We start from the raw sequence: 72,089 nt of genomic DNA on the forward strand, positions 1-72,089 counted from the left end.
CCAATATGTTAGTCCTCTAAGGGGTGAGGCCAGAACACGGTTTTATACCCACCGATGGGGCCAGACAGAACATGGTTTTATACCCACCCATGGGGGGCAGATCAGAACATGGTTTTATTCCCACCAATGGGGGCCAGAACAGAACTACAATTCTCGTCCCATTTCAAATTCGAATCGTAACAGTGCCACAGAATTCAGACTTATCAGACAGAACATATCCGAATTTCAGACGGATACAGCGGAATCAAAGAACTTCGAAGGACAGAACATATAATCGATCGAAATTTTAAACAACAGACTGAGATTTCGAAAGAGTGGACACACAATTATGCATGCCATATCATTTATATGCAAAGTTTTAAATATACAAATGAAGTACATAACAAAAGCCCACTTACTTGATTTTTTTTTTGTTCAAAGTTTCCTTTTGAAATTTCGGCATTACTTTGACGCAACTCTAACAAACACTGTCCTTCGATTGGGCAGCACTTTGGCACAAGGTTTCCGTACTGGACTACACGAAAATATTTCCTCCTTCTTCCTTGACTTCGGCCGAGACTTGAGGGGGAGAGGGGAAAAGAGCCGAAATTTTGGAGAGTGAGGGGAAAGGAAAACTGAATTCCTTAAAGGCTTTTTGTGAGGTTTTGCAATGCATGGTAACTCTTATTTATAGACCAACACTTGTCTCCACACCTAGCCCAATGGCCGAACCCTTGCTTCCCAAGAAAGGATTTAATTGTAGTCATAATGGTGGTGCAATATTCCATGCTTTCCTCAAGTTCAAGATTAGCCATAATTGTGGTTCAAACTCTCATGCATTCTTCAAGAGTCACCTTGATCTTCTATAGGGTCATTTCCTGCATCATTAATGTGTCTTAGTCCTTTAGCTCGTCCCTTAGGTCCTTTATGGGTTTACTCAAAGGTCATTTCTTGCATACTTAATTTGTCCAAACTTTTAGCTCCTCCTTTATCTCTCTTTTTGGCCTTTTTAGGACAAGCATGGTTGAGCTTCTTTGAGATGAAAGATCGAGCTCATGAGCTAGGGGTTTTTTTCCCAAGAATGAATGAGCTTCCTTGAGCTGAGGGTTTTAGTTTGCGAGCTGAGTGTTTCCTTTTCCAAGTGACGTACCCTCAATTCTCAAGGTTTTGCATTGCCTCGGCTTCTTTTTGAGCTACTTTCCGAGCTTTTTGAGGTGCTTTGCTTCGAAAAATCCGGTGCTTTGCTTCGAAAAATCCAGGTTCTCACATCCCACCCTCCTTATTGGAAGTTTCGTCCTTCGAAACTTTAGTTAGCTAGATCTTTAAAGAGGTGAGGGTACCGAGTGCGCATACGTTCTTCGAATTCCCAAGTTGCTTCTCGTTCCATATGATTTGACAATTGTATCTTGACATATGGAATTGTTTAGCGTCTCAGCACTTGGTCTTTGGTGTCCACTATTCGAATAGGGACTTCTTCCCTTCGTTTAGCGATGCAACTTTAAGATTCTGACTTGGATCTGAGACATACTTCCTTAGCTATGAGATGTGGAAGACGTCGTCAATCCTTGACATGCCTGGTGGTAAAGCCAGCCGATAAGCTAGGTTTCCCAATTTTCCCAATATTTTGAAGGGTCGACATACCTTGGAGTTAGCTTTCTAGATTTGCTGAATCGAACCACTCTTATTACAGGGAAACGTTATCGTAAGCTTTCTCACCGATTTCAAACTCCAACGGTTTTCACTTTAAATCAGCCCAGCTCTTTTGTCGATCATGAGCTGCCTTGCGTTTTTCCTTGATAATAGCTAATTTATCAACAATTGAAGCACCATGATAGCTTTCTCTCTGATTTCAATACTTCCATGATAATTATTGTTATCGGCAAATTCAATCAAGGGGGGTGTTTATTTAATTCCTCCGAGGTCCATGGCACACGCCCTAAAATATCTTCAGTAGTTCGATCCACCATCTTTGCCTCATGTTTAATTCCTTTTGTGTGAACAGTATTTGAGGTTTTGATGATTGATAAATTTCACACATTTGCCACCAAAGAAATTGATTCTCTGGATCTTTGGCTCAAATATAATTGTGGCTAATTCACTATCATGTGTTGGATAATTTTGCTCTCATGATTTTAATTTCATCGTTGCATAGGCAATTACTTGCCCTTTTGAATGAGAACACATCAAAATCCTCTTTTGATGCATCATTGTAAATTGTGAAATTCTTGCTTTCTTCGGGAATTACTAATACTAGCATAGAAACGAGTTTCTTTTTCAAGATCTAAAAACTCTTCTCACATTCTTCTCTCTAATTGAATTTAGAGTTCTTCTGAGTGAGCTTGGTGAGCGGAAGAAAATCCTTCAACACATTTTCTTAATAGCCAACTAATCCCAAAAACTTCAAATTTCTATTCCAGTATTCGATCAAGGCCATTCTATGATTGCCTGCACCTTATTGGTGATCTACTGATATGCCCATTTCCGAGATTATATGACCGAAGAATGTGACATTTGTTTTAATCATAATTCACATTTCTTAAATTTAGTATATAGTTATTTTTTCTCTGAGCATTTGTCGAACAAGACGAAGATATTCCTTGCGGTCTTCCTCACTTGTTGAATATTCAAGAATGTCATCAATAAATGCTACCAAAAACTTGTCGAGGAATTTTCTTGAACACTCTGTTCATGAGTTCTATGAATGTTGTTGGAGCATTGGTCATAACAAAAGGAATTATTATGAACTCATAGTGTCCATATCCTTTTTCTTTTTAAGGTTGTTTTAGGAATATTCTCTGCTTTGGCCTTCAATTGTGGTTGTCTGACCTTAGATAGAGATTTGAAAATATCTTACTAATAGAAAAGGTCATCTATTCTTGAAAGATGACATTTGTTCCTGATCCTATTGAGTTCTTTGTAGATCGACACACTATCTTGTGCTTTCACCATTCTTTTGTGTCAATAAGACTGAAGCTTCCAAAGGAGAGGCACTTAGTCTGATTTGTTTTTGACTAACAAATCTTGGAATTGATCTTTTAGCTTCTTGAGTTCAACTGAAGCCATTTGCTAGGGTTCCTTAGATTTTAGTGTAGCACGAGCTATCAAGTTATTTTCGAATTCTACTTCACTGTCTGAGATAATTCAAAGTAACCTTTCCGAAGCTCGCTACCACAGGAATATTTTATATCTTGAGCTTAATTCCTTCTTTTGCTTCTCTCATTATTGCTAGTTAGACTTCTTCGCCATACCCCATGCCTTTCTAGATCTGAGAAGCAGAAAGGAAGGATTTATGTTCCTTATCCTTGCCATAAATTATGATTTATTCTTGGATTGGAGTTTGGCATTCTTACCTCGACCATTTACCATTGCATGATTCTTGTTTAACCAACCAATTCTCAGAATGACGTTGAAATTTACCATAGTACACTAAATAAAATCGGCACTGAATATATGCGTATCCATACTTATTTTATTCTATCTTAAAATTATCACGATTAATATCTCAAAATTTAAAACCAATATAGAATCTTAGAACATAACTCCTTATCAGCCTATTGACCTAAGTCCCAATAACCTAGTTAAAATTTCTTTCAACCTTGTACGGAAGAAACTAATTCCTCAAACAATTCTTCTTTTACTAAATTTATCTTTAATCAAAACTATGAGCCTAACATGCTTTAATACAAACAAGTTTCGTTGGATATATTTCTCCACAAATATTTCCCCTATTTTTATTTTTTTTTTATTATAAGAAGAGTCAAAACCTATTATGCATGCTACATTTCCCTCGATGTCCACCAATATCTCATAACTCTTTTTATTTACCTAAGGTAATGACCTTAATTTCTTAACTTAAGTTATTGTTTCTTACCTTATTAATTATTCCAAAATCTTACATATTTAAATTTATCGCTTAATATCCCAAATGTAAATGTCCATACCGTTAATTATTGACCTAAAATAAACTTTTATATCCGAATATCAAAACTTATATAATTCTTTTCTCATATTTTCATAAATAATTTATTATCCCCGAATCAAACATTTCATCTTAAGTCGGAAGCTTATCTTCGATAAGTAAGTTCCCAAATGTAAGTCAACTTATATCAGAGTATTTGTATTCCCAAAAATATAAGCCAAATTATCTCTGATAGGTATGTTCCCAAAAATATAATTCAACTTATCTATGTACATTCTCAAAGAAATGTTACACTTATTTCTTTTCATATCTTTTAACCATAATACTAGTCCAGCCTACCTTATCATCTCTTCATCATCACTGTTCTTTTTCCACTACTTCCATAGGTGCTTCTTCTTCTTCTTCCATGTTTTCCATGACAAGGTGCATATAGTTATGTTGTTCTTGCATTCTATCTCCATATCACCATGAAGCTTGGAGATGTAACGTTCTTGCCTGCTAAAAAGGTCTTCATGTTGATAAAGAGAGCGGTGAGCAAGATCCTTCTCAGTTTCAATCTTTACTATCAACTTTCGATTAGGGGTCGTATCACATGAGATGAATTACATAGTGTTAGGGCGAGCTGGCTCTTTGATCTATCAAGGCGATAGTTGAGACGTTGTATATCAGTTTGAAGTTGGTTCTTAATCTTTACGAGTTCTTGTTCTCTTGTTTTTCTATAGCAAGTTGATCCTTTAGGGTTGCAATCTCTCGTGTTTGGTATGTTGACGCTTGCGAAGGACGGATTGAGCACGAGCACGAAGGCATCCGTTGAGGTAAAATTCCAGAATCGAATAAAGGATAGAAAGGCATAAACAATGTTGTCGTGGAAATTTCGATACTAAGAGTTTGCAGAATGATAGAAGGAAATAGATTTCGAATTTCTCAAAGAATTTTGGAAAGAATGAGAGTTGGTTTCAGAATGTACTAGGCTTTTGCCAAAATTTGACTTTTTCAAATTTTGTCTGTCAAAATCCCAGCGGGATTATGAACCTGGTGGCTCTGATACCACTTAAAAGTCATGCACCGTGTCCGAAGCGTCGTGACATCCGGCATTGTTTAACAATTACTTGAAAACAATTAAGCCTCGTATCGAAATTCCAAAAACCAGTCTTTTTCATAAATTAAACATTGTGTTTACATTGACAATAGAAATAAAAATACATCAGAGTAGCAATTGCGGAAACTAAACAAAAGAGAAAAAAAGTCTTGATTTCTTGTATACTGCTCGTCGACTACCATCACCAGAAGGCTTCTTGTTCCTCCTCATTTAGTTGTTCTTCATTTTTATCTGAAATTTGTAAGGGGTGAGTGTTTTGGGAAACATTCAGCAAGTGGGGGTCGATCGATTTTCCAATGATACATATTGAACTTAATCTTTGAAACATTTTTTTAACAAACTTTCAAATCTTATTACTTTTAACTCATCATAACAGAAACGAAACAAATATGAGACAGAGGTTATCAGACGATTCAGAGCAATTCAGAAACAAATCAGAACAATTCAGAACAGAACGTAACAGATAGAACACTGTTACTCATCACATTTTCATGGTCAAATTGTCCCCAATATGTTAGTCATCTAAGGGGTGAGGGCAGAACACGGTTTTATACGCACCGATGGGGGCCAGACAGAACTGGTTTTATACCCACCAATGGGGGCCAGAACAGAACATGGTTTTATACCCACCAATGGGGGCCAGAACAGAATTATAATTCTCGTCCCATTTCAAATTCGAATCGTAATAATGCCACAGAATTCAGACTTATCAGACAGAACATATCAGAATTTCAGACGGATACAGCGGAATCAAAGAACTTCGAAGGACAGAACATATAATCGATCGAAATTTTAAACAATAGACTGAGATTTCGAAAGAATGGACACACAATTATGCATGCCATATCATTTATATGCAAATTTTTAAATATACAAAATAAGTACATAACAAAAGCCCAATTGATTTTTTTTTTTGTTCAAAGTTTCCTTTTGAAATTTCGGCAGTACTTTGACGCAACTCTAACAAACACTGTCTTCGATCGGGCAGCGCTTCGGCACAAGGTTTCCGTACTGGACTACACGAAAATATTTCCTCCTTCTTCCTTGACTTCGGCCGAGACTTGAGGGGGAGAGGGGAAAAGAGCCGAAATTTTGGAGAGTGAGGGGAAAGGAAAACCGAATTCCTTAAAGGCTTTTTGTGAGGTTTTGCAATGCATGGTGTCTCTTATTTATAGACCAACACTTGTCTCCTCACCTAGCCCAATGGCCGAACCCTTGCTTCCCAAGAAAGGATTTAATTGTAGTCATAATGGTGGTGCAATATTCCATGCTTTCCTCAAGTTCAAGATTAGCCATAATTGTGGTTCAAACTCCCATGCATTCTTCAAGAGTCACCTTGATCTTCCATAGGGTCATTTCCTGCATCATTAATATGTCTTAGTCCTTTAGCTCGTCCCTTAGCTCCTTTATGGGTTTACTCAAAGGTCATTTCTTGCATACTTAATTTGTCCAAACTTTTAGCTCCTCCTTTAGCTCTCTTTTTGGCCTTTTTAGGACAAGCATGGTTGAGCTTCTTTGAGATGAAAGATCGAGCTCATGAGCTAGGGGTTTTTTTCCCAAGAATGAATGAGCTTCCTTGAGTTGAGGGTTTTAGTTTGTGAGCTGAGGGTTTCCTTTTCCAAGTGACGTACCCTTAATTCTCAAGGTTTTGCATTGCCTCGGCTTCTTTTTGAGCTACTTTCCGAGCTTTTTGAGGTGCTTTGCTTCGAAAAATCCGGTGCTTTGCTTCGAAAAATCCGGGTTCTCACACCAGTTATTCATGGCTGCTTCTAGGAATGTTTTATATTGTGTTAGGGTTTTGTTGGTTCGTTGGTTTACATCCATACACGCACAAACAAAGAAATGACAGCAACTTACCCTCAGGTGCAGAAATGAGTCACGGTTTTGGCCATTTGAGTGGTTAAGGTGTGTGTTCGAATCTTGGATGTCCTAGGGACTGTAGCCATGGTTAGAACCCTCACTTATCATGTCTAGGACGTGACCAAGGTGTCCTTTCAAAACTTGGTTCATGGTTCCATAAGATTTTTAAAACAACAACACAAGCATCACTCGAAAATTTTAAGTTTCTGGTTGTGTGAGTATGGTCTCGGTTTTTGGGTGTTTGAGGGATTATGGTTGGCTTGTAGCCCATAACCATGATTCTTACATCACTTCATCATGTCTAGATCAAGCCATGGTCGATCAAATGGCCCTTGGAACGAGACGAGACAGTAAAACATTTCAATACAAATCACTGCACAGCAAGTGGTGTTCTCGGCTAGCATGTTGCATTGTCCTAGGTGTTGGCTCGGTTTGTGGTTGGCTTTTAGCCCTTAGCCATGGCACAATCCATGCCTTAGGATGTTGGTAAGAGTCTCTGGTTGGTGGTTCAAATCAATGGTCATGAAATTTCTGATTTTTCCCCCTCACACGCGCAATAGCCGCTGCTGTATTTTTATTTTTTTGACAGCAGACTTGAGTTCGGTTTCTGAGGTTGGTATGAGTTCTTGGTTGGCTTTAAGCCCATGGCCTTGGACTGGACAATACCCCAATGAGTTAGGAAAGTCATATTTTTGGCCGTTCGTGATTGGTCGAGTTTAGAGGTCGTACGAGAATTTACGGTGCAATGTTCCAAAATGACTCTCGAAAGAGTGTTTTATGTTTTTGGATTTCATTCACCAAATTTCGTGTACAGCTATCATCATGCATATTTTTCAGTATGTTTGGGGTATTCTTAATCATGGTTAAACGTCGGTTTAATATTGGTTCGGGTTGGTACGATACCATGATTAAAAATCAAGTGGTTGGTCCTAATAGTCTCATTTTTGGTTCTATTGTTGAATTTTGGTTCTATTGTCAAGTTTAAGTCAAGATAATATTATTTGCATATGTCACATATTAGAGTTAAGTCGCAGCAAGCTTGGGAGCGATCCAACTCATCTGGTAAAAAAAAATAAGGTTATAATTATATTACGTGCATAAAAATATAAAATGTTCATTTTTGAGATATATGATATATGTCTTGTGTCCACCTTATGTTATGGGTTTGGAAGTCGGTAGGCGCAACCGAGGACCTCTCCACCCGGTGACTTACGACCGGTTTATGATTATGTATGGGTACGGACATCCAGTCCAAGGGCTGTGATTGATCTCTACCGCCCAGTATACTGTGGTTTAGTCTGATCAGGCGCTCACGTTATGTTATGGGCCACTTGCTTAGAAACATTATCTCTACCAGAAAATTATGATATGATATGACAGAGCTCTATTGAGCAAAGTTTTTACGTATGATTTTCAGATATGCACGTAGTTATAATTATTCATGATACGATTTTCACCATGCGCTTTACGATACCATATTTTTACGTTGCATGCGATTTTATGATATATTTACTTGTTATTCACGATATATATGTTGAGTCTTTAGACTTACTAGACTTGATTGTTGTAGGTACTGATGAGGTCGAGACGGAGGGCGGAGACCAGTGAGTTATCGTGGGGCAGCAGTAGTAAACCCGAGGACCTCATGTTTTAGTTTATGCATCTTTTATCATTCAAACTCAATTTTAATACGTTGGATTATTTTTAAATTGTTGTTTACGTTGGATTAATTTTAAATTGTTGCTTGAAAATTTTATTTACTTCCGCTGTTATTTTAAAGTTAAAATTATTTACATGTTTATTTTATAAATGAGGCAAGATAATTATTTATTTAGAAAATTTTTAATAATTCTGCTAAAATATGAATACGAAATACGGGCCTTTACACACGCGCTGAGAAACGATAATACCAATACCCAGTGCATGCTCTCCAAATAAAGATTTGAGGCTAGCTACCACGTCCTTCCCCTGGCAGACTTCAAGAAGGTAATCCTTCAACTCAGTCAAACATTTGTTATTCTGCACTGAACCAAACCATTATATATTAACCATGAATTGTTAAATTGCAAATAAAAGTGTTAAATTGAAGTTGATTAATGGACATCAACGATGTACTCCTGCAGCACGACTTTTACAAGCTCGGTGAATGAAGCCAACTTAAAAGAAAATGTTGTTTTTAATGATTTTGTTAGAATAATGGTGTTTGACTGAGCTTTTAGATTTGAAAAAACACTATTGGAAACTAAGATTATGTTTTTGATTCAACTTCTCTTTGAAAAAAATTATGATTCTATTTTCTCTGTTCTATCCAAACGCACAACTGCTTATGCTTCTTTATTTTTTATTTTTTAAGAAGACTTTAATCAATATTGCATTTAAGCCACTTGTTTCTGCTTTTAATTGACCCTATGTGACATGTCATAACACCAAAAGCAGCAGATGATCAGCTTCAAAAATTCTTAAGAGACAAGAGAAGAACAATAAAAGGCAAAAAATTGAATATCAAAAAGTAGGTAGCTTGCCTTGTATCTTTCTAAACTAAGAACTGTCACAACAGAATATACTATGTCATCATCATCATTCTCTATATTGACAACAGTTCCAACCGTTGGTTGTCCCAAGACCAAGTCGACAAAACCACTAAGATCCCACTGTTTATGGTCAAGATATGTTTGTAGCAGGACCTTAATTCCATGGAAGTCGCCAGGTTTTGGATCAAAGAAGACAAAAGACGGTGAAAAGAAAACCGTCGCTATTATAGCGACGGATTGAATAAAACCGTCGCTAACTCATCCGTTTTTTTTAGTGTATATTTATTATTTAATGTTAATAAAACTATTATATAATTTAATATTTAATAAAATAAGTAATATATGGAATAAAATAATTGTTCTTAATAAAAAAATATGATATATTTTAAGAATAATTTTTCTAAAATTGAGTTTAGAGTTGACGGGATGAAAAACCTTTTATATTTAATACGATCTAATGAGATTAAAAAAGGCCAAGTACAAACCTTGTTAAAGGAATCTTTAAACTAAGGAATCATTGAACTTGTCACTATAACGAATAATGTGTACGAGTATCCCTACAAACTGCTGAAATGATGAGTAACAAAAAGCTAATATTATGCCAAACAAAAAACCATGATAATTAAACATCAAAATTTCTGGCTCAAAGCCACTCCATGATATCAATCAGCCAGCACTTTGGAGTAGAGAATGACAAGGTACGCACTAATGACCATCGGGTCTCAATTTTCAGCTATTCCTGGAAGAACTTTTCGTTGATCCGATGAGGAGATACAACCGAATCCTGAATCTGGCAGCTCTGATCAGTGATAATAACGAGATACAACCGAATCCTAAATCTGGCAGCTCTGATAATTGACAATGACAAGTTAGCAGACTGCACTTCTTGATTCCCCGAGATCAAGGTGAAACTGAAATCAAATGACAAGAAAATTGCGAACTTGCTGGAAGGATTCATGGTACTGCGATTCGTCTATCAATGAGTGCAGCTGTTTTCTGAACATGCTGATTTTGTTGGCATCAACAACCATGGCCAAACCCATCAATCTATAGTTTTTAAGCTGCACTGACATGAGATTTAATAAAAAAACTGTTTTGGTAAAAAACCATGGAACAAACGAAAGGTCTAAAAACAATCAAATAGGGGAACTTAATGAATCAGTTGGACGTAATATGCATAATCTGCAATAATTTTAAGCACAAATTAAAACGATGACAAATACTGGTACTTGCCTCACTTGTGGTGACCTGCTGAGCATGTAAGGGAAAACAAAAGGACCATGAGCTAAGCTGCAGAAGATTTTAAAAAGGTCGGGTGACCAGTATCAATGAGTAAAAGGCAATTGCAGAAAAATTAGAACTCTAGTACCTCGAGAAAAATTTCATCTTCAGGTTTAATATGTATCACGACTTCATCTCCATTTCTAGCTTTCCCTGCATTCTGGTCTGCATTCTTGTGCTATTGGCATTAGCAGTAAAGAAAAAATAATTATTGCTGATTTACAACAATTGTTTATCCGATTAATGATTATTTATTAAGCTCCTCCGAGAATATACCTTGTATATTATGCTTATAACTATATATGTTTTAAAACGGAATGAATTCCGAAGCTCCTCTGTGGGCAAGAACAAGCAAAATAACAAAAGATAAGTGCTAAATTGCTGAATGCCAACACACATAATAATTCAATTGAGCATAACCATCATATTAACCTCGTCTTCAGTTGCCCATGCTATTTCATCAAAGAGAGCATCATAAAGGGGAGGCAACAACTGAGATGGAAGGTTAACCACGCGCTGAGAAACGATAATACCAACACCCAGGGCATGCTCTCCAAATAAAGATTTGAGGCTAGCTACCACGTTCTTCCCCTGGCAGACTTCAAGAAGGTAATCCTTCAACTCAGTCAAACATTTGTTATTCTACACTGAACAAAACCATTATATATTAACCATGAATTGTTAAATTGCAAATAGAAGTGTTAAATTGAAGTTGATTAATGGAGATCAACGATGTACTCCTGCAGCACGACTTTTACAAGCTCGGTGAATGAAGCCAACTTAAAAGAAAATGTTGTTTGTAATGATTTTGTTAGAATAATGGTGTTTGACTGAGCTTTTAGATTTGAAAAAACACTATTGAAAACTAAGATTATGTTTTTGATTCAACTTCTCTTTGAAAAAAAAAAAGTATGATTCTATTTTCTCTGTTCTATCCAAACGCACAACTGCTTATGCTTCTTTATTTTTTATTTTTTAAGAAGACTTTAATCAATATTGCATTTAAGCCACTTGTTTATGCTTTTAATTGACCCTATGTGACATGTCATAACACCAAAAGCAGCAGATGATCAGCTTCAAAAATTCTTAAGAGACAAGAGAAGAACAATAAAAGGCAAAAAATTGAATATCAAAAAGTAGGTAGCTTGCCTTGTATCTTTCTAAACTAAGAACTGTCACAACAGAATATACTCCGTCATCATCATCATTCTCTATCTTGACAACAGTTCCAACCGTTGGTTGTCCCAAGACCAAGTCGACCAAACCACTAAGATCCCACTGTTTATGGTCAAGATATGTTTGTAGCAGGACCTTAATTCCATGGAAGTCGCCAGGTTTTGGATCAAAGAAGACAAAATCTGCTTGCACAACCCCCTTCCCACACAAACAAATTATTTATTTGCACACGACTCAAAGGACACATTGCTCTAAATCATTTACTATCAACCACGAAAGGAATCAATGGTAATATGAAGGTGAAAATATAAGCAAACCTGAAATTCTTCATCCACGGAAGTGTCTGACAGCTCAACTTTACCATTACCTAGGAACAGATGTTGGTTTCATAAAGGCCGACGGATAATAAATAAAAAATACCAGCTGAAACAGCTAAAATTATGGGAAAAACCTACCAGAAGCACTTTGTACGTCTTTATTTCTTAACTTGATTTGTTGACTCTTGTTCTTGGCCTTCTTAGCACTATGTCATATCCTCAAGCGACGGTTTGTTAGCGACGGTTGTGTTAAAACCGTCGCTATATTAATCGGCGATTTTTTTAAAAACCGTCGTTTAATGAAGCGACGGTTTGTATATACACACTGCCATAAAATTCACAAACAAACTACTACGCAAAAATTAAAATCATGTATTAAATTTTCTGTAAAAAAAAAAATTTCTTGAAAACCTGATGTGCGCGAAGATATGTTGTTCCACGTAACGCTGGTAGATCGCACCGACTAGCAAATTTACGAAATAAATACGAATATCGCTTAAGAAAAATGTTCGCCAACCTCGGTATATATAGAATCATAGCGACGGTCAATACAAAACGTCGCCCAGTTGCGACGGAACAATATTAAACTGTCGCTAGGAGCGACGGTCTTGGAAACACCGTCGCCGATCAGTTTTTGTATAACTGTTGCTTTTCGCGACGTTTAACAATAACCGTCATCAAAAGCGACGGTTAGCGACCAACCGTCGCCAATCTGGATTGGCGACGGTTGTGGACAACTGTCGATATAGGCGATATAAGCGACTCGCACAAAAATTGTCGCTGCAATAGCGACGGTTGACGATAAACCGTTGCTACAATAGCGACGGTTTTCATTAAAACGTCGCTTAGTTTGGGAGCGACAGTTTTTTTAGAAACCGTCGCAGAATATTGCGACGGTTTAGTGACATCGTCGCAATAATAAACCGTGGCTAAAAAAGCGACGGTTGTCATTAAACCGTCGCTTATTTTAATTAGCGACGGTTATGTTAAGCACCGTCGCTATGTAGTGTTGGTGTAAAGAAAACTGTCGCTATTATAGCAACGGATTGAATAAAATCGTTGTTAATCCATCCGTTTTTTGGTAGTATATATTTATTATTTAATGTTAATAAAACTATTATATAATTTAATAATTAATAAAATAAGTAATATATGGAATAAAATAATTGTTCTTAATAAAAAAATATGAAATATTTTAAGAATAATTTTTCTAAAATTGAGTTTAGAGTTCACGAGATGAAAAACATTTTATATTTAATACGATCTAATGAGATTAAAAAAGGCCAAGTACAAACCTTGTTAAAGGAATCTTTAAACTAAGGAATCATTGAACTTGTCGCTATAACAAATAATGTGTACGAGTATCCCTACAAACTGCTGAAATGATGAGTAACAAAAAGCTAATATTATGCCAAACAAAAAACCATGATAATTAAACATCAAAATTTCTGGCTCAAATCTACTCCATGATATCAATCAGCCAGCACTTTGGAGTAGAGAATGACAAGGTACGCACTAATGACCTTCGGGTCTCAATTTTCAGCTATCCCTGGAAGATCTTTTCGTTGATCCGATGAGGAGATACAATCGAATCCTGAATCTGGCAGCTCTGATCAGTGATAATAACGAGATACAACCGAATCCTTAATCTGGCAGCTCTGATAATTGACAATGACAAGTTAGCAGACTGCACTTCTTGATTCCCCGAGATCAAGGTGAAACTGAAATCAAATGACAAGAAAATTGCGAACTTGCTGGAAGGATTCATGGTACTGCGATTCGTCTATCAATGAGTGCAGCTGTTTTCTGAACATGCTGATTTTGTTGGCATCAACAACCATGGCCAAACCCATCAATCTATAGTTTTTAAGCTGCACTGACATGAGATTTAATAAAAAAACTGTTTTGGTAAAAAACCATGGAACAAACGAAAGGTCTAAAAACAATCAAATAGGGGAACTTAATGAATCAGTTGGACGTAATATGCATAATCTGCAATAATTTTAAGCACAAATTAAAACGATGACAAATACTAGTACTTGCCTTCACTTTTGGTGACCTGCTGAGCACGTAAGGGAAAACAAATGGACCATGAGCTAAGCTGCAGAAGATTTTAATAAGGTCGGGTGACCAGTATCAATGAGTAAAAGGCAATTGCAGAAAAATTAGAACTCTAGTACCTCGAGAAAAATTTCATCTTCAGGTTTAATATGTATCACGACTTCATCTCCATTTCTAGCTTTCCCTGCATTCTGGTCTGCATTCTTGTGCTATTGGCATTAGCAGTAAAGAAAAAATAATTATTGCTGATTTACAACAATTGTTTATCCGATTAATGATTATTTATTAAGCTCCTCCGAGAATATACCTTGTATATTATGCTTATAACTATATATGTTTTAAAACGGAATGAATTCCGAAGCTCCTCTGTGGGCAAGAACAAGCAAAATAACAAAAGATAAGTGCTAAATTGCTGAATGCCAACACACATAATAATTCAATTGAGCTTAACCATCATATTAACCTCGTCTTCAGTTGCCCATGCTATTTCATCAAAGAGAGCATCATAAAGGGGAGGCAACAACTGAGATGGAAGGTTAACCACGCGCTGAGAAACGATAATACCAACACCCAGGGCATGCTCTCCAAATAAAGATTTGAGGCTAGCTACCACGTTCTTCCCCTGGCAGACTTCAAGAAGGTAATCCTTCAACTCAGTCAAACATTTGTTATTCTACACTGAACAAAACCATTATATATTAACCATGAATTGTTAAATTGCAAATAGAAGTGTTAAATTGAAGTTGATTAATGGAGATCAACGATGTACTCCTGCAGCACGACTTTTACAAGCTCGGTGAATGAAGCCAACTTAAAAGAAAATGTTGTTTGTAATGATTTTGTTAGAATAATGGTGTTTGACTGAGCTTTTAGATTTGAAAAAACACTATTGAAAACTAAGATTATGTTTTTGATTCAACTTCTCTTTGAAAAAAAAAAAGTATGATTCTATTTTCTCTGTTCTATCCAAACGCACAACTGCTTATGCTTCTTTATTTTTTATTTTTTAAGAAGACTTTAATCAATATTGCATTTAAGCCACTTGTTTATGCTTTTAATTGACCCTATGTGACATGTCACAACACCAAAAGCAGCAGATGATCAGCTTCAAAAATTCTTAAGAGACAAGAGAAGAACAACAAAAGGCAAAAAATTGAATATCAAAAAGTAGGTAGCTTGCCTTGTATCTTTCTAAACTAAAAACTGTCACAACAGAATATACTCCGTCATCATCATCATTCTCTATCTTGACAACAATTCCAACCGTTGTTTGTAACGCCCCGAAAATTTAAAGGTCCACGCAAACCACATGCATGCAATTATTAAATTCTTTTGTATTTTAATTAATTATTTTGATTGCATTAATTATTTATATTGTGAATATTTGCATGTGTAAAATATATTTTTCGAGATGGTTGCATTAAAATGTATTTTTAAGGGATATTCAAGTGACGATCGAGGAACGGGGACCAAGGGCTGAAAAATATTTTTATTAAATAATTATTTTTAATTATTAAAATATGGTTGATGCTTTTTACTATTTTTGAAAATAAGGGCTTTTAAGGTGATTTTATACACCGGGACGTAATTTTTATCAGTAGTGGATTTTCAACAAAAATACGAGCTTTTTGGAAACCCGGCTATTAAATTCACAAATTTATTTAAACAAAAACTTTGTTTATATTTTATTTAAATTCTAATTAAACTAATGGGCTTAATTAGAAGGCTTAATAGGCCTAAGCCTTAATTAGTTGAATTATAAAGTATATAATATGTTAAAAAACCCTACACCTAGCATCACAAAATCGGCCACCCACTTTGCAATTCTGAAAACTCTCCCCAACCCCCACCACACACGGCAGCACACATACACATCACTTTGAAGGATTTTGGGAAGGGTTTTTGAAGGTAGTTAGCAAGAACAAGCCAAAGTCGTCTCCCGTTCTTCGTCGTCAACGTATATTCGAGCGTATATAACGCAAAGACACGCCATACATCTCCTTTTCTCATCCATCATATCATAATATTGTTTAAATATTGTATGCATGAAGAACATGATTTATTTTTCTGTATTTTCGGAATATGACATGCACATGGGGGAAAACTTAAGATTTTTTATGCAAACTCATGTTTAAAGGGGCTGCCATGGTCTTAGGTATGAACTAGTAGTGTTTATGCGTGATTTAAGGTCCTAAAACACTCACTAGACTCACGGCAATCACCAAAGAAACAAGCCGCAACTGATAATAAAAACAAGTCGGGACCGAAATCGAAACATTTTGATCATGGGGCTTCGGTTTAAGGGAATATCAATGCTTGGCGTAGCTTGGGTCATAGCTGGGCTCGGCCAGGGCTGGTAGGGGCTTGGCTAGGTCATGTTGAGAAGATAGGAGGAGCCCTAGGGCGGCTGGGCATTGCTGCACGTAGGGGAGAAGGGGAGATGCGCGAGACCCACTTGAAGAAGAAAGTGGCGTGCTGCTGGTGCAAGCGCCTAGGCTGGTGCGCGGGTTCAGGCGATGGCTAGGGTGGTCCAGGTGATGGCTCGGGGTGATCCAAAGTGGGTCAGGGAGGCTAGGGCTCGTTGGTGGCTGCTGCAAAGAGTCCCACGCAAGTAGGACTCTCGCAAATAAGGGGATGCGGAGGTGCTGTCTATGTACAGCACCTTGCTGCTTGGTTCAGGGGCTCGGGCTTGGGGTGGCTCGGGTCTGGGACTGGTCTAGGGTCAGTTAGGCTCATGAGGGGTTGGTGGTTAGGTGTCTGGAAGAGCCCTAGGCAACTAGGGAACCCACTTCAACAAGAACACTACAAACACACACGTGCAAAATTTTAGGTAGAGTTCCAGGATGTTTTGGGAGCGGGCCAGGGCTGGTTTTTGGGCTGGGCTTGGTCAGTAGGGTCCCTAGGTGCTTTGGCTAGGTTTTGGCTCAAGGTGGCTCGGGCGTGGCTCGAGTAAATTGGGAGATGGCTTGGGTGGTTCGTTAGGGTGTCAATTTCGAAAATTATAAGGCTAAAAATTAAATCCATGGGTCCACGGGTGTGGCTCATGACTAGAAAGGGTAGAATAAATATTAAAAATGCTATGTTAAAAATTTGTGGTCAAAATAACAAGTTTTGGATTTATTCGGGATTTAATCGCCGCACGAAACACTAATTAACGAGTTAATTGAAAAGCCTAGTTTTATGCCTTATAAAATTATGAAGAATTATATTTAAGCTTAAATAATTATTAAAATTCTAAGTTTGCAATTTGGAAATTTTATATTAAGGTTTGGTTTAATTCGGGATTAAAACGCAGTGATACATCTTATTTAAAGATTAATTTAAAAGTTCTCGATTTAAGCTAAATAAAAATATGAAAAAATTCATGTAAGCTTAAATAATTATTTGGGACATGTTAGAGTCAATGAATTCAAGAAAAAGTCAAAAACGTAAAATGTTACGTCCAGGGGTAAAACGATCTTTTTACACCTAAAAATTAGTAAACATCATGGTAGTGCCCTGAATGCTGTTTTATGTGCTAATATGATTATTTTCTATAGTTATGGATGTTTATGGAAATTTTTTATGTTAAAATGATATTTTAAATGTTTATGAGATTTTATATGTAAAATGATATTTTAAATGCTTAAGGAATTTTAGATGGTTATGATTTAATATGTAAAAATGTTATTTTACATGTTTTGAGGGTAAAATGTCATTTTAAATGTTTATGAAATGTTCATGATTAAATTATGATTTTTTTTAATGTCCATGGGATTTTTATGAATTAAGGAAGACATTTAAAAGACGTGTTGCATTCTTGGTTTCAAAAATGAAAAATGTTATGTTATTCATGATTTTTAAATGTTGTAGGAAGTGAAGTAATTGTGACTAATTCGTTAATGATGGCGATGTCGTGAGGGTAATGGTACCAGTGGGAGCCTGACGATCGTGTTTCCATTATTACGAATATGAGGATATGAGGTTTGAGGTAAGAATGAGAATATCGTGAGGGGAGAAGGCCCCAGAGGGAGCCCATTTATGGGAGAAGGCCCCAGAGGGAGCCCCGACGATCGTATTTCTATTCGATCATGATAGGCCAAGGCTCAGTTGACCGGTGAGAGTGTCGCTGATGTCCCCGCCGCCCAGTACTGTGGTTACATGTAGATGGATCCATCGACTTTTGAGGTTTGAGGAAAGTCACAATTAACGATCTGAATTCAACAAAGGAAAAAGAAAAGGAAAAGGAAAAGGAAAAATGTTTATGATCATGAAAAAATATTTTATGTCATGTCATGTTGAGGAAAAAGGAAAAGGTTAAGGTTTATGTTATACATGTAATGAAAATTTTTATGCTTAAGGTTGATGCATCATTATGAAAATGTTTCTATTTAAAGTTCATGCATCATAAAAGATTTACGAAAATGTTCATGTTTGAAGTTTATGCATCTTCATGAAAACGATATTTTAAGTACAAATATTTTTCACTGTTATATGTTGACTGTATTACGTATTACTTGCTATAAAGATGATGGTGTGTTGAGTCTTTAGACTCACTAGGTGTGATGGATGCAGGTGAGTTTGAGGGAGGACTTGACGGGTGATTTGACTGGACTGAAGGCGCACACAACCCGAGGACCAGCGCTTCTACTTTTTCGTATTTACGATTATGACTTATGATTTATGTTAAAGCTTTTAAGACTAATTATTTATGCTTTTTGAGATATTTTTGAGAGGTTTTGTATGTACTTTACTTTTCAAATTATTGTTTTTTAGGTTTGGTACAACAGTTGACGATTTCATTTTATGGATATTGCACTTGATTTTTAAAATGCTAGATGGTTGGTATTTTATTTTAAAAGGGTAAAATATTTTATAAAAATATTTTCATGTGAAAAATGTATATGGCCAAAAATTGAGTGTTAAAAAAAAAATTCTAGTACTTTTAAAGCAATAAAAAGGGCAAGACGTTTCATTGGTTGTCCCAAGACCAAGTCGACAAAACCACTAAGATCCCACTGTTTATGGTCAAGATATGTTTGTAGCAGGACCTTAATTCCATGGAAGTCGCCAGGTTTTGGATCAAAGAAGACAAAATCTGCTTGCACAACTCCCTTCCCACACAAACAAATTATTTATTTGCACACGACTCAAAGGACACATTGCTCTAAATCACTTACTATAAACCACGAAAGGAATCAATGGTAATATGAAGGTGAAAATATAAGCAAACCTGAAATTCTTCATCCACGGAACTGTCTGACAGCTCAACTTTACCATTACCTAGGAACAGATGTTGGTTTCATAAAGGCCGACGGATAATAAATAAAAAATACCAGCTGAAACAGCTAAAATTATGGGAAAAACCTACCAGAAGCACTTTGTACGTCTTTATTTCTTAACTTGATTTGTTGACTCTTGTTCTTGGCCTTCTTAGCACATGCAATCATAGACATTGAACGAGCAAATGGAGAAAAGCTGAGCGGTTGATGTCTTAATGATTTATGACACCTCAATGGTTTCCGAGGCATTGTTTTAACAACTTGGATAATATAAGGCCAGGAGGAAAAGAGAAGGTAAGATATTTCACCAAGAAAGAATGACAAATGATGTATATACCGAATTTATGACATCAACATTCTTTTTAGGACAAGCGACAAGGTGCTTCAAAAATCAATATTCTTCTGTGTAGGACAGAGCGCTTGCCGATTTACCAAAAGCTATAGCTAGTAGTAATGGTGAAACTCAAATCTTTTAAACCGCACAGCAGCTCAAGCACCATAGTTCGATCGCTCTACCAAGCAAGGACAATTATTGCACCCAACAATATCCCTCCCAATAATTTCACTCCTTGCAATCAATGGGAATCGAACCCGTGACCTTGGCTCTGATACCAATTGTAGGACCGAGCGTTTACCGCTTTACCAAAAGCTATAGCTGGTGGTAATGGTGCAACTCAAATCTTTTAAACCGCACAGCAGCTGAAGCACCATGGTTCGATCGCTCTACCAAGTAAGGACAATTATTGCACCCAACATTGTGCCTCAAAGGGACACATTTAAAAGTAATTTAAAGTACATAATTCTATAATAAACTAATACTGCAAACTTTGAAGTTAATGCCACTCACTTTTTTCAGCCAAACCAATGTTCAAAATTCAAATAGTCCTCTGTTCATTCAGCCGTACAGCAACCAACCCAACAAAATCAAAAATATTTTGTAAATTTAAAAGTATTATTTAAAAAAATACTCAAAACAGAGAAATTTATACTATGATAGTTTACCCTTGACCTAGTAAAAAATTTAATCCTTCACCTATTAAAAAATACTCTACTTTGTCAAGAACCTAGATGCCAGGTTGTATAAACAAATCAATATTAATCAAACAACATCAAAACAATATGATATGAATATCAAACTAGAAACTAAATCGATTTTCAGTTAATATATTAAATAACAATAGCACCAAATATAAATGTGTTACATTAAAAAAAATTTGCAGTCATCCAAACAATACACTCTACATAATTAGTCAATAAACTACAAAAAATAAATCAAATGATCAATAATAGAGAAAAATAACAAAGTGTCGAGGCATCACCTGAAAGAAATAAATCGTTCGACGGATTTCTCAAGGGAAGCGGCGTCCTGGTGAAATTGATCGTTGATGGGTTTTGGCGTGTTGCTAACTGCTTTGCTATGTACCAAAGATTGAAGAAGGGAGCGGCGTTCAGTAAAATAGGGAAGAACCACAGAAGAGTTTGAGAGTGGTCTGAAAATCGATTTAGGAATTGGGAGTTTTGGAAACGGGCATTGGAGTTTACTAATGGGCCAACATCCATCCAAGCCCATATTGAATTTTCCTTTTTAATATTTCTTAATCGAGTACTAGATCGGACTAATCGGTTAGAATTTTTCCACCCAAAACCGATCCAGTTAATTATATATGGGTTCGGATAAAAACCTGATTTACCCGTAACATTTCCCCTGATCGTGTTCAGGTCAGGTCGGAACTCGGAAAACCTGATCTGATTGTCTTAGGAGTTATGGAACATTGATGGGACGAAATAATATGTGAGAAATAATGTGAAGATAAGGAAGAAGTAGAGCTGCGATTGGATGATTTAATCTTAGCTCCAACTCAAATGGAAGATCGAAGCCGGAGACCCGAGATCCCTTGAAAAAAGTGAACTTGAGGAATACAGAATGCTCTAAACCTACTTATATCAGTATGTTGTTAGATGAGGATGTGAATCAAGAAATATTTGAGTTGTTTAAAGAGAATGAGATATTGCTTCGCGTGGAAGTATCATTATATGTAAGGGTTGAAGTGTAAATTGTCATAACATTGATTGCCAATTAAAGTGAATTCTCCCAATATTATGGTATGATGGTTACATTTTGTGATATTTGAAGATGCGTGATTTGAAATAATTCATGAAATTGGAATTTCCTAGTGCAGAAAAATATGAAATATTGTATGAAGTATGTTGTGTGACCACTTTTATTAGTTTTGCTCTTTTTTTCTTTATAAAGGTGTATCGAGAAAGTCGTAAGAATGTGGAGAATAGCCTTGATAAGTCATTTCCTACAAAACTTAATTGTAGATTATGATGAAGCACTTCTAAATAAATAAAAATTGTTGTTTATAGAATGTATTGTTCTTACTGCATCTTGGGGGATGTATTTGTGGATTTGTTGACTTTTAGTGGTCAAATTAATGATAAAAGGAACGTTGGTTGATGCAAGCCGTGAAACATGAAAAAGTTTTGTTAATAGTGTTGTGTGACTGATGGATTGTAAGAAAATTATGTTGTTTGTTTTCATAGTAGATTGTGCTTTTGTCAATGATTATGTATAACATTGAAAAACATGATGTTTGTTCTTTTTTAAGATAAATTTGGTAGAGTTTCTTTATAATATCACTATGTCATATCCTCAAGCGACGGTTTTTACAAACCCGTCACTATATTAAGCGACAGTTTGTTACCGACGGTTGTGTTAAAACCGTCGCTATATTAATCGGTGGTTTTTTAAAAAACCGTCGTTTAATGAAGCGACGGTTTGTATATAAACACTGCCATAAAATTCACAACGGTTTGTTAAGCGACGGTTGTCATTAAACCGTTGCTTATTTTAATTAGTGACGGTTATGTTAAGAACCGTTGCTATGTAGCGACGGTGAAAACAAAACCGTCGCTATTATAGCGACGGATTGAATAAAACCGTTGCTAATCCATCCGTTTTTTTGTAGTGTATATTTATTATTTAATGTTAATAAAACTATTATATAATTTAATAATTAATAAAATAAGTAATATATGGAAAAAAATAATTGTTCTTAACAAAAAAATATGAAATATTTTAAGAATAATATTTCTAAAATTGAGTTTAGAGTTGACGGGATGAAAAACATTTTATATTTAATACGATCTAATGAGATTAAAAAAGGCCAAGTACAAACCTTGTTTAAGGAATCTTTAAACTAATGAATCATTGAACTTGTCGCTATAACGAATAATGTGTACGAGTATCCCTACAAACTGCTGAAATGATGAGTAATAAAAAGCTATTATGCCAAACAAAAAACCATGATAATTAAACATCAAAATTTCTGGCTCAAAGCCACTCCATGATATCAATCAGCCAGCACTTTGGAGTAGAGAATGACAAGGTACGCACTAATGACCTTCGGGTCTCAATTTTCAGCTATTCCTAGAAGATCTTTTCGTTGATCCAAGGAGGAGATACAACCGAATCCTGAATCTGGCAGCTCTGATCAGAGACAATGACGAGATACAACCGAATCCTGAATCTGGCAGCTCTGATAATTGAAAATGACAAGTTAGCAGACTGCACTTCTTGATTCCCCGAGATCAAGGTGAAACTGAAATCAAATGACAAGAAAATTGCGAACCTGCTTGAAGGATTCATGGTACTGCGATTCGTCTATCAATGAGTGCAGCTGTTTTCTGAACATGCTGACTTTGTTGGCATCAACAACCATGGCCAAACCCATCAATCTATAGTTTTTAAGCTGCACTGACATGAGATTTAATAAAAAAAACTGTTTTGGTAAAAAACCATAGAACAAACGAAAGGTCTAAAAACAATCAAATAGGGGAACTTAATGAATCAGTTTGACGTAATATGCATAATCTGCAATAATTTTAAGCACAAAATAAAACGATGACAAATACTGGTACTTGCCTCACTTGTGGTGACCTGCTGAGCATGTCAGGGAAAACAAAAGGACCATGAGCTAATGAAACGTCTGCTTATTCGTTTTTTTAAAATGTACTAGATTTTTTTTTTAAAACCTCACGTAGTATTCGGCCGAACCATAAAATGTTTTTGACATCATTTTAAAAATAAACATCCAACTGCCATTTAAAAATCCAAAGTAAAATATTTTAAAGCATAAAATCGTCAAACATTTTATCAACCTAAAAACATTATTTGAAAAGTATAGCCCATACTATAACCTCTCAAAAATCTCTCATAACATAAATAAAAGACGTAAAAATATCGTTAACATTACTTAAAATCATAAATAATAACTAGTGCGGAAAAATAGCGTCGGTCCTCGGGTTATGTGCACCTTCAGTCCAGTCAGATCAACCATCAAGATCTCCATAAACATTATTATCATAATCACCTGCATCAATCACACCTAGTGAGTCTAAAGACTCAACACGTCATATCCTTGATAACAAGTAATACGTAATACAGTTAACATATAACAGTGAAAAATACTTGTACTTAAAATATCGTTTTAATGAAGATGCATAAACTTTAAACAATAACATTTTCGTAAACATTTTCATGATGCATAAACTTTAAATAAAAACATTTTCATAATGATGCATGAACTTTAAACATAAACATTTTCATAAACTTAATCATATCATCCTCAACATATTCATATTCATATTTTCATCAACATATACGTATTCTTTTTTCCTTTCGTTGAATTCAGATCGTTAATTGTGACTTTCGTGTTCATCTACGTCTACGTCTACGTGTTGGGCGATGGATCCATCTACATGTAACCACAGTACTGGGCGGCGGGGACACCAGCTGTAACGCCTCGAAAATTTAAAGGTCCACGCAAACCACATGCATGCAATTATTAAATTCTTTTGTATTTTAATTAATTATTTTGATTGCATTAATTATTTATGTTGTGAATATTTGCATGTGTAAAATATATTTTTCGACATTGTTGCATTAAAATGTATTTTTAAAAGTTAATCAGGTTGCGATCGAGGAACGGAGACCGAGGGCTGAAAAAAATAGAAAATATTTTTATTAAACAGTTTTTTTTAATTATTTAAAATATGGTTGATGCTTTTTAGTATTTTTGAAAATATGGGGTTTTGACGTGATTTTATACGCCGGGAAGTAATTTTTACGGTGTTGGATTTTCAACAAAAATACGAACAGTTTTAGCAACCCGGCTAATAAATTCACAAACTTATTTTAACAAAATTATTTTTAGTATTTAATTAAAGACTAATGGGCCTAATTAAATCCCTTAATGGGCTTAAGCCTAATTAGTTATTAATTAAACTATATAATATGATTAAACCCTCCCCAAACCCTCACACCTACACGCCACTTTCAGAATTCTTCTCTCTCCCAAATCACTCCAAGTACACGGCACCCAGTTACCACAATTTGAAGGGAAATTTTGAAAGTTTCAAAGAGGAATTGCTAAGGTTTCATAGCCAAGGTTTTTTGTCCGTTCTTCGTCGTCAACGGTTTTTTTCGTGCGTTTAAAACGCAAAGGCACGCCATACATCTCCTTTTCTCATCCATCATATCATAATATTGTTTAAATATTGTATGCATGAAGAACATGATTTATTTTTCTGTATTTTCGGAATATGACATGCACATGGGGGAAAACTTAAGATTTTTGATGCAAACTCATGTTTTTATCATGTAAAGGGGCTTCCATGGTCTTAGGTATGAACTAGCAGTGTTTATGCATGATTTAAGGTCCTAAAACACTCACTAGACTCACGGCAATCACCAAAGAAACAAGCTGCAACTGATAATAAAAACAAGTCGGGACCGAAATCGAAACGTTTTGATCATGGGGCTAGGTTTAAGGGATATAGATGCTTGGCCTAGCTTGGGTCACAGCTGGGCTCGGCCAGGGCTGGTAGGGGCTTGCTAGGGTTGTGTTGAGAGGATAGGAGGAGCCCTAGGGCGGCTGGGCACTGCAGCACATAGGGGAGAAGGGGAGATGCGCGAGACCCACTTGAAGAAGAAAGTGGCGTGCTGCTGGTGCAAGCGCCTAGGCTGGTGCGCGGGTTAAGGCAAAGGCTAGGGTGGTCCAGGTGATGGCTCAGGGTGGTCCAAAGTGGGTCAGGGAGGCTAGGGCTCGTTGGTGGCTGCTGCAAAGAGTCCCACGCAAGTAGGACTCTCGCAAATAAGGGGATGCGCAGGTGCTGTCTATGTACAGCACCTTGCTGCTTGGTTCAGGGGCTCGGGCTTGGGGTGGCTAGGGTCTGGGACTGGTCTAGGGTCAGTTAGGCTCATGAGGGGTTGGTGGTTAGGTGGCTGGAAGAATCCTAGGCAACTAGGGAACCCACTTCAACAAGAACACTACAAACACACACGTGCAGAATTTTAGGTAGAGTTCCAGGATGTTTTGGGAGCGGGCCAGGGCTGGTTTTTTGGGCTGGGCTTGGTCAGGAGGGTCCCTAGATAGGTTTGCTAGGTTTTGGCTCGAGGTGGCTCGGGCGCGGCTCGAGTAAATTAGGAGATGGCTCGGTGTGTTCGGTTAAGGGTCAAAAACGAGATTTAAGAACTAAAAATTAAATCCATGGGTCCACGGGTGTGTCTCATGACTTGGAAGGGTAGAATAAATACTAAAAATGTTATGTCTAAAATTTGGGATCAAAATAACGAGTTTTGGATTTATTCGGAATTTAATCGCCGCACGAAATGCTAATTAACGAGTTAATTGAAAAGCCTAGGTTTAAGCTTTATAAAATTATGAAAAATTATATTTAAGCTCAAATAATTATTAGAAGTCTAAGTTTTTAATTTGAGAATTTTATGTTAAGGTTTGGTTTAATTCGGGATTAAAACGTATTAATACGTCTTATTTAAAGATTAAATTAAAAGTCCTCGATTTAAGCTAAATAAAAATATGGAAAAATTCATGTAGGCTTAAATAATTATTTGGGACATGTTAGAGTCAAAGAAGTTAAGAAAAGGTCAAAAACGAGAAATTTTACGTCTAGGGGTAAAACGGTCATTTTACACCTAGAAATTAGTAAACGTCATGGCAGTGTCCCTATTTGCTGTTTTATGTGCTAATATGTTTAATTTCTATAGTTATGGATGTTTATGGAAATTTTTTATGTTAAAATGATATTTTAAATGTTTAGGGAATTTTATATGTTTATGATTTAATATGTCAAAATGTTATTGTAAATGTTTTGAGGTTAAAATGTCATTTTAAATGTTTATGAAAAGTTCATGATTAAATTATGATTTTTAGATGTCTATGGGATTTTTATGATTTAAGGTTGACATTTAAAAGACATGTTGCATGCTTGATTTCAAAAATAAAATGTTATGTTATACATGATTTTTATAAAGTGGTGAGAATATAAATGTTGAAGGAAGTGAAGTGATTGTGACTAATTCGTTAATGATGGCGACGTCGTGAGGGTTATGGTCCCAGTGGGAGCCCGACGATCGTGTTTACATAATTACGAATATGAGGTTACTGAGGTTATGAGGTTTGAGGTAAGAATGAGTAATATCGTGAGGAGAGAAGGCCCCAGAGGGAGCCCATTTATGGGAGAATGCCCCAGAGGGAGCCCCGACGATCGTATTTCTATTCGATCATGTTAGGCCAAGGCTCAGTTGACCGGTGAGAGTGTCGCTGATGTCACCCCCGCCCAGTACTGTGGTTTTATGTAGATGGATCCATCGTCATGTCATGTCATGTCAGGAAAGTCACAATTAACGATCGGAATTCAACAAAGGAAAAAGAAAAAAAAAGAAGAAATGTTCATGATTATGTTTAAGGTTTTATGTCATGTCATGTTGAGGAAAATGAAATTCATGTTTGCATGTTATGAAAATGTTTATGTTGAAGTTTTATGCATCATGAAAATGTTACGAAAATGTTTATGTTTATGCATCTTCATGAAAACGATATTTTAAGTACAAGTATTTTTCACCGTTATATGTTGACTGTATTACGTATTACTCGTTATAAAGATTATGGTGTGTTGAGTCTTTAGACTCACTAGGTGTGATGGATGCAGGTTATCATGATAATGCTAATGGAGGTCTTGATGGTTGATTCGACTGGACTGAAGGTGCACATGACCCGAGGACCGACGCTTTTCCGCATATATGTTATGATTTATGTTAAAAGATTTTATGACTTTTATCATGAGTATGAGTGGTTTTTGAGAGGTTATAGTATGGGCTATACTTTTCAAATGTTATTTTTAGATTTAGAAAAATGTTAGTTGGTTGTTTATTTTAAAATGATATCAAAAGTATTTTATGAAATTTTATGGTTCGGCCAATGCTATGTGAGGTTTTAAAAAAAAAATTTCCTAGTACTTTTAAAGCAATAAAAAGGGCAGGACGTTTCACCAGCAACACTCTCACCGGTTAACTGGCCTTACGTATTAACATATCATCGTATACATCTACATGTCCGTATCCAAGAAAACACGATCGTCGCGCTCCCACTGGGACCATAACCCTCACGAAATTTCCTACTGTAGCGTACCGTACTTTTACCGTTCAAAATTTGCGGAAAAATTTAAAATTTTCTTAAACATAACATAACCTTCAAAGTTTGCCATAAAATATCTCAACCAAGTTCTCCATAAGACATGGTTGCTCAAAATAACTTCAATAAAATTTGCTCACAAAAGGTTTGCTCAAAGTGTTTCCCTCAAAACATGAAATCAGAGTAGATTAACATTTGCATAAAAACATAAACATTGCGGTCCTCGGGTTAGCCTCCCGCTCAGTCCAAGCCTGCCCCTTGGTCGCCACCTCCTGTCTCCTCATCAACATACTCACCTGCATCGATCAAGTTTAGTGAGTCTAAAGACTCAACACGTATAAACTGGGAAATAGCGAGTACTACATAATAAAACCGCATGCAACTTTAAAAATAGAACATACATACTTGAACTTGAATTTAACATGCTTGAAACTTGAACATCGTGAGCTTAACTTAGACGTGCCATCAACATGAGCTTTTCTTAAACATTCTCGTTACATAAACTTGAGCGTATAAAGCATAATTTTGCATAGAGACATGTTTCAAAGTAAGTGACCCATAACATAATAAGGCCTGATCAGACACACCACAGTACTGAGCTGACAGGGACGTATCCACTGCCGCATACATAAGATCCCCGTTCATAAGTTTAATGGGTGGATTGGTCCCTGTTCATAAGTTTAACGCTTTCCAATCCCGATCTGAACCCGTTCATAAGTTTAACGAGGCGGAGAGGTCCTCGGCCACGTTCACCGACTTCCAAACCCATTCATACATTTGGTCACAAAGCAATTAGCATACCTCAAAACTTTAAAATGTTTTCTTTTGCTCGTCATCATACTTCCTTGGCGTTGAGGGATTCGTTGGATCTCGTTTGGGGCCGTTGCTGCAACATGCTAACATGAGCTCAAAAGTTTAACTTGCGTGACTTAGACGTAATCATCATGCCTATACCTAAGCTCAATCGCTTACTTAGGACATGCTAAAATTCCCATGACTCGACCATGTAAATCAGTGCACTAAACCAAGACATCAAACCTCAAAGCATACATCAATATTTTTCCCAAAATAAGCAGTACACGGACCCCGTGCCTCGGTCCGTGTACGGGTCCGCGTAGGTTCGGTAAAATGTGTGCGAAGGAAAAAGGGAAGGCACGGACCCTGTGCCTGCCTCCGTGTAGGGGTCCGTGTCGACTCGCTAAAGCCATACTCTGAAAAAAAAAAGAAGGGGACATGGACCCCGTGTCAAGGTCCGTCAAAGGGTCCGTGTACCTACGCAAGTTCGACAACAAACAGAAAATAAAGGCACGGACCCCGTGTCAGGGTCCGTGTGCAGGTCCGTGTGTCCTCAATTTTTCTGCACCTGCGAGAAAACTTATGCAATGTCTATTCACCCAATTTGACACTTAAAGGATGTGATTCAACACCTTAAGACTCTTCTTAGGACACCATAACATTGCACCACAACTCGTACAAACGCCTCAAAACACGACGTCCACTCTACTACCCAATGCAACACAAAATACGGCAATTGACATCAAATCGATTTCCTACAACTTCGCACTAGTTCAAGTCCCTAACGACATGAAACGCAACCTCAAAAATACTCCAAACATCATTACCAATATATCTATACGCAACAACAATCACCCGTCGATCTCCAACGAAGCCTGCAACACACAAACTTCAAGAACACATCAATATCCTAAAATTTTTGAAAACGCAGTTTGAGCAGTCCCGCGAAAAATGCCATAACTCACTCGATTTTCATCAAAAAATCTCGAATTTTATATAAAATCGAAGGCATCAAAAAGTTCTACATTTTTTGTGTTGAAAGTTTTCTCAAATTCTCGACTGAAAATTCGCAGTTTTAATCAGAACAGTAAAAACGTGGTTTAGATCTAAAATTTTTTCTTCAAAGTCGATCCAATTAATTAATCGCTCAAACTACGAACATCATACACATGATTTTACGCATAAAAACAATGCAACACATAATATGACATGATCGACGCAGCAAAAGAGAGATTATACGTGCCTTTTGATGATAAACTTTACCGAAACGGCGATACCGATGCGGGAACGGAGCGAGGCTTGATCCGGGACGACTTGCGGCTCGAATTTCTTGCAATAAAATCAACAAAAATTTGCTGGAAAGATTTAAGGGATGGGGCGGCTGTTGCTCTTGTGCCAAGAACCCTAAAAGTTTTCTTTTAAAATGATGGAATGTGGATAAGGGAGATGTGTGTGTGTGTTATACGTGTAAGTGTGTGTAAATAAAGGTGTGTGCGTGTGTTAGGTTAATAATTAGGGACTAAAATTTTGGCTTAATTCTACCATTAAGGTGCTGATTAAAAGTTACTCAATTAACACATTAAATAAAATACTATCTCTACTAATCCTTAAATAAAAGTCCCCCAATTTAAGTAAAATCCACACTAATTTTACAAACTTTACTACTTAGCAAAATAAGGTACACCATGCTAACTTTAAAATTCTAAAATCCCTAGATAAATAAATAAGGCTTGTAAAAATACTAAAGCTTAGCAAATCCTTTAAAACGGCCCAAACTCAACTTAAGAATAAAATACCACATTTTAAATTGCCAAAATCGTCGCCGGTCTTTTCCTCAATCCCGCCTCGAATGATCGCCTGAAACATGGAACTCGAAAGACATTTTAACGTGCATCACAATAAACATGATTAATTTAAAATAATACATTTGAATAAATTATGCATGGCTAAGAAAATTTTTTTAAATTAATTAACTGATTTACCAAATAAATAATGCATGGGTTTTACGTGTACGAATTTGGGCTCTACAGTTCCTCCCCCACTTAAAAAAATTTCATCCTCGAAATTAAGTCTTACTGAACAACTCCGGGTAGCGAAGTCTCATATCTGCCTCTGACTCCTAAGTGGCCTCTTCCACTAATTGGTTTAGCCACCGAACTTTGACTAGCTTAGTCACTTTGTTCCGGAGCCTACGCTCTTGCCTGTCTAGGATTTGGACTGGTTTTTCCTCATAAGACAATTCTGGAGCCATCTGCAACGGCTCATAACTCAGAATGTGCGAAGGATTAGCCAGATATTTCCTCAGCATCGAGACATGGAACACATTGTGTACCCCGGCCAGATTTGGCGGAAGGGCAACACGATAGGCTAGTGTCCCAACTCTGTCCAAAATTTCAAACGTTCCAATGAACCTCGGACTCAACTTGCCTCTTTTCCCTAATCTCATCACCCCCTTCATAGGTGCTATCTTGAAGAAAACGTGATCACCAACGGCAAATTCGAGATCTCTCCTCCCCTTATCAGCATAACTCTTCTGACGACTCTGGGCGGTCTTCATTCTATCACGAATCTTGACCACCACGTCTGCAGTCTGCTGAACTATTTCTGGTCCAAGTTCCGCTCTTTCTCCGACCTCGTCCCAATGAACTGGTGATCTGCACTTTCTTCCATATAAGGCCTCGTAAGGAGCCATACCTATTGATGATTGGAAGCTGTTGTTGTAAGTGAACTCCACTAGAGGTAGTCTAGACTCCCAAGTTCCTTTAAAATCAATCATACACGCTCGCAACAAGTCCTCTAAAATCTGAATCATTCGCTCAGACTGGCCATCTGTCTGCGGGTGAAAAGCTGTACTGAAAAGCAGCTTTGTCCCCATGGCTGCATGTAAGCTCTTCCAGAAGGACGATGTGAATCTTGGGTCCCTGTCGGACACAATTGAAACTGGGAATCCATGCAGACGGACTATCTCCCTGATATAAAGCTCCGCATACTGCGTCATGGAGAAAGTCGTCTTCACTGGCAAGAAATGCGCTGACTTGGTGAGTCGGTCCACAATAACCCAAATAGCATTAAAACCTCTGACTGATCTAGGCAACCCAACCACAAAATCCATAGTAATATTCTCCCATTTCCACTCTGGGATCGGGAGTGGCTTAAGCATCCCGGCTGGCCTCTGATGCTCTGTCTTCACCTGCTGACAAGTGAGGCATTCTGACACAAATCGGCGAATGTCTCTCTTCATCCCTGGCCACCAATACAAAATCTGGAGATCCTTATACATCTTGGTACCTCCGGGATGGATAGAATACGGAGATGCGTGTGCCTCTGTCAAAATATCCTGTCTGATCGATTCACCACTAGGCACCCACATTCTACCTCTATATCTCACAATCCCATCTGACATTGTATAAAGAACACTGCCCTTGGCCTCATCTTTCAGCATCCATTTCTGTAGCTGCTCATCTGAAGACTGTCCTGCCCTGATACGGTCTAGAAAATCAGATTTGACTGTCAGATTAGACGGCCTAGGAGCTCTGCCCTCACGATAAATCTCTAGACCAAACTTCTGAATCTCAGACTGAAGAGGTCTCTGCACTGAAAACTGCGCTACAACTGCTACCTTCCTGCTCAATGCGTCTGCGACAACATTAGCCTTTCCCGGATGGTAGCTAATTTCGCAGTCGTAATCCTTCACCAGCTCTAACCACCGTCTCTGTCTCATATTCAGCTCTTTCTGCGTGAAGAAATATTTGAGACTCTTATGATCGGTGAAAATTTGACATTTCTCGCCGTATAGGTAATGTCTCCAAATTTTCAGTGCGAAGACAACGGCGGCTAACTCAAGATCATGCGTCGGGTAGTTCTTCTCGTGCACTTTCAACTGCCTGGAAGCATAAGCTATGACCCGACCGTGCTGCATCAATACTGCGCCTAACCCGAGCTTAGATGCATCGGTATATAACACAAAGTCTCCTTGCCCTGATGGCATGGCTAGCACCGGCGCAGAAATAAGAGCTTGCTTCAACGTATCGAAGCTCTTCTGACATTCATCACTCCACACAAATTTGGCATTTCTCTTGGTTAGTGAAGTGAGCGGCACTGCTATGGACGAAAACCCCTGAATAAACTTTCGGTAGTAACCCGCTAAACTCAAAAAGCTGCGGATTTCAGATGCATTCTTTGGCTCAACCCATTCCTTGACAGCTGCTACTTTCGCTGGATCCACCTCGATTCCACTGCTAGATACTATATGCCCCAAAAACGCTACTTTCTGCAACCAAAAATCGCACTTACTGAACTTCGCAAATAACTTGCGACTCTGCAAAATCTCTAAAACTGTCCTCAAGTGGTGGCTGTGCTCCTCATGGCTCTTCGAGTATATAAGGATGTCGTCGATGAATACTATGACGAATTGATCAAGGAACGGCTGAAATACTCTGTTCATGAGATCCATGAAAATTGCTGGAGCATTTGTCAATCCAAATGGCATCACCAAGAACTCGTAATGCCCATATCTGGTCCTGAAAGCTGTCTTGTGGACATCTGCATCCTTCACTTTCAGCTGATGATACCCTGATCGAATATCTATCTTGGAGAACACGGTAGCTCCCTGCAACTAATCAAACAAGTCTTCGATTCTAGGCAACGGGTACTTATACTTGATCGTTACCTTGTTCAGCTCACGGTAATCGATGCACAGTCTCATGCTTCCGTCTTTCTTTTTCACAAAGAGCACTGGTGCGCCCCACGGTGAGAAACTCGGGCGGATAAACTCCTTGTCTAAGAGCTCCTGAATCTGCTACTTAGGTTCTAACATCTCTGCTGGAGCTAATCTGTACGGTGCCTCAGAGATTGGCACTGTGCCTGGCATGAGATCGATTGCAAACTCCACCTCTCTATCTGGTGGAAGGCCTGCGACGTCGTCTGGAAAGACGTCAGGGAAATCTCTGACTACTAGCACCCCTGATACAGAAGGAGTGGGCACGTCCGGTGCTGAGATAATGCTGGCCAAGAAGGCGTGACACCCCTTCGAAATGAGCCTCCGTGCCTACATGCAAGAGATCACGCGCGGGAAACTACTCCATCTGGCTGGCTCAAAAAGAAACTGCTCCATGCCCAATGGTCTGACTAACACTGATCTCTTTTGAAAGTCGATAAGAACTCTGTTCTTAGTCAGCCAGTCCATTCCCAATATGATGTCGAATTCTGGCATCAACAATAGGATCAAATCTGCATATACTAGGTGGCCATGCAGTTCTAGATCGATATCTCTGACCACACTGATAGCTAACAGCTCTTGCCCTGATGGGACTGTCACTAAAAGTTCACGTCTAGGCCAATGGACTTGAGGTCCAAATGATTAACAAAAGTCTCTGATATGAAGGAGTGAGTGGCTCCTGAGTCTATCAGTGCAGTTGTGGATAATCTCTTAATAAAAATGTTTCCTGAGATGCGTTAGCACAACACAAAACTTACATCCCCAACATACAAACAATAACCTAAAGCATAATAGAACTCAATATCCCAAGTCACACAAAATATTACTAGCACACTAATAATCCCAAGCAAAATTTCGACATGCATGGCAAAATAATACTGAGTTTAGGTAGAAAAGTTTACCAGTCAGTAAAGTGGTGTCTGGATCTGCCTCCTGTGCATGCATGGCGAATACCCTGCCTTGGGTTGGCTGCTTCCACTTGCGGGCACTCCTTCACAATGTGGTCACTGGATCCGCATTTGAAGCATTTGCCTGATCCGTACAAACACTGGCCCTTATGCTGACGATTGAACTTTGGGCACACGGGGTATTCTGGCTTCTAAGGAACTCCCTGCTGCTGGATTGGACCCTTGCCCTGCGGCGGTCCATGATACTGCTTCTTCCCTGGCGGCCCCTGGGGAGGCCTCCTATGCTGGGGTCGCTGATGCTGGTGCTGCTGGTACTGCGGAGCTTGATAGGGCCTCTTGCCCTGCCTGTCAGCCTCAATATCTCGCTGGTCTTGCTCTGTCGCCAGCGCTCTAGATACGGCGACTGCATAAGTAGTAGGGCCAGCTACCCTCACATCACGGCGCAAGATCGGCCGCAGTCCATCCATGAAATGCCTCAGCTTTGCTTGGGCATCATTCGCAATGAGGGGTACGAAGTAACACCCCCTCTCAAACTTTCTGACAAAATCTGCCAAACTACCGTCTCCCTGTTTCAGCGTCATAAATTCCCTGGTCAGACGAGAGCGTACCTCTTCAGTGAAGTGCTTGGCAGTAGAACACCTCTTTGAATCCGTTCCACGACAGAGTCTGCAAGTTAACTGCCACTGATGCACTCTCCCACCATAATCTAGCATCCCCCGACAGCAAGAATATAGCACATCTGACCCTGTCAGCGTCAGTCAGCTCCATATAGTCAAATATTACCTCGATGGACTTGATCCATCCCTCAGCTACCATCGGGTCAGTAGTACCCGAAAACTCCTTCTGACTCATCCTCTTGAACCTCTCATATACTGCCTCTGGTCTAGGCCTTTCCTCGGGGCCTACAGCAGTCTGGTTCCTCGTAAACTGTGCGAAGAATTGCGTCATACCAGCAAGCATCTGCGCCTGCATATCTGGAGGTGGTGGTGGAGGATTGGCTTTTCCCTCATCTCGAGGCTCTCTGTCCTCCTCCCTAGCTTCCCGGTTAATCATACGTCTAGGAGGCATACTGTTCCAATGAATTACCCAACACGTAAACCCAACATGCATGAATATGATATAAATGACATACGATGCACGAAATTTGAATTTAAACATGAACATGCTGAAATCATGGCTTAAAGCATACTACATAGCATAAATTTTTGAAATTTTAAAATTTACAGACTTGAGGTGTGACTTTGTGAGCTTCTTGCGGCTGGCGGTAGGCGTAACCCTTTACAAGAACACCGCTCTGATACCAACTGTAACGTACCGTACTTTTACCGTTCAAAATTTGCGGAAAAATTTAAAATTTTCTTAAACATAACATAACCTTCAAAGTTTGCCATTAAATATCTCAACCAAGTCCCCCATAAGACATGGTTGCTCAAAATAACTTCAATAAAATTTGCTCACAAAAAGTTTGCTCAAAGTGTTTCCCTCAAAACATGAAATCAGAGTAAATTAACATTTGCATAAAAACATAAACATTGTGGTCCTCAGGTTAGCCTCCCGCTCAGTCCAAGCCTGCCCCTTGGTCGCCACCTCTTGTCTCCTCATCAACATACTCACCTGCATTGATCAAGTCTAGTGAGTCTAAAGACTCAACACGTATAAACTAGGAAATAGCGAGTACTACATAATAAAACCGCATGAAACTTTAAAAATAGAAGATACATACTTGAACTTGAATTTAACATGCTTGAAACTTGAACATCGTGAGCTTAACTTAGACGTGCCATCAACATGAGCTTTTCTTAACCATTCTCGTAACATAAACTTGGGCGTATAAAGCATAATTTTGCATAGAGACATGTTTCAAAGTAAGTGACCCATAACATAATAAGGCCTGATCAGACACACCACAGTACAGGGATGACAGGGACGTATCCACTGCCGCATACATAAGATCCACGTTCATAAGTTTAACGGGTGGATTGGTCCCTGTTCATAAGTTTAACGCTTTCCAATCCCGATCTGAACCCGTTCATAAGTTTAACAGGGCGGAGAGGTCCTCGGCCACGTTCACCGACTTCCAAACCCATTCATACATTTGGTCACAAAGCAATTAGCATACCTCAAAACTTTAAAATGTTTTCTTTTTCACGTCATCATACTTCCTTGGCGTTGAGGGATTCGTTGGATCTCGTTTGGGGCCGTTGCTGCAACATGCTAACATGAGCTCAAAAGTTTAACTTGCGTGACTTAGACGTAATCATCATGCCTATACCTAAGCTCAATCGCTTACTTAGGACATGCTAAAATTCCCATGACTCGACCTTGTAAATCAATGCACTAAACCAAGACATCAAACCTCAAAGCATATATCAATATTTTACCAAAATAAGCAGTACACGGACCCCGTGCCTGGGTCCATGTACGGGTCAGGGTAGGTTCGGTAAAATGTGTGCGAAGGAGAAAGGGAAGGCACGGACCCCGTGCCTGCCTCCGTGTAGGGGTCCGTGTCGACTCGCTAAAGCCATACTCTAAAAAAAAAAAAAAAAAGTGGACACGGACCCCGTGTCAAGGTCGTCAAAGGGTCCGTGTACCTACGCAAGTTTGACACCAAAAAGAAAATAAAGGCACGGACCCCGTGTCAGTGTCTGTGTGCAGGTCCGTGTGTCCTCGATTTTTCTGCACCTGCGAGAAAACTTATGCAATGTCTATTCACCCAATTTGACACTTAAAGGATGTGATTCAACACCTTAAGACTCTTCTTAGGACAACATAACATTGCACCAATACTCGTATAAACGCCTCAAAACACGACGTCCACTCTACTACCCAATGCAACACAAAATATGGCAATTGACATCAAATCGATTTCCTATGACTTCCCACTAGTTCAAGTGCCTAACGACATGAAAGGCAACCTCAAAAATACTCCAAACATCATTACCAATATATCTATACACAGCAACAATCACTCGTCGATCTCCAACGAAGCCTGCAACACAAAAACTTCAAGAACACATCAATATCCTAAAATTTCTGAAAACGCAGTTTGAGCAGTCCCGCGAAAAACGCCATAACTCACTCGATTTTCATCCAAAAATCTCGAATTTTATATCAAATCGAAGGCATCAAAAAGTTCTACATTTTTCGTGTTGAATGTTTTCTCAAAATCTCGACTGAAAATTAGCAGTTTTAACCAGAACAGTAAAAACGTGGTTTAGATCTAAAATTTTTCCTTCAAAGTCGATCCAATTAATAAATCGCTCAAACTACGAACATCATACACATGATTTTACGCATAAAAACAACGCAACACATAATATGACATGATCGACGCAGCAAAAGAGAGATGATACGTGCCTTTTGATGATAAACTTTACCGAAACGGCGATACCGATGCGGGAACGGAGCGAGGCTTGATCCTGGACGACTTGCGGCTCGAATTTCTTGCAAAACAAAAATTTGCTGGAAAGATTTAAGGGATGGGGCGGCTGTTGCTCTTGTGCCAAGAACCCTAAAATTTTTCTTTTAAAATGATGGAATGGGGATAAGGGAGATGTGTGTGTGTGTTATACGTGTAAGTGTGTGTAAATAAGGGTGTTTGCGTGTGTTAGGCTAATAATTAGGGGCTAAAATTTTGGCTTAATTCTATCATTAAGGTGCTAATGAAAAGTTACTCAATTAACACATTAAATAAAATACTATCTCTACTAATCCTTAAATAAAAGTCCCCCAATTTAAGTAAAATCCACACTAATTTTACAAACTTTACTACTTAGCAAAATAAGGTACACCATGCTAACTTTAAAATTCTAAAATCCCTAGATAAATAAATAAGGCTTGTAAAAATGCTAAAACTTAGTAAATCCTTTAAAACGCCCCAAACTCAACTTAAGAATAAAATACCACATTTTAAATTGCCAAAATCGTCGCCGATCTTTTCCTCAATCCCGCCTCGAATGATCGCCTGAAACATGGAACTCGAAAGACATTTTAACGTGCATCACAATAAACATGACTAATTTAAAATATTACATTTAAATAAATTATGCATGGCTAAGAAAATCATTTTAAATTAATTAACTGATTTAACAAATAAATAATGCATGGGTTTTACGTGTACGAATTGGGGCTCTACACCAACATGTCATCGTATTAGTCACAATTACTTCACTTCCTTCAACGTTTCATATTCTCATCACTTTATAAAATTTAAACATGCATATAACGTTTTTCTTGTAAACCATGCATGCAACATGTTTTTTAAATGTCTTCCTTAATTCATAAAAATCCCATGGACATTTAAAAAAATCATAATTTAATCATGAACATTTCATAAACATTTAAAATGACATTTTACCCTCAAAACATGTAAAATAACATTTTTACATATTAAATCATAAACATATAGAATTCCTTAAACATATAAAATATCATTTTAACATAAAAAAATTCCATTAACATCAATAACTATAGAAAATAATCATATTAGCACATAAAACAGCATTCAGGACGCTGCCATGACGTTTACTAATTTTTAGGTGTAAAAAGACCGTTTTACCCCTAGACGTAAAATTTTACGTTTTTGACATTTTCTTAATTTCATTGACTCTAACATGTCCCGAATAATTATTTAAGCCTACATGAATTTTCTCATATTTTTATTTAGCTTAAATCGAGGACTTTTAAATTAATCTTTAAATAAGACGTATTAATGCGTTTTAACCCCGAATTAAACCAAAACTTAATATAAAATTACCAAATTCAAAAATTAGACTTCTAATAATTATTTAAGCTTAAACCTAATTTTTCATGATTTTATAAAGCTTAAAACAAGGCGTTTCAATTAACTCGTTAATTAGCGTTTCGTGCGGCGATTAAATCCCGAATAAATCAAAAACTTGTTATTTTGATCCCAAATTTTTAACATAACCTTTTTATGATTTATTCTACCCTTCCAAGTCATGGGCCATACCCGTGGACCCATGGCTCAATTTTTCCTTCTTTAATTTTCGTTTTTGACACACTAACGAACCTACCGAGCCATCTCCCAATTTACTCGAGCCACGCCCGAGCCACCTTGAGCCAAAACCTAGCCCACCCACCTAGGTACCCTACTGACCAAGCCCAGCCCGTAAAACCAGCCCTGGCCCGCTCGAAACCCTCCTGGAATTTGCCCCAAAATCCTGCACGTGAGTGTGTGAGTCTCCCATGAATAATAGGACTCCTACCTAGTCTAGGACTCTTCCAGCCCTTAACCACCGAGCCCACCTGACCCTAGACATCCCTGGACCATGCCCAGACTTGACCCAGACTAGCCCACTCCCTAGAACCCAGCAGCGAAGCCCCTGAACCAAAGGACAGCAGCCTCGCGCAAGCATACCTCACGCTGCCGCTGCTATTTTCTTCGTGGAGGTTCTTACCCAGGATACCATCGAGCCCAGCTCTTCCAAAGCCTCACTGGACCATCCTAAGGCACCATCTAGACCACCTAGACCAGCCCTCAACCGAGCCAAAGCCCATGCAACTTTCGGTGCCCTTCCCAGAATTTTGTGCGTGAAGAGTCCCTTCACGCAGGGACTCTTCCAGCCTACTTAGCGCGAGCCCTAGCCCCCTAGGACTCTACCAGGCCCTCACCTCTGACCCTCCTCGAGCCCCAGCCAGCCCTGACCAAGCCCCAAGGCCCCATGCAAAACAGTCGATCCATAGAATCTTGTACAAGCCAATACATCTCACGGTTCCTTCGTTGGTTTTCCTATCTTACGGTTTCCAGCTTTATTCTTTTAGATTTGCAACGTTTTGGTGTGTTTTAGGACTCTTGAAAACATGTAAAAACATCCCCTAACTAATCCTAATCATGGCAGCCCCTTTAACAACATAACAAACATGATTTTTCCTCAAATTCAAACCTTAAAAATTGACATATTACACAAAACCGAAAATATTTCATGTTGTAACTTGTTTTTCATGCAATTTCAAACAAAAATAAATAATATGGTGTGATGATGAGTAAAAGGAGAATATGGCGTGCCTTTGCGTGTAAAACGCACGAATTATCGTTGACGATTTGAAGAACGGCGAAGAGGAGACTGACGGCTTGAATTTTCCTAGCAAACTTTTGAACTTTCTCCTTAAGTTTTTTTTTATGTGTGAGTGTCGTGTATGATGAGGAGTTTGGTGAGGGAAAAATTCTGATTTTGAGGCATGTAGGTTGTGTGTGGTTTGTGGGTGATTTACATATTATATACTAATTAACACTAACAAGGCTTTTAGGCCTATTAAGCCATCAATTAGGCCCATTAGTTTAATTAGGATTTAAATAGAATATTAAAATAGTTTTTGGTAAAATAGTTTGTAGATTAAATAGCCGGGTTGCTAAAAAGTTCGCATTTTTGATGAAAAACCAACACCGATAAAATTTTCGTCCCGGCGTATTAAATCATCTCAAAACCCCATATTTTCAAAAATGTGAAAAACCCACAATCATATTTTAAATAATTGAAAATAATTATTTAATAAAAACATTTTCTATTTTTCAGTCATCGGTCTCCATTCCTCGATCGCAACTCGAATAACCTTTTAAAAATACATTTTAATGCAACAATGTAGAAAATAAAATTTTAAATATGTCAATATGCACAACATAATTAATTTATGCAATTAAAACATCTAATTAAAATACACAAAGAATTTAATAACTCGAATGCATGTGGTTCGCGTGGACCTTCAAATTTTCGGGGCATTACAGCTAAGCTGCAGAAGATTTTAAAAAGGTCGGGTGATCAGTATCAATGAGTAAAAGGAAATTGCAGAAAAATTAGAACTCCAGTACCTCGAGTAAAAATTTCATCTTTAGGTTTAATATGTATCACGACTTCATCTCCATTTCTAGCTTTCCCTGCATTCTGTTCTGCATTCTTGTGCTATTGGCATTAGCAGTAAAGAAAAAATAATTATTGCTGATTTACAACAATTGTTTATCCGATTAATGGTTATTTATTAAGCTCCTCCGAGAATATACCTTGTATATTTTGCTTATAACTATATACGTTTTAAAACGAAATGAATTCCAAAGCTCCTCTGTGGGCTAGAACAAGCAAAATAACAAAAGATAAGTGCTAAATTGCTGAATGCCAACACACAGAATAATTCAATTGAGCTTAACCATCATATTAACCTCGTCTTCAGTTGCCCATGCTATTTCATCAAAGAGAGCATCAAAAAGGGGAGGCAACAACTGAGATGGAAGGTTAACCACGCGCTGAGAAACGATAATACCAACACCCAGTGCATGCTCTCCAAATAAAGATTTGAGGCTAGCTACCACGTCCTTCCCCTGGCAGACTTCAAGAAGGTAATCCTTCAACTCAGTCAAACTGTAAAGGCCCGAAAATTCTTACTTTGAAAATTTGCGGAAAATTAAAAATTTTTCTTTTAAAATAAATGGAGTGCCTCATCCATAAAATCAACTGATGAATCAAGTTCAATGTTTAAAAAAATATAGCAGCAGAAGAAAATAAAGTTTGCCAAAAATAACAATTCAAAGATTGTCCAACAACTGGTAAAAATGTTTGAGCATAAAATGACATGTGCTGAAACTGAGGTCCTCAGGTGCCACTACTGCCGACCCAAGCTGGCTCACTGGTCCCCGCCCTCGGCCCTGGCCTCATCAGTACCTACAACAATCAAGTCTAGTGAGCCTAAAGACTCAGCATGCAAATATCGTAGGTAACGAGAAAATGTAATTTGCATGGATAAAATATCATGTCATGAGGCATACTTAAAATAACTTGTACTGAGCAATTATAATACGTGCATAACTGAACTGAAAGTCATAGTAAATAGAATGTTTGCTCCTTGGAGCCCTGTACTGAAATAACTGATAAAAATTTTCTGTTGAGATTATGGTCTATGCCTGTGGCCCCTGCACTGAACTGAACTGATCGGTAACTGGCTACCGGGGAGTATCAAACTGAACTGAGCTGACCGGTCACTGGCGACCGGGTGGTACCAAACTGAACTGATCGGTCACTGGCGACCGTAAAAAATAATGCTCCCATAATAGTGAATTGACCACAAGCAATATCGCATAAATCTCAAAAATAATTATTTTCTATTTTCATGCACGTAATATAATTAAATGGCATAACTGAAAAATCCTGTAATTTTACCAACTGGATTGGATCGTTCCCAGGCTCGCTGCAACCTAAATATGTCATGAAAAATATGCAATAGCTTAAACTTGGCCAACTATGCGCTTTAAGTTCAAAATGCGACTATGACGCCTAATGACTTCGTATTTAATCATGACTCCGAACCAACCCGAACCGACACTGAACCGACGTATAGTCATGATTAAAATACGCTTAAAATTATGAACTAATGCTCCTAAAATGATGAGGGTCGAAATCTCGGTGAAATGAAGGCCAAAACAAGAAACGCTCTTTCGAGAGTCAATTTGGCACATCGCACCGTAAATTCTCGTACGACCTCAAAAATGATCCGAATCACAAACGGTCAAAAGCATGACCTTCCTAACTCAATGGGGCACTGTCCAGTCCAAGGCCATAGGCTAAAAGCTGACCGAGAACTCGAACGAACCTCCGAACCGACACAGCAACTTGCTGTAAATTTCCAGCAGCTGTACCATCGCGTATCTTGTGTTGTTTTCGAGACTACCGGCCATTGGGGCGTGAACCACCGACCAGAGACTCTTACCAACATCCCAAGGAATGATTTGAACCATGGCTAAGGGCCCTAGGCCAGCCACAATCCTCACCATTCCAGCAACCAACCAAAAGCTCTTACCGAGGGCCCTTGCTGTCTCGACTCGTTCCAGTGGCCATTGATTGACCATGGCACGATCTAGACATCTAGGGGCATGGTATGAATCATGGCTAAGGTCCATAGGCCAACCAAGATCCATACCAACCCAACCAAAGCCGAACTCATATGCTGTCAAAACCGAAGGGGGCCGAGAGGGGAGGGGGCTGTTCTTGTTTTTAAATTGAAAACCGATGAGCCATGGACCAAGCCACCACAAGGCGACTTAGTATCGTCTTAGACATGCTAGGGGAGTGATCCAACCATGGCTATAGGCCCCTAGGGCAGCCATGATCAGATCCTTACCCTTGGACAACAAAACTGAATTTTTGAAGCTCAATATGACACTCATGGGGGATGTGCTGTCATTGACGAATTCTAATGTGTATGGGGCTGGAACCAACGTTCTATCATGACCATAACATGTCCTAGTACATGTTCATATGCAGCTTCGAGCCCCTGGAACGAGCCATCCCTGAAATCGAAACAAAACATACCAATCGTGAAGCATGGTAGAACCGAAAATCTGTGCAGAATTATTCCTTGTTCTAGTTGCTTAAAATTTCGGTTTTTGCTCATTAAAACATGATCATGTACTGAAAAATAATTGATAATAGGACTTGATTGAGGTTTGAAAAAATCTAGACATGCCTGGTTTCGTTTCGAAAGAAAACGAACGAAACGACGACGACGCGGCACGGAGAAGACGGAGTTGCTTCTCTTGTTTTCTTCTACTCGATTTTCTCTCTATTTTGCCTCTTGAATTCTCACGGTTTTCAGCTTAAGAAGTTCACTCAGATTTCGAAAATGGAGAGGGGGAAAGATGGTTAGGGGAGTGAGGGAAGTGGGTGCAAGATAAAAGGCCAAATCATGACCAAGTCCACTCTCATTTAAATTTTGAATTGTTGTTGCTAATCAAATAAATCTTGGAGGGATCTAGAATGGTGATGGCCGAATTCTTGAGCTTTTTAGACTAGGATAATGTTCAATATTTACTTAATTAAGGTGGACCAAGAATTAAAAAGATCCTTATGCTAACTCAACCAAGAATGGGTCAAAAATGGGTGATGAGTTGGCAAGGGGTGGTCTAGATTCTAAGGCCGAAAATTCCCAAATAAATGAAGGGGGAAAATGTTAATTATCTAGTAAATTAATAACCCTTAAAAGCCTCACTAATCCTTTAATTAATTTAGTGAATTAATCCCTTAATTAAGTAACTTAAATGAGCTTATTTCTTAATCACCTCAAGTAACTTAAATTAAATCCTCAAACCTCCTTATTAACTTAAATTAACTTACTTGCTAGCTAAAATAAAGTCTGGAAATATTTATCGAATCTTAAATTCTATCTCAAAGCTCCCACTCCAGTCCGGCCTCACTGAAATAACTGAAAAATCAAACTACTGCATGAAATAATAAAATAATTAACTTCAAAGAAAATCATTAAAATAATCATGCAATGAAGTCAATTTAATTTAAAATACTAGAATTATACATGGCTTATACGTAGACTGATTTACGGGTTCTACACAAACATTTGTTATTCTGCACTGAACCAAACCATTATATATTAACCATGAATTGTTAAATTGCAAATAGAAGTGTTAAATTGAAGTTGATTAATGGACATCAACGATGTACTCCTGCAGCACGACTTTTACAAGCTCGGTGAATGAAGCCAACTTAAAAGAAAATGTTGTTTTTAATGATTTTGTTAGAATAATGGTGCTTGACTGAGCGTTTAGATTTGAAAAAACACTATTGGAAACTAAGATTATGTTTTTGATTCAACTTATCTTTGAAAAATATTATGATTCTATTTTCTCTGTTCTATCCAAACGCACAACTGCTTATGCTTCATTATTTTTTATTTTTTAAGAAGACTTTAATCAATATTGCATTTAAGCCACTTGTTTCTGCTTTTAATTGACCCTATGTGACATGTCATAACACCAAAAGCAGCAGATGATCAGCTTCAAAAATTCTTAAGAGACAAGAGAAGAACAATAAAAGGCAAAAAATTGAATATCAAAAAGTAGGTAGCTTGCCTTGTATCTTCTAAACTAAGAACTGTCACAATAGAATATACTACGTTATCATCATCATTCTCTATCTTGACAACAGTTCCAACCGTTGGTTGTCCCAAGACCAAGTCGACAAAACCACTAAGATCCCACTGTTTATGGTCAAGATATGTTTGTAGCAGGACCTTAATTCCATGGAAGTCGCCAGGTTTTGGATCAAAGAAGACAAAATCTGCTTGCACAACCCCCTTCCCACACAAACAAATTATTTATTTGCACACGACTCAAAGGATACATTGCTCTAAATCATTTACTATCAACCACGAAAGGAATCAATGGTAATATGAAGGTGTAAATATAAGCAAACCTGAAATTCTTCATCCACGGAACTGTCTGACAGCTCAACTTTACCATTACCTAGGAACAAATGTTGGTTTCATAAAGGCCGATGGATAATAAATAAAAAATACCAGCTGAAACAGCTAAAATTATGGGAAAAACCTACCAGAAGCACTTTGTACGTCTTTATTTCTTAACTTGATTTGTTGACTCTTGTTCTTGGCCTTCTTAGCACATGCAATCATAGCCATTGAACGAGCAAATGGAGAAAAGCTGAGCGGTCGATGTCTTAATGATTTATGACACCTCAATGGTTTCCGAGGCATTGTTTTAACAACTTGGATAATATAAGGCCAGGAGGAAAAGAGAAGGTAAGATATTTCACCAAGAAAGAATGACAAATGATGTATATACCGAATTTATGACATCAACATTCTTTTTAGGACAATCGACAAGGTGGTTCAAAAATCAATATTCTTCTGTGTAGGAGCGAGCGCTTGCTTATATACCAAAAACTATAGATAGTAGTATTGGTGAAACTCAAATCTTTTAAACCGCACAGCAGCTCAAGCACCATAGTTCGATTGCTCTACCAAGCAAGGACAATTATTGCACCCAACAATATCCCTCCCAATAATTGCACTCCTTGCAATCAATGGGAATCGAACCCGTGACCTTGGCTCTGATACCAATTGTAGGACCGAGCGTTTACCGCTTTACCAAAAGCTATAGCTGGTGGTAATGGTGCAACTCAAATCTTTTAAACCGCACAGCAGCTGAAGCACCATGGTTCGATCGCTCTACCAAGCAAGGACAATTATTGCACCCAACATTGTGCCTTAAAGGGACACATTTAAAAGTAATTTAAAGTACATAACTCTATAATAAACTAATACTGCAAACTTTGAAGTTAATGCCACTCACTTTTTTCAGCCAAACCAATGTTTAAAATTCAAATAGCCTCTGTTCATTCAGCCGTACAGCAAACAAAGCAACAAAATCATAAATATTTTGTTAATTTGAAAGTATTATTTAAAAAAATACTCAAAACAGAGAAATTTATACTATGATAGTTTACCCTTGACCTAGTAAAAAAATTTAATCCTTCTCCTATTAAAAAATACTCTACTTTTTCAAGAACCTAGATGCCATGTTGTATAAACAAATCAATATTAATCAAACAACATCAAAACAATATGATATGAATATCAAACTAGAAACTAAATCGGTTTTCAGTTAATATATTAAATAACAATAGCAAAAAATATAAATGTGTTACATTAAAAAAAATTTGCAGTCATCCAAACAATACACTCTAAATAATTAGTCAATAAACTACAAAAAAATAAATCAAATGATCAATAATAGAGAAAAATAACAAAGCGTCGAGGCATCACCTGAAAGAAATAAATCGTTCGATAGATTTCTCAAGGGAAGCGGCGTCCTGGAGAAATCGATCGTTGATGGGTTTTGGCTTGTTGCTAACTGCTTTGCTATGTACCAAAGATTGAAGAAGGGAGCGGCGTTCAGTAAAATAGGGAAGAACCACAGAAGGGTTTGAGAGTGGTCTGAAAATCGATTTAGGAATTGGGAGTTCTGGAAACGGGCATTGGAGTTTACTAATGGGCCAACTATCCATCCAAGCCCATATTGAATTTTCCTTTTTAATATTTCTTAATCGAGTACTAGATCGGACTAATCGGTTAGAATTTTTCCACCCAAAACCGATCCAGTTAATAATATATGGGTTCGGATAAGAACCTGATTTACCCGTAACACTTCCCCTGATCGTGTTCAGGTCAGGTCAGAACTCGGAAAACCTGATCTGATTGTCTTAGGAGTTATGGAACATTGATGGGACGAAATAATATGTGAGAAATAATGTGAAGATAAGGAAGAAGTAGAGCTGCAATTGGATGATTTAATCTTAGCTCCAACTCAAATGGAAGATCGATAGCCGGAGACCCAAGATCCCTTGAAAGAAGTGAACTTGAGGAATACAGAATGCTCTAAACCTACTTATATCAGTATGTTGTTAGAGGAGGATGTGAATCAAGAAATATTTGAGTTGTTTAAAGAGAATGAGATATTTCTTCGCGTGGAAGTATCGTGATATGTAAGGGTTGAAGTGTAAATTGTCATAACATTGATTGCCAATTAAAGTGAATTCTCCCAATATTATGGTATGATGGTTACATTTTGTGATATTTGAAGATGCGTGATTTGAAATATTTCATGAAATTTGAATTTCCTAGTGCAGAAAAATATGAAATATTGTATGAAGTATGTTGTGTGACCACTTTTATTAGTTTTGCTCTTTTTTTCTTTATAAAGGTGTATCGAGAAAGTCGTAAGAATGTGGAGAATAGCCTTGATAAGTCATTTCCTACAAAACTTAATTGTAGATTATGATGAAGCACTTCTAAATAAATAAAAATTGTTGTTTACAGAATGTGTTGTTCTTACTGCATCTTGGGGGATGTATTTGTGGATTTGTTGACTTTTAGTGGTCAAATTAATGATAAAAGGAACGTTGGTTGATGCAAGCCGTGAAACATGAGAATGTTTTGTTAATAGTGTTGTGTGACTGATGGATTGTAAGATAATTATGTTGTTTGTTTTCATAGTAGATTGTGCTTTTGTCAATGATTATGTATAACATTGAAAAACATGATGTTTGTTCTTTTTAAAGAAAAATGTGGTAGAGTTTCCTTATAATATCACTATGTCATATCCTCAAGCGACGATTTTTACAAACCCGTCGCTATATTAAGCGACGGTTTGTTAGCGACGGTTGTGTTAAAACCGTCGCTATATTAATCGGCGGTTTTTTAAAAAACCGTCGTTTAATAAAGCGACGGTTTGTATATAAACACTGCCATAAAATTCAGAAATAAACTACTACGCAAAAACTAAAATCATGTATTAAATTTTCTGTAAAAAAAAAATCTTGAAAACCTGATGTTCGCGAAGATATGCAGTTCCACGTAACGCTGGTAGATCGCACCGACTAGCAAATTTACGAAATAAATACGAAAAAATGTTAGTACAAAATAAAAAACCGAAACTTCGAAGAATTTATAGAGTTTCGCTACTACCAAAGATAGGCAAATATCGCTTAAGAAAAATTTTCGCCAACCTCGGTATATATAGAATCATAGCGACGGTCAATAAAAAAACGTCGCTAGTTGCGACGGAACGATATTAAACCGTCGCTCGGAGAACAGATCGGCGACGGTTTGTGTATAAACGTTGCTTTTCGCGACGTTTGATAATAACCGTCGTTAAAAGCGACGGTTAACGACAAACTGTCTGTATAACCCTTGCTGTTCGCGACGTTTGATAATAACCGTCGTTAAAATCGACGGTTAGCGACAAACCGTCGCCGATCCAGATCGGCGACTGTTGTGGACAACTGTCGATATAGGCGACTCGCACAAAAACTATCGCTGCAATAGCGACGGTTGACGATAAACCGTTGCTAAAAAAGCGACGGTTTTTAGTAAAATGTCGCTTATTTTGTTTAGCGACAGTTGTAAATAAAACCGTTGCACAAAAATGCGACGGTTTAGTCACACTGTCGCAATATTAGCGACAATGTATTACAAACTGTCGCTACAATAGCGACGGTTGACAGTAAACCGTGGCTACAAAAGGGACGGTTTTCATTAAACCGTCGCTTATTTTGGGAGCGACAGTTTTTTTAGAAACCGTCGCACAACATTGCGACGGTTTAGTCACATCGTCGCAATATTAGCGACAATTTATAAAAAAAGTCGCTACATTAGCGACGGTTGTTGATAAACCGTGGCTAAAAAAGCGACGGTTGTCATTAAACCGTCAATTATTTTAATTAGCGACGGTTATGTTAAAAACCGTCGCTATGTAGCGACGATGAAAAGAAAACCGTCGCTATTATAGCGACGGATTGAATAAAACCGTCGCTAATCCATCCGTTTTTTGTAGTGTATATTTATTATTTAATGTTAATAAAACTATTATATAATTTAATAATTAGTAAAATAAGTAATATATAGAATAAAATAATTGTTATTAATAAAAAAATATGAAATATTTTAAGAATAATTTTTTTAAAATTGAGTTTAGAGTTGACGGGATGAAAAACATTTTATATTTAATACGATCTAATGAGATTAAAAAAGGCCAATGTGGCGTGATTTCTTAATTGCTTGCAAGTACACAACGTCAAGTTGTAATAAAATGTATTTTCGAGTACAAGTGTCGATCCCACGAGGAGTACGTATTTAAATGTATATTAATGCTTGCAATTAAAATAGTATCAATTATATTTAGAAAAATCAATGACAGATTTGTTTGCACCAATAATTAAATTGAAATAAATTTAATTATATTATAACACCAAACTTTTTATAAGAAATAACTATGAAATAAAAGATCTAGAGGTCCGATTTCACGCAACTATCCACCATGTGTTATTTTGTGTAGCTATATTATAAATGTCCTTATTATACATTAGCCAAGAATTCTAAAATATCTACTCCCTCTCCCGAGTGCTAAGTAGATACTAATTATCTAACAAAGGATTGTAACGTCCCCGTCAACAATCTAATATTAAATAACACAATAAGCAATAACTTCTTTTAATGGCTTCAATAGCAATATATGTCCTCCCGAACTATATAAATACCATCGATGTATTTTTTCCCTTTCTTGTTTATAAATTCCCATTTCCAAGTGATAAATTATAAACATAAAAATCATTCAAGATATGGCCAATAAAATGAAAGCATTAAGATTGGAAAAATAAAAATGAACAATAAGGAAAACTTATATAGCATAATTCATAAATCCCAACACATGGTGTCTAGTTTTGTTCCATCATTCCTCTAGAAATAAGAATTAGTTCATAATAAAAATAACACAACAACACATGAATCTTAAACAAGACATATCAAATAAAAATAAAGAAAGAAGAACTTAGAACAAGAGATTTGGAGTGCAATGAAATTTCTGTCCAGAAATGTGCAATAGATTTCCAAGGATGATGAGCTTGAGCTTCAATCCTTTCTTTGTAGCCTCCTCTCCTTTCCTTTGCTCCCCAATACCCTAGATGGTGAATAATAGAAGACTTTTATAGTCCAGACAAACTTCCCCACGCAGCACACCATTTTCCTCTTCTTTTATTCGAAGTCCACAAAGTTACAGATTTTTCGGACTCTGTTTTGCGAAGGACCGCGGGTGCGGTGTTGTTTCGGAGAAACTTTCAGTCTCGAAATTCATTGACCGCGGGTGCGGTGAAAGAAGGACCGCGGGTGCGGTCATGCTTCGGCATAATCTTTTATTTCTATCTTCAGGGACCGCGGGTGCGGTCCATATGATACCGCGGGTGCGGTCATACTTCGGCCATTTTATCTTTTGCACTACTCCAATTCAACAATTTGCTACTCCAAATTCTATTCTAAGCTTCCAAACTACAACAACAAAAACAACAACAAATCACATAAAACCTGCTCAAGAATAACAAAATTTCAAGTTAAAAACAAGTAATAAAAGTACAATAAATTGCACTTATCAAATTCCCCCAAACATAAGATTTTGCTAGTCCCGAGCAAAACAAAACAACACAAACAAACAAGTCATGAAATATTTTAAAGAACTTGGCCTCAAGATATTTTAAATAACTATTCATGCATTCACAATTCAAATCAATCCAACCACTTGTTCATCCGGATAAAATCATGCAATCGGTTAATTTTCTTAACTTCTAATCTCTTCAACTCATGTTTCAAAACATTCTCAATCAATTTCATTTTTTTACAAACACAAATCAAGAGGTCTTTTCCGGTAAAAATTTGGTTCAAAGCAATATTCATTCAAGAAATGGATACCCAATAAATATTTGATGCAATGAGGTGTGTGTAAAATTGATCAAGATTCTTACTCAATGAAAGTGTTTATCGATTGTCCATAAGCTAGATCCTCCCAATCACTCTCCACTAGTATATTGGACAACTATGACTATGTTAATAGGATTTTCAATGGTTATAATGTTAGGCATTGGCTCATGGCTACAAATAAAGATTAGGAGTTCAAATAAGGGAGTAAGTTGAATTTTATTTCTTTTGCAAACTCCACTTTTTTTTTATCTCCAATTTTTTTATTTATTTCATCTCTTTTTCTCCCATTTTTCTCCAACTTCATCAATGTAACATCATTCATTTTCCTTTTCTTTTGTAGGAGAATTTTCATTTCTTTGATCCTTTGAATTCTTACTCCCTTGAGAAGGTAGGAAATTAATGTTTAAGATATTCAACGGGGTAGTAAATGTGGGATATTTGAAAGAACATCGAATGGGGTTTTTACACATATTAACGTGTGCCATTCGAATTCATTTAAGCTCAAAGAGGTGACAAATGATAAATTCTTTTTATTTGGTAGCTTGAAAGGCTCAATCGATCCAAAAATCACCTAAATCAGTCCTAAATCATAATTTGTCCGTATTTCGCCTTGAGTGATGTTTGGATAGTTCTAGACAAAATCTCAATTCACCAACACAAAGTAGTATCTAATCATCGTGAAAATGGTGTCTCAATGCATCTCAAAAGAAAAGTGCTTGGCTTCCAAGAAATTTCAAGAACACAATTCTTTTTTTTCATATAGGCTCAAGAGGGCTTCAAATGAATATTTATGAACAATATAAATAGGCCCAAATAAAATCAAAGACTGCCTCAATCATATATGTGTTTGCAAAAATTTATTTCGATGTCAAATGAAAATCAAAGAATTGTATAGAAATTATAAGTCTCAAACTTACCAAATCTCATGATTGTTCTCTAAATTTTTCAAATTGATCGATTAACATGAATGTAATACATGACTTTTCTTCTTAATGCAACATTTTCTTTTCTCATCATTGGCCATTTTAAATAAAAATTTTCATGACTATTAACACACAAGCAAACAACTACAAAAATAAATAAACATAAAATAAATAAATAAACACACAAAAGAAAATAAACACACAAGCAAACATAAAATAAATCAAATCTCCCCCAAACTAAAACATGTGCATCGTCCTCGATATAAATAAGCATGAATATTAGGAGAATACACATACTTCGGGCGACGACCGTCAGTGGTCATCGCCATCCTCATCATCTTCGTCATCTTGTGGTGGTTGGAACTCCGGCGGGTGGTATATGGGTGGGCACTGTGGAGAAGGTGGGAATGGATTGCCAGAGGTTGAAGCCGATGGAAATTGCTGAGCCAAGACAGATGTAAAATCCATCATATATCCCATAAATGTGTCGGTCCTAAACCGAAATGCATCCATTTCTTGGCGGTGTTGTTGCATATCTTCTTCCAACTGGGTCAACCTATCTCTCCTATTTCGTTGTTGCGGTTGTGGTTGTGGTTCTTGAGCTTGAGCCTGAGCACGTCTCTCTGCAGCTCTTCTGTTAAATTCCCTTTCTGCTCGACGTGCCGCAGCATGTTCACCTCTAACTACCCTATGTGGTTGAACTACCACAAGGGGGTTTTTAGGCTTCAACAATTCTTCATTTACTGCCCAAGTCACTCCCGCATTTATGCATAAAGCAGTGATAAGAGAAGGGTGGAGGAGTCCACTAGGTAGAGTTACCTCTTGCATATTCAAGCATCGAACTCTGAAGCAATTGACCTAAATCAATTGTCTTCCCCGTCATAATGCAAAAAGTAAGAATTGCCCTCTCCTTGATGACTGTGGTGGTATGCTCAGTAGGCTTAATCCTAGCAGAAATAAATGAATACCAATCTTTGGCAACACTTTTGAGATCAGACTTAGCTAGGCTAACATGCACATCATCCCTCATTCTCCATTCCGCTCCCTCTATGCAAATTGTTTGAAGAATATTATTATAATTTACATGCTCAGCCCAGTATTCTTCATATTCATCGTGCATTACATGAGGGATACCATATAACGTATTGATCGTATGTGCATCAAAGGCTACCATTTTTCCTCGCACCAACACCTTCAACTGATCATGCCTAACCTTGAGGTTAGCATAAAATTCTCTCACCAACGAAATGACAGCATCTTGTGGCTGCCTGCCAAACTCATCCCAGTGCCGAGCAATAAGCATTAGTCCAATTTCAGTTCGAGGGAAACTAAGATCAAATCCCCTTTCTTTTATAATGCTCTTGCTCAAAATCTTTCCATAGTTCTCCTCCGCTTGTTCGTCCCAAAACCTGTTTGCATCGTAATTCACAGATGATGATGCACCCTTAGATTGTTTTTTTCTTGGAGGCATTTTATCGAACACCTTTCAATCACCAACTGCTCCTCAATCCAATTCACAAAATTTAATGATTCTTGCACTCCCCCAAAATTAATACTCACAATATGCACACCTCAACAATATACACAACAATCCAATCAACAATATCCACAATACCAAGAATGTACTTCACTAAACGTAATGTCCTTCCATAGCAAATAACACCTTCAATTTCGAAATTTCAACAAACATGCAATGGATTTGCTCACCTTGATTATGTTGAAATGTTTCTTGAAGAATAAAATCAAAGCTCCATCCAATTTGAAGAAATTTTCGAGCCCCTTTGAAACCCTAGGTTTGATGTTGATTTTTGTGGAAAGAAAAGTGATATTTGATGGAATGAATGAAGATATGTAGGTTGAAGTGGTAAATTTGTTGAAGAAATAACAAAAATTGAGTGTGAAAAGTTTGTTCTTGAGAAAGGATTTCGAAGGAAGGAGAGAAATTTGAGAGAGGTGTTCTTCGATTATGAAAATTTCTGCCCTATTTTGTTTGTAAAACTATCGACCGCGGGTGCGGTGTGCAAGAGACCGTGGGTGCGGTGTTCCTTCGGGAATTCTTATAATTTTTATCTTCGATGACCGCGGGTGCGGTGTACAGGAGACCGCGGGTGCGGTGTGCTCTCGAATTAATTTTGATATTCAATATTCAATGACCGCGGGTGCGGTGTACAGGAGACCGCTGGTGCGGTATGCTCTCGGCAAATGAAGCATAATCCAATATTAATTAACCGCGGCTGCGGTGCAAGAACAACCGCGGGTGCGGTATGCTTTCGGGACATGTTGCGCGGGTGCGCTCCAAAATATACCGCGGGTGCGGTGCTTTCTCGGCAATTTCTTGAAAATTTTTTTTCCTTAACCGCGGGTGCGGTTTTATATGTACCGCAGGTGCGGTATTCCTTCGGGAAAAAATTTTTTCTTCTTCATTTTTTTTTGAGTCCTGAGAATAAAACAAGTGGAATTCATTAGTTTTGGGAAGATATAAGCACACACTATACAAAAAAAAATATAAACAACCTATAATAAGAATACTAGAATAAAAGAAAAAACCGAAAACAAATTGCAAAAGAGAAACAAAAATTTGGGTTGCCTCACAATAAGCGCTTGGTTTAACGTCTTCAGCCCGACTACCATAAGTTTACATCAAGTCGATCCGCCCAAAGGAATGTTGTCAAGTTGCCTTACTTCAGATCCATAATATGGCTTAACTCGCTGCCCGTTCACCTTGAAGGTCCTCCCATCACTGCATTTTAGCTCAATCGCCCCATGAGGGTACACTGTCTCCACCAAAAATGGACCTGACCAACTGTGATTTCAACTTACCAGGAAACAACTTCAGACGGGAGTTGAACAAGAGTACTTGTTGTCCTGGTTTGAGCTCCCTTCGTACAATGAGTTTATCGTGCCACTTCTTGGTCTGCTCTTTGTAAATCTTGGCATTTTCATATGCATCATTGCGGAACTCATCCATCTCGCTCAACTGCAGTTTCCTAACGTCTCCAGAAGCTTTCAAATCAAAATTTAATTTCTTCACAGCCCAAAATGCTCTATGCTCCAACTCCAACGGCAGATGACATGCTTTCCCAAACACTAGCCTATAGGGAGACATCCCAATAGGCGTCTTGAATGCAGTCCGATAAGCCCATAACGCATCATCCAACTTCATAGCCCAATCTCTCCGGTTGGTGTTGACAGTCTTTTCCAGAATTTGCTTAATTTCACGATTGGATATTTCAGCTTGTCCATTCGACTGAGGATGATATGCTAGTGTCACTTTGTGCTTCACATTGTATTTAGCCAACAGTGAGTTGAAAATTTTATTGCAAAAATGCGTACCTTCATTACTTATGATGGCTCTCGGTGTTCCAAATCTGATGAAGATGTTCTTGTGGACAAACTTAACTACAACACGAGCATCATTAGTATTGGTGGCAATTGCTTCCACCCATTTCGACACATAATCAACAGCTAATAGCTAATAAAATATAAGATTGACCAAAAGAAGGGGGAAAGGGTCCCATGAAATCTATGCCCCATACATCAAAAAATTCCACTTCCAAAATATTTGTCAGTGGCAATTCGTGACGCCTAGAAATGTTTCCTAACCTTTGGCACCTATCACATGATTTCACTAAGGTATAGCTATCCTTAAACAAAGTAGGCCAGAAAAAACCTGATTGCAATACCTTAGCTGCAGTTCGTGTCGCTCCAAAATGTCCACCATATGCAGATGAATGACATAGCTCAAGAATTTGGTGTGCTTCAACACCGTCAACACATCTCCTAATCACTTGGTCAGCACATCTCTTATATACACAAGGATCATCCCAGAAGAAAAATTTGATATCATGAAAGAACTTCTTTCTCTGATGGTAGTTCAGATCTGGAGGAAGAATACCACAAGACAAAAAATTCGCAATGTCAGCAAACCAAGGGAGTATTGAACTTACCTCAAAAAGTTGTTCATCCGGAAATGTTTCCTGTATTGCTCCTTCTTCTTTCCTATCCTCTAGCTCAAGTCTTGACAAGTGGTCAGCCACTTGATTCTCACTTCCCTTCTTATCTTTGACCTCGAAGTCAAATTCTTGTAATAACAGTATCCACCTTATCAAGCGTGGTTTCGCATCCTTCTTGGCAAATAGGTAGCGAATGGCTGCATGGTCAGTAAAAACAATTACCTTTGTGCCGATCAGATATGGCCTGAATTTGTCGAAGGCAAATACTACAGCAAGCATCTCCTTTTCAGTTGTGGTGTAATTTTGCTGTGCAGCATCCATAGTACGGCTTGCATAATAGATTGCCCTAAACATCCTTTCTCTTCTTTGGCCCAATACTGCACCAACGGCATAATCACTTGCGTCACACATTAGCTCAAAGGGCTCCTTCCAGTCCGGCAATATCATGATTGGTGCTGTCACCAATGCCCTCTTGATTTTCTCAAAAGCCTGCAAACAGTCATCATCAAATATGAATGTGGAATCTTTTTCAAGCAAATTACATAAGGGTTTAGTGATCTTAGAAAAATCTTTAATGAATCTCCGATAAAACCCCGCATGTCCTAGAAAGCTCCTTATTCCTTTGATGTTCTTTGGCGGAGGAAGTTTTTCAATTGCAACCACCTTGGCTCTATCCACCTCTAATCCCTTAGATGATACTTTATGTCCCAGGACAATGCCCTCTTGGACCATAAAGTGACATTTTTCCCAATTAAGAACTAGGTTCTTTTCTTGGCATCTCTGCAACACAAGAGATAAGTTATGTAAACAATGATCAAATGAAGAGCCAAATACCGAGAAGTCATCCATGAAGACTTCCATGATTTCCTCCACCATGTTTGCAAATATAGCCATCATACACCTCTGAAAAGTTGCCTGGTGCATTGCATAGCCCAAAAGGCATTATCCTAAAAGCGAACGTACCATAGGGACACGTAAAAGTAGTCTTCTCCTGATCCTCTGGTGCTATAGCTATCTGGTTATAACCTGAATAACCGTCTAAGAAGCAATAATGACAATAAACAGCAAGTCTATCTAGCATTTGATCAATAAAAGGCAATGGAAAATGATCTTTTCGGGTGGCATTGTTCAATTTTCTATAATCCATACAAACTCGCCAACCAGTTACAGTACGAGTAGATACTAATTCATCATGTTCATTTTTAACCACAGTTATTCCACCCTTTTTCGGTACAACTTGTACAGGAGACACCCAATTACTATCAGAAATAGCATATATCACACCAGCATTCAACAATTTAAGCACCTCATTTTTCACAACTTCTTTCGTTGCCGGATTTAATCTCCTCTGATGATCCACATAAGGGGTATACGACTCCTCCATTAAAATTTTATGCATGCATATAGTGGGGCTAATTCCCGTAATATCAGAAATCTACCATCCCAATGCAGTTTTATATTCCCTCAATACTCTCAATAATTTATCTTTTTCATCAATAGTAAGGGAGGAAGATATGATTATCGGATATGTCGACTTCTTTCCTAAGAATGCATAACATAGGTGGCTTGGCAATTCCTTCAGATCAGGAGAGGGTGATATTACCTCTATTTTCTCTTTGACGTTCAACTCCTCAATCAACACATTCTTTTTCTTTTCTTTATGCAATACTTCAAGAGCCACCAGTTGCTCTTTCACTTCCCAGTCGTCTTCACTAACAGCTTCAGCAGCTCCAACCAAGTAACTCTCCAAAGGGTCCCTAGTTCCTGCACAGTCAAAGGATACACATGAGTCTATAACATCAATGCTTTTACAAGTACTTACCTCATTTGATCCCCTCATGGCAAGATAAATATTAAAAATGACTTCTTCTCCACCAACTCTCAAGGTGAGTTCACCCTTATGCACATCTATCAATGCCCTTCCAGTTGCAAGGAACGGTCTCCCAAAGATTAATGGAGCATCATTATCCTCTTCCATATCTAGAATCACAAAGTCTGCAGGAAAAATAAACTTATCCACTTTTACCAATACATCCTCGACGATCCCTCTTGGATATGTAAGACTTCTGTCTGCAAGCTGTAGGGTGATAGTGGTTGGTTTAACTTCTCCAAGCTCCAATTTCCTGAAAATAGAAAATGGCATCAAATTAATACTTGCTCCTAAATCACATAAAGCTTTACTACAATGAGAACCACCAATAAAGCAAGGAATAGTAAAACTCCCTGGATCTTTCAATTTTTGTGGTAATTTCTTTTGTAGGATGGCACTGCACTCCTCAGTAAGCTTCACTGTCTCAAACTCTTGCAGCTTCCTCTTTTTAGACATCACATCTTTATTGAACTTGGCATAGTTGGGCATTTGCTCCAATGCATCAGCAAATGGTATATTGATGTGTATCTTCTTAAAAATCTCAAGGAATTTTGCAAATTGATCATCTAAACTCTTCTTTTTGAACCTCTGAGGGTATGGAATTGCAGGCTTAAATGCAGGAGGTTGTACAACTTTTGTCTTAAAGTCCTCAACCTTATTCTATGTTATAACCTCAAACTCAACATCTTCCACTGACTTCTCATTTTCCACCATCTCCTTGGGACTTTGAACCTCCAATTCTTTTCCGCTCCTCAAAGTGACTGCCTTGCACTGCTCTTTTGGATTAACTTCCGTATTACTCGGAAATTGACCCCTGTTCTGATCTCTCAAAGCATTAGCCAACTGTCCAATTTGTGTCTCCAAAGATTTCATCGTAGCACCCATGTTTCCTATGTGAGTCTCCATGCTATCAAGCCGAGACTCAGTTCTAGCCATCCTCTTTCCAGATTCAGCCACAAATGTACCCACCAAATCCTCAAACGAAGGCTTTCCCTCCCCTTTTGATGTATTGAACCTCGGAGGAGGATTCAACACATTCTTATTGTTTGCATAAGAAAAATTTTCATGATTTCTCAAACCTGGATGATAAGTATTAGGAGGAGGGTTACCTCGATATCCTCCAAATCCACCAAAGTTTCTGTTGTTGATATATTGGGCTTCTTCAAGAGAATGAGTTTCTTCAGCAACCACGGAAGGACCTTCAGTGTCAGGTATGCTCACTTTATTCATGGCTGCTAGTTGTGTGGTCAATGCAGAAACTTGGGCGGTTAGTGAAGTGATAGGATCCACGGCATAAATACCAGCTGTCTTTTCTTTACTCCTGACCTTTCAGATGGCCACTGATAACTGTTAATGGTCATTTGTTCAAGCAAATCATATGCTTGATCAGGTGATTTGGCAAATATCGTTCCACCAGCTGCTGCATCCACAGTGCCTCTTGTTTGTCCATTCAAACCATTATAAAACAATTCAATCTGTACCCAATCTTCAAAACCATGGTTTGGACACCTCCTCAACAACTCCTTATACCGTTCCCATGCCTCATATAATTGCTCAAAGTCAGTCTGCCTAAAAGTACTTATCTCTATCTTCAACTGTGCAGACTTCGCAGGTGGAAAATATTTAGCAAGGAACTTGGTTGCTAACTCCTGCCATGTAGTGATACTCCCCAAAGGAAGCGATTGGAGCCATCCTCTTGCTTGATCCCTAAGAGAAAAAGAAAACAAACGCAATCGAATTATATTATCAGAAACACCATTTATTTTTACCTGTGTCAGTAATTTCAAGGAATGTTCTGAGATGTAGATGAGGATCTGCAGTAGCGGCTCCCCCAAACTGATTCTGTTGAACCGTGTTTATCAATGCGGGCTTAAGCTCAAAGTTGTTTGCATTAATAGTCCCTCGTGCTATGCCCGAGTAATGAGCATTTATTACCGGCCTAAAATGATCTCTGATGGGTATTGCAGGGGGTGGAATTTTCATTATCTCTGTTTTCAGCCATTGCTCGAATCTCTTCTCTTCTTGCCTTTCTTAATCTTCTTACGGTTCTTTCGATCTCAGGATCAAAGCTAAGCAAGTCAAGATTTTGCGATCTTCGCATGCACTGTCAAACAAAGATAAGAAACAAATCAATGTTTAATGTATTACAATAAAAACAGCTCTAAATTAAAATAAAGACTAATTGGTAACAATACTAATATAAATTTAAAATAGACACTCCCCGGCAACGGCGCCAAAAACTTGTCGCGTGATTTCTTAATTGCTTGCAAGTGCACAACGTCAAGTTGTAATAAAATGTATGTTCGAGTACAAGTGTCGATCCCACGAGAAGTACGTATTTAAATGTATATTAATGCTTGCAATTAAAATAGTCTCAATTTTATTTAGAAAAATTAATTGACAGATTTGTTTGCACCAATAACTAAATTGAAAATAAGTTTAATTATATTATAACACCAAACTTTTTATAACAAATAACTATGAAATAAAAGATCTAGAGGTCCGATTTCACGCAACTATCCACCATGTGTTATTTTGTGTAGCTATATTATAAATGTCCTTATTATACATTAGCCAAGAATTCTAAAATATCTACTCCCTCTCCCGAGTGTTAAGTAGATACTAATTATCTAACAAAGGATTGTAACGTCCCCGTCAACAATCTAATATTAAATAACACAATAAGAAATAACTTCTTTTAATGGCTTCAATAGCAATATATGTCCTCCCGAACTATATAAATACCATCGATGTATTTTTCCCTTTCTTGTTTATAAATTCCCTTTTCCAAGTGATAAATTATAAACATAAGAATCATTCAAGATATGGCCAATATTATAAAGCATTAAGATTGGAAAAATACAAATGAACAATAAGGAAAACTTATATAGCATAATTCATAAATCCCAACACATGGTGTCTAGTTTTGTTTCATCATTCCTCTAGAAATAAGAATTAGTTCATAATAAAAATAACACAACAACACATGAGTCTTAAACAAGACATATCAAATAAAAATAAAGAAAGAAGAACTTAGAACAAGAGATTTGGAGTGCAATGAAATTTCTGTCCAGAAATGTGCAATAGATTTCCAAGGATGATGAACTTGAGCTTCAATCCTTTCTTTGTAGCCTCCTCTCCTTTCCTTTGCTCCCCAATACCCTAGATGGTGAATTATAGAAGCCTTTTATAGTCCAGACAAACTTCCCCACGCAGCACACCATTTTCCTCTTCTTTTATTCGAAGTCCACAAAGTTACAGATTTTTTGGACTCTGTTTTGCGAAGGACCGCGGGTGCGGTGAAAGAAGGACCGCGGGTGCGGTGTTGTTTCGGAGAAACTTTCAGTCTCGAAATTCAGTGACCGCTGGTGCGGTGAAAGAAGGACCGCGGGTGCGGTCATGCTTCGGCATAATCTTTTATTTCTATCTTCAGGGACCGCGGGTGCGGTCCATATGATACCGCGGGTGCGGTCATGCTTCGGCATAATCTTTTATTTCTATCTTCAGGGACCGCGGGTGCGGTCCATATGATACCGCGGGTGCGGTCATACTTCGGCCATTTTATCTTTTGCACTACTCCAATTCAACAATTTGCTACTCCAAATTCTATTATAAGCTTCCAAACTACAACAACAAAAACAACAACAAATCACATAAAACCTGCTCAAGAATAACAAAATTTCAAGTTAAAAACAAGTAATAAAAGTACAATAAATTGCACTTATTAGCCAAGTACAAACCTTGTTAAAGGAATCTTTAAACTAAGGAATCATTGAACTTGTCGCTATAACGAATAATGTGTACGAGAATCCCTACAAACTGCTGAAATGATGAGTAATAAAAAGCTAATATTATGCCAAACAAAAAACCATGATAATTAAACATCAAAATTTCTGGCTCAAAGCCACTCCATGATATCAATCAGCCAGCACTTTGGAGTAGAGAATGACAAGGTACGCACTAATGACCTTCGGGTCTCAATTTTCAGCTATTCCTGGAATATCTTTTCGTTGATCCGATGAGGAGATACAACTGAATCCTGAATCTGGCAGCTCTGATCAGAGACAATGACGAGATACAACCGAATCCTGAATCTGGCAGCTCTGATCATTGACAATGACAAGTTAGCAGACTGCACTTCTTGATTCCCCGAGATCAAGGTGACACTGAAATCAAATGACAAGAAAATTGCGAACCTGCTGGAAGGATTCATGGTACTGCGATTCGTTTATCAATGAGTGCAGCTGTTTTCTGAACATGCTGACTTTGTTGGCATCAACAACCATGGCCAAACCCATCAATCTATAGTTTTTAAGCTGCACTGACATGAGATTTAATAAAAAAACTGTTTTGGTAAAAAACCATGGAACAAACGAAAGGTCTAAAAACAATCAAATAGGGGAACTTAATGAATCAGTTGGACGTAATATGCATAATCTGCAATAATTTTAAGCACAAATTAAAACGATGACAAATACTGGTACTTGCCTCACTTGTGGTGACCTGCTGAGCATGTAAGGGAAAACAAAAGGACCCTGAGCTAAGCTGCAGAAGATTTTAAAAAGGCTGGGTGACCAGTATCAATGAGGTAAAAGGCAATTATAGAAAAATTAGAACTCCAGTACCTCGAGAAAAATTTCATCTTCAGGTTTAATATGTATCACGACTTCATCTCCATTTCTAGCTTTCCCTGCATTCTGGTCTGCATTCTTGTGCTATTGGCATTAGCAGTAAAGAAAAAATAATTATTTCTGATTTACAACAATTGTTTATCTGATTAATGATTATTTATTAAGCTCCTCCGAGAATATACCTTGTATATTTTGCTTATAACTATATACGTTTTAAAACGGAATGAATTCCGAAGCTCCTCTGTGGGCTAGAACAAGCAAAATAACAAAAGATAAGTGCTAAATTGCTGAATGCCAACACACAGAATAATTCAATTGAGCTTAACCATCATATTAACCTCGTCTTCAGTTGCCCATGCTATTTCATCAAAGAGAGCATCATAAAGGGGAGGCAACAACTGAGATGGAAGGTTAACCACGCGCTGAGAAACGATAATACCAACACCCAGTGCATGCTCTCCAAATAAAGATTTGAAGCTAGCTACCACGTCCTTCCCCTGGCAGACTTCAAGAAGGTAATCCTTCAACTCAGTCAAACATTTGTTATTCTGCACTGAACCAAACCATTATATATTAACCATGAATTGTTAAATTGCAAATAGAAGTGTTAAATTGAAGTTGATTAATGGACATCAACGATGTACTCCTGCAACACGGCTTTTACAAGTTCGGTGAATGAAGCCTACTTAAAAGAAAATGTTGTTTTTAATGATTTTGTTAGAATAATGGTGCTTGACTGAGCTTTTAGATTTGAAAAAACACTATTGGAAACTAAGATTATGTTTTTGATTCAACTTCTCTTTGAAAAAAATTATGATTCTATTTTCTCTGTTCTATCCAAACGCACAACTGCTTATGCTTCATTATTTTTTATTTTTTAAGAAGACTTTAATCAATATTGCATTTAAGCCACTTGTTTCTGCTTTTAATTGACCCTATGTGACATGTCATAACACCAAAAGCAGCAGATGATCAGCTTCAAAAATTCTTAAGAGACAAGAGTAGAACAATAAAAGGCAAAAAATTGAATATCAAAAAGTAGGTAGCTTGCCTTGTATCTTTCTAAACTAAGAACTGTCACAACAGAATATACTCCGTCATCATCATCATTCTCTATCTTGACAACAGTTCCAACCGTTGGTTGTCCCAAGACCAAGTCGACAAAACCACTAAGATCCCACTGTTTATGGTCAAGATATGTTTGTAGCAAGGACCTTAATTCCATGGAAGTCGCCAGGTTTTGGATCAAAGAAGACAAAATCTGCTTGCACAATTCCCTTCCCACACAAACAAATTATTTATTTGCACACGACTCAAAGGACACATTGCTCTAAATCACTTACTATAAACCACGAAAGGAATCAATGGTAATATGAAGGTGAAAATATAAGCAAACCTGAAATTCTTCATCCACGGAACTGTCTGACAGCTCAACTTTACCATTACCTAGGAACAGATGTTGGTTTCATAAAGGCCGACGGATAATAAATAAAAAATACCAGCTGAAACAGCTAAAATTATGGGAAAAACCTACCAGAAGCACTTTGTACGTCTTTATTTCTTAACTTGATTTGTTGACTCTTGTTCTTGGCCTTCTTAGCACATGCAATCATAGCCATTGAACGAGCAAATGGAGAAAAGCTGAACGGTCGATGTCTTAATGATTTATGACACCTCAATGGTTTCCGAGGCATTGTTTTAACAACTTGGATAACATAAGGCCAGGAGGAAAAGAGAAGGTAAGATATTTCACCAAGAAAGAATGACAAATGATGTATATACCGAATTTATGACATCAACATTGTTTTTAGGACAAGCGACAAGGTGGTTCAAAAATCAATATTCTTCTGTGTAGGACCGAGCGCTTGCCGATTTACCAAAAGGTATAGCTAGTAGTAATGGTGAAACTCAAATCTTTTAAACCGCACAGCAGCTCAAGCACCATAGTTCGATCGCTCTACCAAGCAAGGACAATTATTGCACCCTACAATATCCCTTCCAATAATTGCACTCCTTGCAATCAATGGGAATCGAACCCGTGACCTTGGCTCTGATACCAATTGTAGGACCGAGCGTTTACCGCTTTACCAAAAGCTATAGCTGGTGGTAATGGTGCAACTCAAATCTTTTAAACCGCACAGCAGCTGAAGCAACATGGTTTGATCGCTCTACCAAGCAAGGACAATTATTGCACCCAACATTGTGCCTCAAAGGGACACATTTAAAAGTAATTTAAAGTACATAACTCTATAATAAACTAATACTGCAAACTTTGAAGTTAATGCCACTCACTTTTTTCAGCCAAACCAATGTTCAAAATTCAAGTAGCCTCTGTTCATTCAGACGGCCGTACAGCAACCAACCCAACAAAATCAAAAATATTTTGTAAATTTAAAAGTATTATTTAAAAAAATACTCAAAATAGAGAAATTTATACTATGATAGTTTACCCTTGACCTAGTAAAAAAATTTAATCCTTCACCTATTAAAAAATACTCTACTTTTTCAAGAACCTAGATGCCAGATTGTATAAACAAATCAATATTAATCAAACAACATCAAAACAATATGATATGAATATCAAACTAGAAACTAAATCGGTTTTCAGTTAATATATTAAATAACAATAGCACCAAATATAAATGTGTTACATTAAAAAAAATTGCAGTCATCCAAACAATACACTCTACATAATTAGTCAATAAACTACAAAAAATAAATCAAATGATCAATAATAGAGAAAAATAACAAAGCGTCGAGGCGTCACCTGAAAGAAATAAATCGTTCGACAGATTTCTCAAGGGAAGCGGCGTCCTGGTGAAATCGATCGTTGATGGGTTTTGGTGTGTTGCTAACTGCTTTGCTATGTACCAAAGATTGAAGAAGGGAGCGGCGTTCAGTAAAATAGGGAAGAACCACAGAAGGGTTTGAGAGTGGTCTGATAATCGATTTAGGAATTTGGAGTTCTGGAACCGGGCATTGGAGTTTACTAATGGGCCAACATCCATCCAAGCCCATATTGAATTTTCCTTTTTAATATTTCTTAATCGAGTACTAGATCGGACTAATCGGTTAGAATTTTTCCTCCCAAAACCGATCCAGTTAATAATATATGGGTTCGGATAAAAACCTGATTTACCCGGAACACTTCCCCTGATCGTGTTCAGGTCAGGTCGGAACTCGGAAAACCTGATCTGATTGTCTTAGGAGTTATGGAACATTGATGGGACGAAATAATATGTGAGAAATAATGTGAAGATAAAGAAGAAGTAGAGCTGCAATTGGATGATTTAATCTTAGCTCCAACTCAAATGGAAGATCGATAGCCGGAGACCCAAGATCCCTTGAAAGAAGTGAACTTGAGGAATACAGAATGCTCTAAACCTACTTATATCAGTATGTTGTTAGAGGAGGATGTGAATCAAGAAATATTTGAGTTGTTTAAAGAGAATGAGATATTGCTTCACGTGGAAGTATCGTGATATGTAAGGGTTGAAGTGTAAATTGTCATAACATTGATTGCCAATTGAAGTGAATTCTCCCAATATTATGGTATGATGGTTACATTTTGTGATATTTGAAGATGTGTGATTTGAAATATTTCATGAAATTTGAATTTCCTAGTGCAGAAAAATATGAAATATTGTATGAAGTATGTTGTGTGACCACTTTTATTAGTTTTGCTCTTTTTTTCTTTATAAAGGTGTATCGAGAAAGTCGTAAGAATGTGGAGAATAGCCTTGATAAGTCATTTCCTACAAAACTTAATTGTAGATTATGATGAAGCACTTCTAAATAAATAAAAATTGTTGTTTATAGAATGTGTTGTTCTTACTGCATCTTGGGGGATGTATTTGTGGATTTGTTGGCTTTTAGTGGTCAAATTAATGATAAAAGGAACGTTGGTTGATGCAAGCCGTGAAACATGAGAAAGTTTTGTTAATAGTGTTGTGTGACTGATGGATTGTAAGATAATTATGTTGTTTGTTTTCATAGTAGATTGTGCTTTTGTCAATGATTATGTATAACATTGAAAAACATGATGTTTGTTCTTTTTTAAGAAAAAATTGGTAGAGTTTCCTTATAATATCACTATGTCATATCCTCAAGCGACGGTTTTTACAAACCCGTCGCTATATTAAGCGACGGTTTGTTAGCGACGGTTGTGTTAAAACCGTCGCTATATTAATCGGCGGTTTTTTAAAAAACCGTCGTTTAATGAAGCGACGGTTTTTACAGCGACGGTTTGTATATAAACACTGCCATAAAATTCACAAATAAACTACTACGCAAAAATTAAAATCATGTATTAAATTTTCTGTAAAAAAAAAATCTTGAAAACCTGATGTGCGCGAAGATATGCAGTTTCACGTAACGCTGGTAGATCGCACCGACTAGCAAATTTACAAAATAAATACGAAAAAATGTTAGTAAAAAATAAAAAACCGAAACTTCGAAGAATTTATAGAGTTTCGCTACTACCAAAGATAGGCGAATATCGCTTAAGAAAAATGTTCGCAAACTTCGGTATATAGAGAATCATAGCGACGGTCAATAAAAAAACGTCGCTAGTTGCGACGGAACGATATTAAACTGTCGCTAAGAGCGACGGTCTTGGAGAACACCGTCGCCGATTTAGATCGACGACGGTTTGTGTATAACCGTTGCTTTTCGTGACGTTTGATAATTACCATCGTTAAAAGCGACGGTTAGCGACAAAACGTCGCAGATCCAGATCGGCGACGCTTGTGGACAACTGTCGATATAGGTGACTCGCACAAAAACTATCGCTGCAATAGCGACGGTTGTTGATAAACCGTTGCTAAAAAAGCGACAGTTTTTAGTAAATCATCGCTTATTTTGTGTAGCGACGGTTTTAAATAAAACCGTCGCACAAAAATGCGATGGTTTAGTCACACTGTCGCAATATTAGCGACAATGTATTACAAATTGTCGCTACAATAGCGACGGTTGACAGTAAACCGTGGCTACAAAAGGGACGGTTTTCATTAAACCGTCGCTTATTTTGGGAGCGACAGTTTTTTTAGAAACCATCGCATAACATTGCGACTGTTTAGTCACATCGTCGCAATATTAGCGACAATTTATTAAAAACAGTCGCTACATTAGCGACGATTGTTGATAAACCGTGGCTAAAAAAGCGACGGTTATCATTAAACCGTCGCTTATTTTAATTAGCGACGTGTAGAACCCGTAATTTAGATTACGTATAAGCCATGCATAATTCCTAGTATCTTAAATTAAAATGATTTTATTGCATGAGTATCTAAATTCTTTTCTTTAAATTTATTCATTTCATGCAGTGGTTTAAGTATTAGCTGTTCAGTTAATTAAGTGAGGCCAGATTGGAGTTGGAGTAAAGAGATAAATTTTAATATTTAGAAAATATTCCTAGAATTTATTTAAGTTAAATAATAAGTTGATTTAATGTAAAAGAATGGTTAAAGAATTATTTAAATAATTTGAGATAAGTAGTAAATAAAGTTCAATAATTAATTTCTTAATTCCCTAAAATAAATAATGGGTAGATAAAACACTAGAGATTTAAAATTTAATAATTAAGAAAGATTTTCCCCTCCATTTCATTAAAATTTCGGCCACCCCTCCTCATTTTTTCTAAAAAATGATTCTTTTATTTACAACTCATTTCCTTATCCTTTTTCTTGGGAGACAATTCTATCACACTAAATCTTCAATAATTATTAATTAAGCAATCTCCTACCCTATTTTAATTATCAAAAATCGGCCCCTCATTTAACTTTAAAAGATTTCATTAGTTGGAGAATTTATTTTCTAATTATCTTTCCATAACTTTTTCTAGGTAGATAATCCCTCAACTTTTAAATCACCAACAATTAAATAATTAAGCACTTTCCCTACCTTATTTTGATTGAAATTTTCGGCAATCACCCTTGCTAGAATCAAAAAATTTGACAACCCATTCCTCGATTCTCTTCCTCAATTTTTTTCTAGGAAAATATTCTCTCCACTTTTAAATCACTATCAAATAATTAATTAAGCAATTTTCCCTTGTACCTAGACACTAGAGTTTGTCCCTCACCCTAGAAAATAGTCCTCAAAATCTTTTTGATAGCAAATCAATTCCTTATCTCACCAACTCACTAGGATAGCAAGATTCACTTCATCATTTATCTTGCAAATTTCCTTTATCATTCCTAGCCATCTCCCCTCTCCCCATTCTCGAAATTTTAGAGTAAAAATAGAGTGAAAAACCGTGAGTTCTAGGGAGGAAATAAGAGAGAAAAATCGAGTTTAGCAAGAAAGAAAACAAGGAAGGAAGAACACTCCGCCTCCTCCGCGCCGCGTCGTCGTTTCTTTTTGTTTTCTTCAAAACAAAATATTCAGGCATGTATATATTCTTATTTGCTCTTCAATCAAGTCGTATTATGATTTTTAAACACCACATGATCACGATTTTTCAACCAAAACCGAAATACATCAATCCATTTTCAGAAAATGAACATGCAGAATTTTTCGGATTTCCTTTGAACCTCACGGGTTGGTTGTTTCTGGTGATTTCAGGGTGTGGTTCGATCCTAGGCTCCCAAGGTGGCCTCTAGATATGTACTAGAACATGTTAGGATCATATTGGTCCAATAGTTCAAGCCCATGCATGCTGGAAATCGAAAAATGACAGCAACTCTCCCTTCATGCCATTTGAGTCTCGATTTCTGTCATGTTGCTGTCAAAGGGGGGGGGGGGGGGGGGGGGGGGGGGGGGGGGGGAGTTGCTGATCTTGGGTTTCCTAGGGGCCTATAGCCATGATTAGAACACCTCCCTATCATGTCTAAGACGTGACCAAGTCACCCTTTGAGGCTTGGTCCATGGTGAATCGGTTTTCAAATCAAAAGAAACAAGAACAGCCCACGGCCCCTTCCCCTTATTGCATGTGCTGTTCGGTTTTTGTGGAGTGGTGTGGATCTTGTTTGGCCTCTGGCCCTTATCCACGGTTCATACAATACCCCTTGATGTTTAGATCGTGCCATGGTCAATCAAATGGCCAATGGAATGATCCATGACAGCAAAACAATAGCAATGCCCCATGCGCGCAGGTTTGCTCTCGGCTGGGAGTGTTGTCGCATTTCATGGTGTGGTTCGAATTGTGGCTAGCCTAGGGCCCTTAGCCATGGTTCAAATAATCCCTTAGGATGTTGGTAAGAGGTTGTGGTTGGTGGTTCAAGCCCCAATGGCCGGTAGTCTCAAAAACGACGCAAGGAATTGAGGGCGCTGCTGCTGTATTTTGACAGCAAGCGGTGTCACGGTTCAGAGGTGAATTTTGGGTTATTGTTTGTCTTTTAGCCTATGGCCTTAGATTGGACAGTGCCTCAACAAGTTTGGAAGGTCATGTTTTTGGCCGTTTATGATTCGGATCATTTTAGAGGTCGTACGAGAATTTACGGTGCAATGTGCCAAAATGACTCTCGAAAGAGCGTTTCACGTTTTTGGCCTCCATTCACTAAATTTCGGGTAATGTAAATTTAGGAGCATTATTTCATCCTTTTAGGCGTATTTTAATCATGACCATATGATGGTTTGGTGTTGGTTCGGGTTTGTACGGAGTCATGATTAGATACGAAGTCGTTGGGCGTAATTGTCGCGTTTTCGGATTTAATTACATAGTTTGGTCAAATAAATCATTTGCATATTTTCATGTTAGATTTAAGTCGCAGCGAGCTTGGTACAATCCAACCCAATTGGTAAAATTTATACAGGATATTTAATTACGTATTTAATTATATTATGTGCATAAAAATATATAAAATATCCATTTTTGGAGATTTATGCGATATTGCTTGTGGCTACTTCACTATCATGGTTTCACCCGATGGTCACTTACCGATTCAGTTCAGTTCATCCTGGTGGTCACTTACCGGTCCCACCCAGTATACTGTGGCATTAGTCTGATCACACGATTATTACTTCACCCGGTGGTCACTTACTGGTCAGTTCAATTCAGTTCAGTTCAGGGGCCACTAGCGAAAACCATAATCTCACCAGAAAATTATTACATGTTATTTCATTACAGGGCTCCAAGGAGCAAACATTTTCACTATGATATTCAGTTCAGTATGCACGTATTATAATTAATCATGACACGATATTTTACGTTAGGCCTCATGACATGATATTTTCACTTGCATGAAATTTTCTTATTTATTTACTCGTTATTTACGATATATGCATGCTGAGTCTTTAGACTCACTAGACTTGATTGTTATAGGTAGTGATGAGGTCGGGACCGAGGGCGGGGACCAGTGAGCTAGCTTGGGTCGGCAGTAGTGGAACCCGAGGGCTTCATTTTTAGCATTTAGTATTTTTATTGCTCCAACATTTTTATCTATCGTTGGATAAATTTTTAACTGTTATTTCACAAACATTAATTTCTTCCGCCGCTATTTTGAACATCAAACTTGATTTATCAGTTTATTTTATGAATGAGGCATTTGAATTATTTTAAACAGAAAATTTTAAGTTTTTCCGCAAATTTTCAAACACGAATTTTCGGGCCATTATAGCTGGTATCAGAGCCTATGTTCTTGTAAAGGGTTGCACTACTACTGACCTCGAGAAGCTCATGAAGTCACGTCTTCGGTCTGTAAGTTTTACATTTATGCATTTTATTTTAAGCATGAATTATTTTAACAAGCATGATTTCATGAAATATTTTACGTTCAGATTTCAATTATTCAGTCTTTGTTTAAATTTAAATAAATTATGGAATTATGCATGTTAGTTACGTATGGGTTATATATGGAACAGTATGCCTCCTAGACGCCGGGTTGGACGCCCGAGAGGTGGTGGTGAGCACCGTCATGAGGACGGTGAGGATCAGAGGCGAGAGGAGAACGGACCCCCACCCCCTCTTCCAGATATTAATACCCAGATACTAGCTGGGATGAATCGGTTCTTCGCACAGTTTGCGGGGAACAATGCCGCGGTGGCAGCTAGGCCGACTGGGGCCGAAGCTATTTATGAGAGATTCATGAAGATGCGTCCTAAGGAGTTTTCAGGGACGACGGACCCCATGATTGCCGAGGGCTGGATCAAGTCCCTCGAGGTTATCTTTGAGTTTATGGAGCATGGAGATGCAGATAGAGTCCGTTGAGCCACCTATTTATTCGGAGGAGATGCCCGCTTATGGTGGGAAGGAGCATCAGTGGCCCTGAACTTGGCTACACTGAGTTGGACGCGCTTCACGGAGCTATT

The 72,089-nt window shown here is 37.6% G+C and overlaps 2 protein-coding genes, 3 long non-coding RNA genes and 1 pseudogene across 6 annotated transcripts; all 6 read right to left on the minus strand.

Annotated features, from left to right (window-relative positions):
• Window positions 1-9,902: 9,902 nt before the first annotated feature.
• Window positions 9,903-13,930, minus strand: LOC142523045 (protein BCCIP homolog). The gene is made up of 10 exons (XM_075626685.1): window positions 13,800-13,930; window positions 12,301-12,368; window positions 12,163-12,212; window positions 11,819-12,043; window positions 11,090-11,311; window positions 10,946-10,999; window positions 10,758-10,847; window positions 10,627-10,678; window positions 10,330-10,454; window positions 9,903-10,187 (listed from the first exon to the last, which is right to left on the minus strand). Exons 1-10 carry the CDS (start codon window positions 13,928-13,930, stop codon window positions 10,122-10,124), a joined length of 1,083 nt encoding a protein of 360 aa, XP_075482800.1. The 3' UTR covers window positions 9,903-10,121.
• Window positions 13,931-14,216: 286 nt separating this feature from the next.
• LOC142522158 (uncharacterized) lies at window positions 14,217-15,497 on the minus strand. Its single transcript, XR_012814392.1, has 3 exons — window positions 15,404-15,497; window positions 14,343-14,896; window positions 14,217-14,263 (listed from the first exon to the last, which is right to left on the minus strand). It is a non-coding gene; the product is annotated as an uncharacterized LOC142522158 (long non-coding RNA).
• A 3,627-nt stretch (window positions 15,498-19,124) lies between these two features.
• LOC142523046 (protein BCCIP homolog) lies at window positions 19,125-21,352 on the minus strand. The gene is made up of 4 exons (XM_075626686.1): window positions 20,804-21,352; window positions 19,574-19,744; window positions 19,436-19,485; window positions 19,125-19,316 (listed from the first exon to the last, which is right to left on the minus strand). Exons 1-4 carry the CDS (start codon window positions 21,042-21,044, stop codon window positions 19,125-19,127), a joined length of 654 nt encoding a protein of 217 aa, XP_075482801.1. The 5' UTR covers window positions 21,045-21,352.
• Window positions 21,353-22,782: 1,430 nt separating this feature from the next.
• LOC142522159 (uncharacterized) lies at window positions 22,783-23,468 on the minus strand. The gene is made up of 3 exons (XR_012814393.1): window positions 23,418-23,468; window positions 23,120-23,244; window positions 22,783-23,026 (listed from the first exon to the last, which is right to left on the minus strand). It is a non-coding gene; the product is annotated as an uncharacterized LOC142522159 (long non-coding RNA).
• A 21,817-nt stretch (window positions 23,469-45,285) lies between these two features.
• On the minus strand, window positions 45,286-46,575 carry LOC142522157 (uncharacterized). 2 transcript variants are annotated; one of them, XR_012814391.1, is made up of 4 exons: window positions 46,505-46,575; window positions 45,751-46,063; window positions 45,613-45,662; window positions 45,286-45,493 (listed from the first exon to the last, which is right to left on the minus strand). It is a non-coding gene; the product is annotated as an uncharacterized LOC142522157 (long non-coding RNA). The 2 variants fall into 2 exon arrangements; XR_012814390.1 differs by having other exon boundaries at window positions 45,751-46,060; window positions 46,416-46,527.
• Window positions 46,576-61,978: 15,403 nt separating this feature from the next.
• On the minus strand, window positions 61,979-66,972 carry LOC142522153 (protein BCCIP homolog; annotated as a pseudogene).
• Window positions 66,973-72,089: the final 5,117 nt, after the last annotated feature.

The sequence above is a fragment of the Primulina tabacum genome, chromosome 13, assembly GCF_025594145.1.
Source record: "Primulina tabacum isolate GXHZ01 chromosome 13, ASM2559414v2, whole genome shotgun sequence".
Taxonomy (NCBI): domain Eukaryota; kingdom Viridiplantae; phylum Streptophyta; class Magnoliopsida; order Lamiales; family Gesneriaceae; genus Primulina; species Primulina tabacum.

Excerpts from the sequence above, each read along its gene's own strand:
- LOC142523046 (XM_075626686.1), bottom strand. The coding sequence starts at position 21,044 with ATGGATGTTGGCCCATTAGTAAACTCCAATGCCCGTTTCCAAAACTCC. Across the intron at positions 19,745-20,803 it reads GAACGATTTATTTCTTTCAG|TTGTTAAAACAATGCCTCGG; the intron begins GTGATGCCTCGA and ends ATATTATCCAAG. Across the intron at positions 19,486-19,573 it reads AGACGTACAAAGTGCTTCTG|GTAATGGTAAAGTTGAGCTG; the intron begins GTAGGTTTTTCC and ends ATCTGTTCCTAG.
- LOC142523045 (XM_075626685.1), bottom strand. The coding sequence starts at position 13,930 with ATGAATCCTTCCAGCAAGTTCGCAATTTTCTTGTCATTTGATTTCAGT. Across the intron at positions 12,213-12,300 it reads AGACGTACAAAGTGCTTCTG|GTAATGGTAAAGTTGAGCTG; the intron begins GTAGGTTTTTCC and ends ATCTGTTCCTAG. Across the intron at positions 12,044-12,162 it reads CCGTGGATGAAGAATTTCAG|GGGGTTGTGCAAGCAGATTT; the intron begins GTTTGCTTATAT and ends TTGTGTGGGAAG.